Here is a 71,162-nt window from a genome sequence, read left to right as displayed (position 1 = left end):
GGAAAATGGTTTGATTCCCTTGAGGTTTGAATCGGGAAGCGAACATGATGTAGGCTTCATGGATTATGGGAGGCAGTATGTCTGGAATAGGACCCCAGATAGACCACCAGTGGGCGAACCAAAAGGGGAACATGGCTATATCTTTAGAATGGAAAAAGATCAGCCAAGTGTGTCTAAACTCATGGTTTTGGTACAAAAATGCATTGTACCATGCTTGCTGGTAATCCCAGTAGGAATACATAGCATTATGGGGGAGATCAGACGAGAACCGGGCTTGGAATTTATGGATTTGATATGGTTTTCCCTCATTCCATTCTCTCGGGTGGATCACTCTGAGTATTTTGGCTGTAGAGTGGGATATGGTGTTTGAGGAGCCAGGGACGAGGTGGTGTTTGAACTCAACTAAACCTGTATCACTCAAAATTTTCTCATAATATTCCCGGGTTTTTGAAATGTCAAACGGCCGGAAATACCAATTTTTGGGAAACAATTTTGATGCAGCGAAGAAGGGGTTTTCATGGTAAAAACCTTCTTCCATAATCAAAACAATTTGAAATAATGATTTTGGAAACCATGGTGCTGTTTTTGAAGAGCTGGTTTCCTTATCGGAAAATGTTGTGAGACTTTTTTCTGCTCCTTTGGCGATTTGCCTAGAGCTCTCTCCCTTGCTAGTCTCCAGCAGAGGAGGAGATATTCCAGCTAGCACTTGTGCTAATTCTGGTTTATCTTTTAACACTGTAATCCATTGCTGGACTACGGTATCATTATCGAGAGGAGAGGAACTCTGTTTTGCAAGAGTTTGTTTCTCCTTTTTGAGTTTAGGAATTTTACCTGGCAGAGTCTGCATGCAGCTCTGCTTATCGATTTCCTGTTGGAGAGTCTGTCGATAGGTTTTTATCTGGCTATCAACAGTGATCTGTCCAATGGATGGTTGGCCAGAGGCCTTATGGTGCGAGGATTGCTCCTCATTTTTCATCGACTGGTTGGGAGCCAGCTGTTTTGAGGCCGCAGCCTCTTTTTTCGAGGAACGAGTCCTCATGCTCATGTTGGTACCTGCAGAAACTCTCTTGTCAGGAAGTCAGGGAGACTGTTAGTCCACCTTTTATGAATTCAATGTCAAAATCAAATACACTCAAGATAGCTTGCCAACGGGCAAAAATCTGTTTTGATGCAATGTTTTGAACATCTTTTTGAAGAACCTCTTTTGCATATTTGCAATCAATCCGAAGTAAAAACCTTTGGTTTAGATAATTTATTATTATTATTATTATTATTATTATTATTATTATTATTATTGTTTAATTTCTGTATAAATTATATTTACTTTCTATGCATATAAGGATGTTTATATTCTTAAGGATATACCAGAAATCTTTCGAATCCTATAATTATTATATGAATTATATTATAAGAAGAAAAAAAATCAACTCTAAAAGTGATACATTTTTCTGATGTATTTATTTTCTAATTATAATTAGATCAAATGTGTGGAATTATATAAAACAAAAAAAACTGAATTATATTTCGTTAATATAAAAAAATTAAATAAACTAATAAACATAGAATTTTTATATATCTAACAAATATACAATCACTTGTCTACCGATAATTATTAAAAATAATGACCAAAATAGACTTTCATATATATATATATATATGTATGTATAATTCCAAAACATATATATTTCCTAAATATATATATTTTATTTATTTATTTATTTATTTATTTGATAAATAATTTATTATATGAATTAATTGTATATATATCTACGTTTATGCCACTATTTAATGCACTTATTTTCAAGTTTATATATATTGATATATATTATACACTGTGTTTAAAATTATCCTAGAAATTTTCACCAAAAAATAAAATAAACCTAGAAAAAATTTCAATCTAGACATACAGCGCCCTCAATATCTTCACAAGAATAAAATAAAATACTCTTATATCCTAAAATTATGGGAATCTCACATTGCTTTGAAAGTTGGTCTATAGAGTAAAACAAAAACCTTAATCAGAGTATGTGAAAAAAAAATTTAATTAAATGAATTGCCACAATTGAAAAAAGGTTGGAAATTAACTCTCATTGACAAAGATTGTTTATGACTAAATTTTGTACTACTTATATACCCGTTCAATTATACCATCCGATTCTTTTAAGATATATATATGTGTGTGTGAGTGTATGATAACTCTATCCCATGCATATGCACAGATCTGTCGTCTAATTTATTTAATTATGAGAGTAGGAGTTTTTCGGAGTCTCTCTAGAAGAGTTTCACTATTCAAAGATGAGCTAGTCTTCTAGCCTGAGCAGTACACATGTATTTTGCATTTATAAGTTGTAATAAATATTTAAAAAATATTACATAATGATGATTGTATTATTTTTAATTGATAATTTATAAATTACATTCAAGAATTTATTTCGACTAATTTTTCATTTTTAATATTTTAATTAGTAATATTTTATAAACTGGATTTACAAATTTTATAGTAATTATAGATGTCATCAAAATAGTAATAGAAGATAGTTTTAAATATTTATGATATCAAACAGTGACTTATCAAAGATATATATCAAATAGTGGGTTGACGATGAAAACTAATAGATAGTGGGTTGACGATGAAAACGTTTATTGATTGAATATAGAATAAAATATTTTACAATTTAACGGGAAGGTTGATCCGCTGCGAATATATAAAGATAAGCGCGAATTGTTCTAGCAAGTGCACTGGATCAGATCAAGTAATAAAATGATGAATAAGAGTGTCGATCCCATGAGGATTAATTAAATACTAAATCTATATTAGATTCTATTATTATCTAGGCAATCAAATTAAGAGAATTAACTAATTAACTACTAATCAACCTAAATCGTCACAAAGAGCAGAAAGAAGAATCGTATGAAAATATATCAATTGAAAGTGGGAAAAATAGAATCCACTCTAGTTTCACTAATCAGATTGTTATCATGTTATATAGATTAATAGTTATGTGGTCATTCAAGTGAGTTTATCAAGTCTTTAAAATTAAAGTCTTAAACCCCTAATTAATTAATCAACTCCCGAATCTCTAATGAATAGTGGACTCTAAATTACAATCATACATCTTCCAGTGCTATGATTGCCTAATGGCCTAAATTAATTATCCCTAATGTCTTAGCAAATAACTAACTAGAAATATTGCATTAATCCGTGAATAATCTCTAATTAACGCATATTCCGCATTTAACTAATTAGTTTAGTCAAGAATTCCTAACAAATCCTATATCAACTCTCGTATCAATAGTGTTTCTAACAATTATAACCAATTAAAAATTATAATTGAAATTATAGGAATTGCAATCACGAATTATCCACACATCTATTGATCCTATAATATGGCTACAATCATCATATTAGCTACCTAGAATTTCATCATATTCCCACAAGAGAAGCTTAGAACATCATGGAATTAAAAACACAATTATAATTCAAAGGAGTCATCGCAATAAAATTCATATTCAACAGTAAATTCAAGATATTGACTTGCATAAAACAATTAATAATTCAAAGATCAACAATTCAATAAATCAATATTGAATCCTAGAATAAAAACCCAACAATTCCTTCAAGGAATAGTCTCTTCCACAATACTTTTCTTCAAATCAATTAATCAAGGTGACAGCGCAAGAATAAGATTTTCTCCGGGACTCTTTAGGTTAAAAGAATGGTAAAAAATAGCTCAAAAAAGGGTCCTCATAATCTTGTCATAAGGAGTATTTATATTCAAAACAAAGAAAGATTTCCAAAAGATATGGGTTGGCTCCAAATTGCGCAAAATTCCTCAATCTTGCTCGTAATTCCATCTAAGTCCTCAAAGACCTACAATATCAAACTACACATAATTAAGCACCAACTTCTTAAATTTTCTATAAAATTAATAATAATTTAACATGAATTGTACAATAAAATATGAGTAGAATATGCCCTTATCAAAGGTATGTAAAGATCGGAGAATTTTTGGAAATGAAACTTGAAAAATATTATGGAAAATGAATGTTGAAACATAACATTATTAATGCATTCTATATACACTACTCATTCAACAGGACAGGTTGATTTCGAGTTTTTTTATTTTTTCAGGGGCCCAGAACGCTAAAAGGTGGGGGAGACGCAAATTGAACCCCTGATCGACCTAGACACATAAAAAATTCTCGGCGTATAGAGAAGAGAGATGTTATTCATAATATCTTCAGATATTAATATAATTATAGATTTGGACCAATAATGAGTAAATGAAAATATGGGATGAAAATTTTGCATTAATTAAGTGATATTCTATTAAAATGCAAAAAGAAAAATACTTAATCCTACGAAAGAACTGTTTCTAGTAATATAATGAACAATAATATGAGAGAAAATTTGGCCAAAAAATAAATGATATATAAAATATTGTCTCATTAATTTTCTTTTAGTTATCAAATATATATATATAATATATATATATATATAAAAGCATAAAAATGAATCGGGAGAGCTCTATATGAGAATCTTCAACTCCTTGTAAAATATCATTGAACCCTCGTGATCGAATGTCCACTCGCATCCCTATATTAATGCTTGGTTGACTAATTTCTCACCATTTCTCAAGCCTAATCACATATTTTTCCTCTATATTTTTCCATTCAATTATGTATGTACAAAACACATTCTTTATGTTTTATCATATTATTAATAATGGTATTATTCTTATTATATCCTAATTAAAATCTAAATTAGTCGAAAGCATTGTGCATATACTATTCATTATTTCATCATATATATTTTTATGATCATTTAAGTGATAAATTGCAAGATAAATTAAATTTTCAAAAGTATATCTAATCTAAAAAGATTTTAAAAAGAACGCCGTGCAATATGAAAATGTAATATTTTACAAACTTAATATATTGCATTAAATAATAATAGTTAGCATCCTAAAGATTCACATTATATCGCACTAAGGACATGATTTTCAAACAAAAATTACTTTTGAGGGGGGTTTGTCGGGGGGGGGGGGGGGGGGGGGGGGGGGGGTTTTCTTCTAAGCGGTGGTTTAGGAGTAAAATATTCCCAAAAAAAATTACTTCAAGGGCAAAAAGCTCCAATCTCATTGTTCAAGGAGGTCAACGTAATTTTTCTCGAAGAAAATGAATATATATTTATATATATATATGTATAAAAGATTGCAAAAAAAAAGAGTATTTTTGCGTAAAAAAAATCTAAACCTTGGCCTCCTTTATTTAAAACAAAACAAAACAAAAAAGAAAAAAGAAATTGCTTGAGAAAGAAGTCAGGTTCCTTCTAGAACTTGCTATCTTATTGGCCAGAAGAGAATATTCGAGAAGAGAATAATAAGTCTTATGGGCCTTCTGCTTTGTTCGTTCATCTGACTTTGCTGTCTTCCTTCCCGCTCTCTTGGAAGTCGCTTTCCCTCTCGATTCCATATCCGTCTTCATCCGCCGACGCACACCAAAATGCCTCGCCGGAGCTCCACAGGTGAGTCGCTGACCACCTTCTCCTTCCATCCGCTGCTCCTACGTTTATCCAATCGCTCGTTGCATTTGCCATTCTCGTGTTTGTTGTTTCTCCTGTGTTGAGCCATATGCTTCTGCTCAGCTTGATTATCTCTCCTTTTTCCTGATTGTACTTATTTGTTGAGTGTAAATCTATGGCGCTATGAGTTTCTCGCGTGAAATCATATATGGATACCATGACATGTTCGCACGAGTTGTCAGCCCGTCCTGTTTAAACCTCGTACGGCCATGTTATTTCATTGATCTAGTAGGCTTGGAAACAATTTGCATTAGGATTGGTTCGGTCGCCTTGATGCTTGACCGCTAGACATCTCATTGCGTGCAACCGAAATAGGATTCTGCCTGCACGCTGTGTTTTCCGTGATTCCGCTGTCTGCTTTTCTCGTGATGCATTTTTTTGAATGATTCACTCTGTAGGCCATCGTTATTCGTAAATGTGTGTTATAATTGAACTCTCATTGCTTCTGCAGGCAAGTCAGCTCCTGCTGCCCGTTCTTCTTCTCGCGTTCCTTCTAAGCCAGGTACTTTATTTTGCTCTTTTTGAGACTCGGTGTCAAAGCTGGAGTTTCACTTATTGCATTAATTGTTAGATATTGACAATAAGCTGATTCGATGGCTGGCATTTTTTTGCAGCTTCTTCTCCTCCGCCAGCCCCTGTTCAAGGTGGGAATGGTTCCGTACTGGGAGGACTAGGCGCTACAATTGTAGACGGTCAGCTTTCGAATATGTTATGCTTTAGTATGGCTCTAGGATGTTATTTTATGAATTTTAACTTACATTGGGTTTGTTTTGTTGGTTCACAGGCATGGCATTTGGAACCGGAAGTGCCCTAGCACGCAGGGTTGTGGATGCTGTATTTGGCCCTCCAGTCATCCAACATGAGACTGTTGCTTCATCGGCTCCTGCTGCTGCTGCTGCTCCAGCCCAAAGAAACAGCTCGGGAGCTTCCGATGCTTGTGGTAATCAATCTAAGGCCCTGCAAGAGGTAATGAAATTCTATACTATGATGTCGATAATGCATCTTTCTTTTTATTGATGGGAGTCGCTGTCATGTGTTGTAAACCTGCAACTTGGACTCGCTCTTTAGTAACCCATCATTGTTTTTGGGCATCTGTTGAGGCTGTACTTGCTAGGTTCTACTACATTTATGCAGCCTATGAGTGTGGATCGCGCTAATTTCCTACCACAAATAGATAGATGTCAACGCTATGCTGGGCTAATATATTACTTGACTTGTCCGACCCTAGAAGAGTGTTTTGTTTCCAAGTAATCCGATGATGTGCTCATGACCAAGCTTGAATGATTGCAAACACTAGCTTTATCTTAATTCTTTTGGTGAACAAAAACTTTTGCAGTGCCTGAACAACTATGGGAGTGATATCAGCAAGTGCCAGTTTTACATGGACATGCTGCAAGAGTGCCGCAGAAGCTCGGGGCCCGCACTGGGAGCTTGAAGAAAGATATGGCTGCAACCCACCTTTCCGTAATCCGAGTTAACCGAGTTCTGTTGGCCACCTTCTTTTCCTTTTGCTTATCTAAATAATGGTACTGGGGGTAGTGAACAGTTATCGGACTTACCTGATTATGTTGGAAAGGTATGGTGATTCTTATCAATTAAAGTTTGCAGTTTTATTTTATGTGAAAGTTATATTAAGTTGCAGTTTGGACTTGAGGATGCCCCGTCCCTGTAAGTTTTAAGCTCTTGTACTGTACTAACACCCAACTCGGGGTCCATTTAGGGCCTCTAATACCTCTTAATTTGAGGTGTCAGAATATCTCCCCTCCCGGCTTCTCATACGTTCCAGACAATAATAGTTAAGACACGAGATTTATTTACCATTTCAAATTTGATTGAATATGTGCAAATTTGTACTCAATATTATAGGAAGAAAGGGAACTTCATAATCTTTTACAGGCTTCTTTACTTTGGATTTTTTTCTAATTATGTTATATTATTGGAACAAGCTACCAAGTGAAAAGTGTGAATATATTTTTCATATTTCTGAAATCATAAAGTTCTCTTTCCAATGAAAGGATAATGAAACTTAAACGTGTTTTAATTTCTAACATGTTTCGGTTTTGACTATAATTTTATTTCCTTAAAAGGTTAACCCCTAGTAAAAATAAAAAATAGTAATTTTGTAATTTATATCTTTTAGTAGATTGTTAAATGTAATACTCTTGACTCCGCTCATTGCATGAATTTATTAGTTGCCTATTCTATATGTACTTGTGAAGTATCAAATCAATTTCAATTGGCCTTTTAAAAGGATTGTTTATACGCTTACGTGGAAGTATTTATCAAATAACTTTCTTAGGGAAAATAGTATTGCACAACACGGTTTTTTGACATTTTTTCATATTGTTGCATAAATTAAAATAGTTTTATCATATAACACAGTCTTTTTCATAGCATAGCACGACGTCCATATTCTATTAAAAAATAAAAGAAATGCCCACCTAGTGACTTCTTTTAGGTAAGCACAAATGACAATGTTGGGATCGAAGAAAGGGTCGGGGCCTCTCCCGCCGGCCACCCACCTCCAATTGACTATTTTCCCAATATCTTAAACTCATTAGGTCTAAAATATTGTTTTATGAAAAATATCTGCAAACCGAATTGTTGATTTACTTGGTTTAAAATATTAATTGAAAGTGATACTATGGTTGACCTAGTTGAAGTTTGATTTTATCGGTCGATATTTTAAGTTTTTGTTTATGCAAAGTTTTATTTTTATGATTTTGAAGTTATTGGTGTGAGACTTACTATCCATGCAAAGTTTAAATAGTAATGAAATCATCTATGCTTGATCAAGTAGAGGTGAATCATGGTTACTCACTGAACGGTAAGTTATTTATTGGACAATTAGCTTGCTCTTTTATCTTCCATACTTTCAGAGTCAGAAAAGTCTCGAGGCTAAACTGCTTTGAATGGAAATACTTGGATTGCTGGAGATTTCTTTGAAGATTAATTCGCTATGGATTAGATATTATATTGGGTACTTGACGCAGCGTACACACAAAGAACCTGTCACAGATTTGTTGATTTCGCAGAATACCGGAACTACGACCTTCAATCCCTATTAATTTTTAGAATTTCTTGGAAATTGGCATCCAATTCGAATCGAATCCGAGAATGGGCAAAAAGCACGAAAGCGTCACATTTTATTAATTGATCAAAAGATAAAATGTTCAACCCTAGGGTTTTACAAATCTTAAATAGGAATTAAAACGCCTAAATTACACGAAAGATATAAATTTTTCCTAAAATTGCAAAAATTTTCAAATAACATAAAAATGCCCGTTTGATGTCCTAAACGATGGAATTCGGTCCAAATTTCGTCTTTTCACGGCCAAGGGCGTGAGTTGTGCTCCGGAGACCGTTTCCCTCGAAACAGGGTCGTCAGAACCTGTTTTTCTCAAAGTATTGATTTGCCACGTCTTCTGCCACATCAGTACTACGGAAAATTACTGGATTGAGACGTATAGGAGACATGAAGGTAATTTATAATAAAATCCAACATGGATGCAATGGCATATGATAGGCTTCACTTTCTATTGGACACGGTCTGATAGTTTGCGACCCCGAAAAATTTGGTTAAAATTGTGTCTCACACCATTTGACTACAACCCTTTCCTCATCATGATTTTCCTCATCATGATTTTACCTAGCAAATGTAGTCAAATGATTTTTGCTAAACAGAAACCAAGAGGAAAAATGATTCATCATGTCTATTTTATTGTACGAGACTCATAGGCATTTCTTGTAACGGAAAGATTAATCAGCGAGAGAGTGGGACGACCATGGCTATTTGTCGTTGAAATCAACCCTTGGGATACTTAACCACATTTTATTTTTTGTTAAAATTTGCGGTTCAAATTTTGCTTCTATGGCTGCATTTGGTGGACGGAAGGGAATGGAATAGTGCGATTTATGATGAAGATTTGACAGGACTTCAGATACCTTCGATTGTAGTTATACTAATTATACGTTCGGAGCATACTCGGACATATTATTGGAACTGTAAACTTAAACCAACTAATAAAACAGTGGAATTAAATATTTTATACATTCGAAGTTATTGAAAACAAAAATATTTTGAAAATATTCTTGAGTTTGTCCCGGACAGCTCGGCGACCTCAAGCGAGCCCGATAAAGCATGTGTAGTTCAAGTTGCTGCTTGAATCGCGGGGGCAGCGGCAGCAAGGGCGTGACGGGTGACTGGCTGCTGAGAGGTGGTGGTCGTCCCTGTTGAGAAAGGGGAGAACAATGGCAGGTTAATAAAATGGAGAAGAGCCAGGGTTATTTATGTCATTAAATGACAATAATAGATTGACTTAACAAGTTATCCTGTCCAATCCTCCCTTCTATCCTAACTTGATCTTCACCAAACACAGATAAGAGTAGGGAAGTCGTGCGGCCATGGATTTTGTAGAAAGACAAGGAAGTTCATTACGTACTCCCTCCACGCACACGAAATGATGACGGCACTGGGAGCACTGGTGATGGCTACACCGAAGCATTTCCTGAGTCTTGACACAGCCGACGGTTAACCATGAATTAAACTGCCAAGCTAGGTGGGCTCCGACTCCGAGTCCCAATCCTGCTATGAATCAACCCAAAAAGTTCTATACATTTTAGTTGAATAGTGTACAACGTCCAAATGCTACTTTATATATAGAGCGCAAGTAACAGAAACAAACCAATCTTGACCAATTTTAGAAACTCTTCTAGGAACATTCTTGCATATATGGCCAGGGCTGTTGCTGCTGGTGGACAAGGAGGAGAAGCTGCATGAGTTATGTAGATTGGATTAGCGTGTTAACAACATATGTACCTTTGATATGAGAAGTGAAGTTCCTTGACAAGCATACACTACAATAAAGGGATCCCTATGAATACCACTTCGAAGAGGAACGAGCAGCACAACGAGTCCTGTGGTAAAAACATCTCATCACTAACACATTTTCCGCCAGATACAAAATCTCACGAGAGAAATAGGAACAGATGTGGAACAGAACTGATGAAGCTGGCGAAGATCAAGCCAACTTGAAAATGGCAAATGCCATCACGCAGATCCTATCCGCGCTTTCCTCTTACTCTTAGGCTTATGCAACATTTGTTAGGATACCAATGTCGATTGTACAGTACAGCGAATGACATCTCATATGTAGAAATCCAGCATAAAGTCTGACCATAACAACCAAATTGATTTGAGTCGACAAACTAATTCGACCCCATGTCATACTGCAGGGCCTTTTACATACTCATTGAATTTTATTTTTCATAATTATCAAGTTGCATTTTGGGCCAAATCAATAATAATTTATAATATTTCCAATAATCTAAATAATCTGTATCAATAATAATTACTGGGCATGCTTTGGAAAAAAAACTAATTCATTATTAAATATTAATATAAATCGATGCAAAATATTAATGTTAGGGAATAGGAAGGGTCGATCGACCGCAAGCTGAAGAGGAGTAATTTAATTTAGGCAAATATCCAAAATGCCTATGTGGAAGTTTGTCATAGCACGGATGTGAGGCTTTTACACGAATAATTTAAATTTAAATTACATAAAATATAGAATAGATAGATTCTCCTGCAGTCTAAAGTGCAGATATATATTACAGTGGTTCTACGAGTTTGCAATATTTTCATGTTTCTTTAATTTTTTATTTAGATATTACTCTTACTATTGAAGTTTAAATTTGGTCAAGCTTTTAAAAGAAGCCTATAACAGTCAACGGTCATTTAACCTCAAGTGGCATATAGTTGACATATTTGATTATTTTTCGATTACAAATGAGGCACATGAGCCTAGTATAATAATAAAAATATTTAACTATTTAATTATATTTTTTACGATACCCGGACCCTATCTTGTAAAGAACATGTTCTAAGATTTTAAAACCAGACCCTATCATGTTGCATCCTAGAATTAGAACCTATCCGGAACCTATATTATACCACCGGTTCCAGATACTCTATTGGAACCCGTAAATTTTTTAAAATTGAATAATAACCCTCACAATTTTTTTCTTTTAGAAACAGGTCACATCCTTGTACTGTTCATCATCTTCCTCACTAAGGAAGACGATGAAAAAAGGGTGTTCGGTTCGGTAAAAAAAAGATACCCGGACCCTTTTTCCATGGTAAGGGGAAGCCATCTATGGGGCTCCAAGGAGTTTGTCAATCACCAATGGATCGATAGGTAGAGAAAAAAGGAAAAAAGTTTCATGCATGTGAGTGCTTTTAAAACCTTAAAAACTCACCTTCAACTTGTTGCCCCCAAAATTCGTGAATTGTAACCTAAAACTCAGAAGTTCGAGGGGGAATAACTGGTAGCTCGAGGGATGGAACTCAAGAAGAAGAGTGCTCGAACCGAGCTGCAAAAGAGAAAGAACAAGTAGCTAAAAGGAAACCGAATGTAAAAGCAAGATTAATAAAATTTCGACAAGGATCAAGCCAAGGCAATGGAAGGAAAACTTAGCTTTGCTCGAAGTGGGCCTAAGAGTAGCAGCAGCAGCAGGTAGGGGAACAGGAGCAGCTCGAGGGCACGAGCAGCAAGTCGCTCAGCAGGGAGTTTCGAGGAAGGCAACTTAACGGCTCAAGAAGGAGATGAATACGATATGCTCTGGTTTATTTCTCTTTTCTTTTCTTTTTTTTTTCTTTCGAGAATGACCGAGAGAGTGAGGAATTGAAGATGAAAGGTGCTGGTTGATGATGAGGAAGAGTGAGGGGGTTGGTTAACTTTATTCTTTTTTTTTTTTTAATTAGTAACCGGTTAAGGTATAGGTTTTGATCCGAGTATCCTGTAGGTAGGAGCTGTAATCGAAACCGATTTTTACATGTTCCTTATTTAAATATTCGGATCTTACTCTATTTTTAATATGAGCTATTCGAATCCTAGCATAATGGGTAGGTTCCAACCGAATCCGAGTATACCCTGTATCCGTGCACATCCTTAGTAAATACATTATTATGAATAGTATGTAAACAATAATATTTTTAAACTTAATATATAAATGTCAATTCTACATAAAATGATCCCACCCGCCACACGCAAATTACTTTTAACGGGATCGTTTGTTTCAATGGGAAGTTCAAATTTTTTAATGTTTCGGGTATAAACTGAATCCTTTGTTATTGCTATCGGTAGAATTTTTTTTTTCTTGGAAAAATGGTGGGCATAAGTGCTGCCTCCCATTACATAATATTCGAATTCTTATGTTTAACCGTAAACATATCAAATACACTGAGACCAGCACAAATACTGAACCCGTTAGAATAGCACAACCTAGTATAGTTCACAGAAGTTAAAGATGACCCCAAATTCAAGTCAAAGAGTCCGCCTTAACGTATCTCTTGAGGATTCGAATTCGAGATCTAAAAATTTTCAAATCACATGGGAGTGAACTTAGAACCACTACATCGTCACCCATGGTGGTATTGATAGAAGTTTTACAATCGTTATATTCCGTATGTTTAGATTACAATACCAGGCCCATTATTTCCGCAAAAATAAATTTTATCATAGCAATATCACATTAATAGTCCAATATAATATGACTATTAAATATAACGAATTCACATTGGATTGGACCAAAGGGAAAATATTTTATGGTCTAATTTTTCCTTTGACATCAAAGCGGAGGGTGCACTCTTCCGTTTTTCTTTCCTCCTCTTTCTTCTTCATCCTCTCTGTGGGCCTCTGTTACCAATAGCTGCCACCATTGCCATAGCTCTGAAGCTCCGCGCTGCACAGAACGACCGTCCCCTAATCTAATACGAAGTCCCTTTCATATCGGCTAACAAACCTTCCCACCCCACCTAACCCAATCCATTCTAATCTCACTTCGTTACTGTAGGCATAGATCCCATCAAGACTCTGCCCTTCCGATTCCCCAGAAGGCTAAAAAGCTTCTGATCTATTTCCATGTCTCCGGTTCCCCTCATTCTGCTCATCGGCATCCTTCTCCTGAACTTTGATCAATCCTCGGCCCTTTCCGTCGGATCGCGCTCCCTTTTCCGAGAAGTCTCGAGCAACCGTGCTGGGGACGTGGACTACGCCGTCGAACTGAATGCCACCAACTTCGATGCGGTTCTCCGGGACACCCCTGCCATGTTCTCTGTGGTCGAATTCTTCGCCCACTGGTCAGTGATCTTCTCTCTTCTCATCCCCATATCTGATGCTCGTAGCTGAAATTTTGAGGGGTTTTGCTCTTGCGTTCTCATTTTTGTGGGGTTTAGGGTACTGTTGGAATTGGAAACAGGGAAATGAACCAAGAGAGGAATTGTGCATTTGACTAGGAGCATAAAGGCCGCTTTCTTTTTGCAGATACCAGAGATTACCATTTGCCAGGGATCTCCCTAGATGGATTACCTTGTAAAGGTTCCACTTGTGGATATAAGATGTCATCTTTTATGTTGTAGTCATTGCAGTAGTGCCCGAAATTCGAGTGGCGTCCGTGCTAGATCATAATGGGGGCAATACTTTTCAGCTGAAACTGTATATCTTAATCTGCTTACTTGCATGTGCTGAAATTGCCGGAATCCTGCCTGCGGTGTTTAGTTTCAATTTATCCTTCCTGCTTTTCATGCGTGAGAATCCAATACCCAATTTGGTGCTCTATGGAAAATAACTCATCTTTAGGCCTGGCCATCTATATGAATCAATTTACAGTTGCTTGTCTTGACTCCTAGAAATTCAGGAACCATTATTGCATATCTCTTGATAATCGAATATTATTACCTTAAAGAAGGACCTCTCAGGGCCATAATTGTACGTCTATTAGTTTACATGCTTATGGCAACTTCTGATTGGTGCGGATGTTACACACAGTATGGAGTTCTTTATCACTCCCAGTTGTTGGCTATACATCTACTTTTCTGCCCCTCTTTATTTTTTGGTAAATAATATTCTGCCTTGAATAACATGTTCTTTTACCTTTGACTTCTTGTGCAGGTGTCCTGCTTGTAGGAATTATAAGGTAAATATCCAGCTCGTGCCCTGGGTACTCTGTTAACCATAGTTGATTTTTGCGGGTTCTTATTGTTATATTGTTGTGTTGTAATTTGTAGCCTCACTATGAGAAGGTTGCAAGGCTTTTTAATGGACCTGACGCGGTTCATCCAGGAATCATCGTGATGACAAGAGTTGACTGTGCACTGAAGGTACTTGGATGTTGATCTACCTTTGCAGACCTATACCCATGTTGTCATATGGATGTCGACCCTTGTGATGATTTTATATAGGTTTTATCATTACACAATATTTATATGCAAAGCTCTAGCCAAAGAAAGAAAAGGAAAAGGAAAAGGAAGCGAAGGACTTCCCTTAGTCTTATACGTGACAGTGTGTTCTGCAAAGGAGTTAACAGTTAGGAGTAGCTAGTTTCTTTTCCTTTTGGGCAAAAGACTTCTCAATGTTTACCTTACTAAATATTGCTAAGATATCAGGGCTTTGGTATAGGACAACTGGATTAAGCATCAGTGCATCATAATTTTGCGATTGAGCTATTTAGAACTGTATCCATTATTATATCACATGTCATGGTTGGTGATAAGGTTCTAAATATGAGAGACATCCATAACACATTGCTTTTGAAGAAATAGCTCCTTAATTTTTGCTTCTTGACCTTTGTCATAGTTATTGCTACCAGTAAAGTTTCACTAAACACCAACATCTTCATCTAATCATAAAGATATTTCAGAATGTCACATGGCTAGATGCTCTTTGGAATCATAAACTGATGTTTTTACTTTAAATTCATGTATTCTTTATTAATGGTCTGTATGATCATGTTGTTCTCCATTCTATAGCAACTGTACTTACAATCTCTGGAATATAAGATACCCTACTTATATATTTTTTTTTATCCAATAATGAATTTGCAAGTGGAAATAAATCATATTGTTGGGGGAGAGGACTAGCTTCAATACTAATTGTCATCTCAAAGTCCAGCCCAGACGGCACTAACATATATGGAGGGGCATTGTACGGTCAAGCCATTTTCCTTTAAGATAGGTCAATGCATAATTCCAATTTATCACTGTAGAGGGTATCATCTTCAATTTGTATGTATGTATATCATATTTCAAAGGTATCTCCTTATAACTCCCTATAACAAAATTTAGTTAACAGCTCCTCATCAAGCTACCAGAGTGTAATCATACCATACATTTTGGTGCGGAAGTCGACGTTTTATCTGCATCGTCAGTCAATCAATTTAAAGTCATTGTAATAGAGGAATATTGGGTTCTTTATAAATTATTGGGGTAGGAATCATCTTGAGTTTCTACCAATGTTAAGAGAGATGAAATAGCTTTTTTGATGAGCAAGAGATGAAATAGCTACTTTATAGAGAGTGGTGATGATAATAATTAACTGCATGATGGTAAAAAGTAGGTGATCTAAGCTACATTATCAGCATATTTTGGATGTATAGCCTTTTATTTTCACTTCATTACGGCCGTACCCATTCTGAATCCCGCAGATACTGATCTCGTTACTGATTTGGGCTTACTTCTCTTATACTTCCAGTCAAGTAGCTGCTTTAGTTAGAAATTTTTTCCTTATGAAATATCATTGTTAATTGTTTATTGATCTATTTTTCTGACTTGTTTGGCAGCACAGATAAATAATAAACTGTGTGACAGGTTTTCTGTTAGTCATTACCCTATGCTCTTCTGGGGCCACCCCTCCAAGTTTGTAGGAGCTGGTTGGGAACCCAAGCAGGAGAAAAGTGAAATACACGTGATTGATGATGGAAGGACAGCTGAACGCCTACTTAACTGGATCAACAAGCAGATAGGAAGGTTAGGGCTATTCTATCCTTGCTCCCGTTTAAGTCATTGCTTCTGCAGGTTTAGATTTGGAGTGACGATGATATGCACCAAGTACCAAGTAAAAGTCTTCCTCGAGACCTATGAAGGTCCGAATTTTAGAGATATAGCAAAAACTGCCTGCTTGTTATAGAATGGTGTTTCTTGACAGAATGTTGAAAAAGAGCATGACTTTGGTTAAATTTCATGAAGTAATGATCTAAGATAGCTGTTTGAAGGATGATTTTGTAACTAGTACTTTTCTATCTCAATTTTGCGGTTCCATGCTAAGTTCAGTTTTTCATGGCTTTGCAGTTCATATGGTTTGGATGATGAGAAATTTGAGAATGAGCATCTTGCTACTAACATATCAGAGCCTGAGCAGGTGTCTCTCAATGAAACTTTAAATAATTAAAGTATCATTAAATTAAGTTTGATATTCGCTAAAATTTTTATCATCTGCTGCAATGACTTATAAAAAGATTGCAAGGGCTGTATATGATGTTGAGGAGGCCACGACCACTGCCTTTGACATCATCATTGAACACAAGGTACAATTTATCAGACATGTAGATTTCATGAAGATTTCTTTATTTATAACTGAGTTTTTGCTGATTGTTTTGTTACATGCATGTTCTAGATGATCAAATCAGAAACACGGGCATCACTTATAAAATTTCTCCAACTTTTGGTGGCTCATCACCCTTCAAGGAGGTTCGAATCAGATCCATAGTGAACTCCTTTTGGTCTAATTTCCTCTTCGCCATCACCTGATGACAAATTTTGCTTTAGGTGCCGGAAGGGAAGCGCAGAAGTACTAGTGAACTTTGATGATATTTATCCTTCAGAAATATTATCTATTGATAAACCTGAAACGGCCGAAAATAATCAGAAGGGCTCTTTTGGCAATATTCAGATATGTGGAAAGGAAGTTCCTCGTGGATATTGGGTGGGTATACTGTGGATGCTCCTTTTTATTAACTTTTACCAAACTCTATTCTAATCTGGGATTTATGAAAAAGCACTTTCATTTAGTGTGTCAGAATTGTATTTAATAAGCTTTTGATGTACATACAAGTCAGCATGTCTTGACTTGTGATAAAAGGTTTTATACACGATGAGCATGGTTAGTTATGTGCACTGATAGGAAAAACAGTCGGTTAACTATTCTTACCTTTGGGAGCGCTTAGCATTGGACGGAACCATAAACATTTATTTCTGAGTAAGATTTATTTTTCATTATATGTTTAGTCTAATGGAAATGGCCAATAATTGACCTGTCTCCGGTTTTCTCTTGTAGATGTTTTGTCGTGGTAGCAAGAATGATACTCGTGGTTTCAGGTATGTTTTTGTCATCACCCTCTTTTTATTCTATTTAATTTTATAACTTTAACTTTTTAACATTGTTATTGTTATTACTTATTGTAACATGTACGCAAGTATGCACTCGGGACAAGTTATAGTCCTTTACATTCTTTGTAAGGTCTCATGCCATAAAATTTTATTTAATCTTCAAGATAACTATAATCTGTTATCAAGCCCCAGAATCTTTAAGCTTCTCATTTTCTCTACCCTATATAGGATGTCTCTCCAGTCCAGTAACTGAAAAAAGGAAGTAGAATCCTTTTAGGAAGATAGCATGCAAAACTCAATGCTTTCCTTGAATTCCAGGGTTTATGTTATTCCCGAATACAAATTGTTTGCTGACTTCTGTATATCAGTGATTCTAAGTCAGCTGCACGATATTTGAAGTATTTTTCTAAGTGAGAGAGGAACAATTAAGGAGATAAATAGGTAGATAGAAGACTCAGCAATTTCAGAATACTTGTTTTATTTCACTAGGATGAGTAACCGCTGGACGGCCATATAGTTTCCAGTAAAAAGATGTTGATACCTGAGAATTTGCGTTACTGCCTCTTTCATTGCCACTAAAAACTTTATTTCCTGGATGTTTTCCTCATCCTTTATAAAAAGTGTAATGGTATGGTATAATTTCAAAATGATATCATTTGTATTCCCATTTTGAATGCTAGGGTTCTGCTAAGTGTCTTCAGAAATGTTTTTGTAATATCTCTATTGATTGCATTTTTTCTCACATCTACATTTCTTCATCCTGTAATTGTATGGAACATCTTTATGTTCACCAACCAACTAATAATTCTTTCAGCATTTGTCTCAAAAATCTAATTTCGCTTCTCTTTCGTCCATCTGTAGCTGTGGGTTGTGGGTTCTCCTTCATTCACTCTCTGTCAGGGTGGATGATGGAGAGAGTCAGTTTGCATTCACTGCTATATGTGATTTCATCCACAACTTCTTCATCTGCGAAGAATGCCGTCAACATTTTTATGACATGTGCTCAAGGTGCACTACTCATCTATCCTTTCCTTCACAAAATGAGCTTATTACCCTTCCTTAATATTCCTGATCTGATTTTTTTTTCCCTCTCTAATAACAGTGTATCAAGCCCATTCAAGACAAGTCGGGACTTTGTTCTCTGGTTATGGACTGCACACAACAAAGTGAATTCTCGATTAATGAAGGAAGAAGCATCCCTAGGAACAGGGGACCCCAAATTCCCAAAGATCGTTTGGCCTCCAAAGCAACTTTGCGCCCCATGCTACGGGTCCAACGTAGGGAGGCAAGATGATCCCAGTCGGATCGACTGGGACCAGGACGAGGTCTTCAAGTTCCTGACACGATATTATGGGATGACACTCGTCTCTCTTTACAAGAGCAAGGATGCCCCTCTGGGTGAGACCACTGGCAGGAGCCTCGAGGATTCATCGTCCCCGACAAGTGCAGTCGTTGTCCCTGTGGGAGCAGCTCTGGCGATTGCACTTGCCAGCTGTGCATTCGGAGCACTCGCCTGCTACTGGCGATCACAGCAGAAGAATAGGAAGTATTACCACCAATTACACTCTTTAAAAAATATATGATTCCTTTCTTTTACTGGATGGGGCTGAGGGTTTTAGATAGAGAGAAGGGATAGAACAAAGAAATCCATTGTTAGCTATGATATTGAAGGGCTACAATGTTTCGTCGAAGAGGAAAGAGTGGGGGGATTTTGCTCTGTTTGGGGTAAGATATCTTATTTTATTTTCTACTTCGACTACATTTCAGGCCGAGGAGGAGCTGGAACTAACATAAGTTTTGAGAGGGAGAATCGTTTACAGACATTTGAGGTCCACAGACAGAGGTCAGAAAAAGAAAAAGAGGGGGCCACTTGAGAGTGGAAATCTTCAGCATTGGGCTGGGACTGATCTAATCTGTTGAGACCCAATACCTGACTCTGATCAAATTTGTTGCGAATTAGGATTTGTTTTTCTTTTCTTTTATACTTAATGATTTTTTTTATTTTATTTTTTTCCATTTGGAGTTTCTTGAGCTTCCCATAGTTGATGATTGGTCACATCAGGTGGTGTACAATTATGGTTTTGGGGCCGTTCTGTCTTGGGCACATATGCAATACCAATACGAGCTTTGAGGTTCACGAGAGGTTCTTTCCTGTATTTCTTTGATGTTGTTTCCAGTCAGCTGTCCTTTTGTTGCTTCAAACAGAGATTCCACGTTAGGAGCTTGTTTAGATTGTGGGTTACGGATGGTTGGTTATGAAGGGGGTGAATTATGAAGCGTTATGGTACAAATTTATATAATAATCTTCCATAACCCAGCTCTCCCCTTCATGACCATTCAAAGTCCACAATCCAAACAAGCAGTAAGGTTGTCTTTGCCGAGGATAGATTCTCCATATCCCTCCATCGCAAACATACCTTATCGTGCATTTGTGTGTACTGGTATCTCCTCTTTAACATATATTGGCAGAGGCTTTCCTTTCAAGCGCTTTGGTGAGGTGATCAATTTGGTTGTACATGTTCAGCGGATTCTCTGTTCAATTTCTTGGGGATACTCTTGAGCCTAGGACTTTAGCTTGAACTCGTACATCAGAGACCCATTTGCGGTTCTTGCCAGGCAGGTTGGATGTCAGAGAAGCGGGAAGGATCTTTGGTCCGAATTTCCTTAGAGCGAACCCGTCTAGGCTTTCGATGGATTTGCCTAGAGGATTAAAGTAGGATTCCGGTTTATGGAGGAAACTGCAGGGAGATGGAGAATGAGTGTGTCTGACGTTAGCGCGTCCCTCTTGTTGGTTACCAAGCCCATTGGAAAAGTCCCTTGTCCAATTTCTCGTCAGTTGAAGCTATTGTATTATAGTCCGTAGCACCAGCTGGGAGCTCGGAGCTCCTCCCTGCAGAACAGAGGGTTGTTTTCGTCGTAATGGGGACCCATAGATGATCGACTGCGGGTGGTAGTAGAAGATGAGTTTGAGGATAATCCTCTGGACCAGAGTGGGTTCAAAGTCCTACTATAATATTTCATGAGGGTCATTCTATGTTTATTTTCACTCTAGAACTTACTTTATATACTTATTTGAGACTACATTTTCATGCATTCATGAAAAAGACGAAGGCAAGTAGGTTGAATTTGAGTTCAAGAGCCTACCTATTTCATTTTTATCCCTTAATGAACCAATTTAAGCCTTATGATTTCCTATTTCTTTCTTCATGACCCATGGAATATTTGGATTATTCATTTCTAGGGTAAGTGATATTATTCATTAATGGGATGAAATTGAATAGAAATTTGAGTAAGAGTGCCAATTATAAGTTGATTATTTGCAAATTGTACTTCTCTTCTTCTGAAAAATAAAAAATGAAAAAAAAGCTTAAATGAAAAAATTGAAAAAAAAAATGTACAGAGAGGAACAGAAGTCAAGAGAAGATAAGTGAAAGAGTTGGGCACTCGATACTCATAGCTAGATATAGTAAAGAGTAATAGATTTGGGGGGTGACGGGTGTTTGAAATTCGTTGTTTAAAAAGAGAAAAGAGGAGAGTTATTATACCATGGGATTTAATATCGGGGACTAGTTTGTATGGGTTTAGCCACTTTCTTTCCCTTTTATTTCAATTTAAGATACCTAGTCACATTACAACCAAATTAAAGTCATTCTGATTCATGTCTGCGTATAACTTGAGTAGTGGAGGTGGGATGGAAAAGCAAGCCTATGGTAGTGCAAACTCATGGAATTGGATTTGAGTATATACACATGAGCCTAAACACTCAAGAGTTGAGTGCATACACATTTCCCGGTGAGGATATGCTATATTGATATGCTAGGCTTTTTCAATGAGGTACTATATTAAGACTCTTGAGTTGGTAAGGATGATTTGTTTATGAAAATTCATTTTCTTAGATAACTTGATTGATCCCTTACTCTTGTTGTCTGTTTTCATATGTTTTTGAAGAAATGGATTTTTTCAAGTGTAGTTTTAAAAGAGTTTCATTGAAATATTTTGAAAATTTTAACTACATTTCTTATATGGAGGATGGTTATGCATTATTCTCAATCTTGAGTTAGGTGATGACAGGAGTGAGATCATTAGGTAAGAGAAGTTTATGGGGATCTTTCACATTTGTTTGTCCAAGAGAAGTTGGTTGATTGTTTTCATTTTTGTTTATCTTTTTCTATTTGCTCGAGGTCTAGCAAATCTTAGTTTTAGGGGTGTGTTAATTCATTGAAAATAGAGTTATTCAGTACCTTTCATGGGTTTATTTAAGTTCGTTTCTCGAGTTTAGGTTAGTTTTAGTAGGCTTATAGTTTAATTTACAATCATTTACATTTTGGTAGGATTTTAGAGTATTAAGTGGTTTTCGGTTTGTTTTTAGATGATTTTGGAAGTTAGTTCGCGAATCGAGTTTTTGCAACCTCTAAGTTTTTGGTGCTTTGAACAGGTCAAACTCAAGAAAATTAGCACAAATTATATATGCTTTGAAAGCTCATCGAATTAGGAGCGCAACGGTTTAAACGGTTCATCAATCGGAGCTCAAACGAAGAAGATATAACGGAATGAAATTGCGACCAGAAAATACTGACTTGAACAGCCCCAGCCTCAAAAATAGAGAGCGGCAGACCAGAACTTCTCATTTTTTATTTTTTTTCGTGGGTCCTAAGCATTCTCGAAGGAGGAAGCATATGGAAAGAAATTTTGGAGATATGAGAATCTGTTGTAAATGATTGAGATAGATAATTTGAAGTTTAAAATTGGAATTCATATTTTGTGGATTGGGAGAAAGATTCTTGTAGGATGATGGCTACCATTTAGGGAATTTTTTCTTTTTCTGGAGACGTGAACTTGGAGGGCTGAACCCTCATTCACGGAAGACGAAAGGGAGAGAACGGAGCTTTGTAAGCAAGAGGAGGTGGAGATCGAGATCATGACGACTGTGGCTTGAGTTGGAGAAACGACTACATCATTCTTTCTCGTTTCTCTTCCAATCCTTGTTACATGTTTTCTAGAGATTTGATGTTTATCATTACAATCGTGAGCTGCACTCCTTTTTCTAGGGTTTCAATGGAACCTAGTATTTTTATATAGATTTGTGATTTCTCTTCTCTATGCCTATTGAATTAAATTTGATTGCTTATCTTATCTCGAAGTTAATGCTTTCAACTGATTGGCCACCAGTTGAATTGATCAAGAAATCTAGATGAGCTCGGAAGAGGATTATAGGTTAAGCCGTGGATAGGATAGCTTAAGATTAGTTTGAGTTGGAAAACCGACTAATTTGTGTGAGATTAACCTAATCGGCTACTTAATTAATTATCACCCCTAATTTCCTACCTAATTAAAGGGTTCCTGATGATTAATTGCCTAGGAATACAATAGTTAATTCGATATAGGTAATACTTTTCTACAGTATTTGGAAGAGGTGTAGAAAGATTATAGAATCCTAGGTTAGTAATTCGGGAATATGATAGAATAGAGAGAGAGATCGATTTTGTATAATATATTAGGGGAAATTGATAGTTCTAAATTCATCTCCATCGATTTTACTCGTGTTTACTTTATCGTTCTATTTTAGTTTTATTAGATTTAGTTTAATCCACACTATCGTGTGGATAAAAATTAGTTGCGATAGTTTTGATACTTAGTGGGATCTAAACCAGTCTCTGTGGGAGGATACTCTTACTCTCGTATAACACTCATGTTCCTGTACACGGAGGATCCTCATTGCAAGCATACAACGAGGAGACAGCTGCTATTGAGGAAAGTTCCTCCATAATGGTTGGGCTGTTCTAGCAGATAAACGCCACGAGAGATGTTTCCGATTACTTGTGGTACATGACAAAAAGTGATAGCACACACTATAATGCCCATGAACCATTTCCATCTCTTCATAACGTCATTGTCGGTAATGGGCACAGGGGTCTCTAGCGGCACAAAGGCAGCCCTTGACCTGGTGCAAGTTGAGCATCCGGTGCCATCACGATAGAATCCAAGTTTGGCTTATAGAAAAAATATACATGTGCCCTGATTTTTGTATTAGACAGTTTTCAATGACCCATCTGGCAACACGCCATTGGTTTAGGACATAGGGAGTATGGGCAAAGGCTATATTTGGATAAACGGGCGGAGCATCGGTCGGTACTGCCCCATATATAAAGCCTCCGGAAGCTGTGGTTGGTGCGATTATGCAGGAACATACAGTGAGAAGAAATGCTTGAGCAAAGGTGGGAAGCTTCTTAGAGATGGTAGGGAGCCATCCGGTTGAGTGCAAGAACGAGTTTCATAACATGCTGATAATTGTCTAAAATCTCAGGTGTCATGTTCCTCGTTCATGGCTCAATCCAACAGCAGCTTGCTGGTTGTTCATACCGAAAAAGGAAGAGAATGGAAAACTAGAAACCTTCCCAATCTCTGGAAGCAAGTGTGACTCTGCGATGTGGAGAAGTTGGGGAACTTGACAAAGATTATCTTGATAAAAGCTCCATGCTCCACTTTCTTCTTGTAGACTTGCGTCGGCCAAAACTCATGTACAGTGCCTGGGACTCCCGAGATGTTCGGTGTGCACTGGGGATCTGTACCCAATCGTAATGAAGAAGCTCTCAGTCGAGGTCATTTGCAGCTAAGAAAACAGCTGAGCAAAGGCTCGAGAAAATACCAAGTTCCCCTCCTTACCATCTGGAAATTTTCTAGCTCAAATCCATTGTCCTCGGAATCATACTGCAGGGTGCAGAATTTAGAGAGGTGAATTTGTACAAAATTACACAAACACAACACACACTTTTGTTTGCTGGAAGGCTCTCATAGATTCTGAAGATTGTGGATTATTGATTAGGATATATACAAACACACACACGCACATGTATATTCTAGTGATTCCTTAAAATATGATCATTTAAGGGGTATGATGTGAACAGAGCACATTGAGGCAACCAAATAGAGTCCATGTGCTTCGTAGGTTTTAGGAAGCCTATTGTTTCCTTAGGAAGCCCTATAGTCATGTGGAAGATAGGTTTCCCTAAGGGTACGATTGGTTAGATGTAATGGGTATTCATTTAGGATCAATTTTGTGTGTATTGCCCGTTACATCGTTTGTTTCCGTCCGTAATCGTAATAGTATTTGCGAATTCGGTGTAGGATATATAGTAGGCAATGAGTAGTCATTCTTCACCATCACCTATGTAATAGGAATTCCCATATGTAATAAGTACTAAATTACCAATCTGCCGCAAGTTATTCATCAAATTTTCAAATCGTGCCACTCCCTTGATACCCCCTCTGCTGTCGTTGGAGGTGGCAGTCGAAATCGACCTCCGGCGACGTCAACATCTTTCCCTGCCGGAATCGAGGTCGTGAAGCCAAATGTAGCCTTGATTTGGCCGGACTTGGCCTTGATTAACAAAGATCTGGGTCAGAGATGCTCAAAACCTACGAAGTACTGGGTTCTGAGCTGGTGGCTTCCAAGCCACTTGGGGTTTGTAGACCCCAGGGTCAGGTTGGCCTTTGGCTTGCAAAGCCATCCCTAGGGTCCACGAGCCCCGAGTAGGCCAGCCCAGTGCTCGCGAGCCTTGGGCTTGATCGAAGAGTGAGAAGACCCTTTGATCGTCGCCTAGTCGGGGCTTGTGGACCATAGGGCTCACGAACCAAGGGCGAACCTGACTCAAATGTCTATGAACCCTAGGTGGGTCGAAGCTCTGGCAAACTAAAGGGAGACGACTTGTCTTCTTCTTTTTTTTTTTAATATTTTTTATTTTCTTTGAATAAATATTTTTTAATAATGTATTCTTTTTTTCACAATAAGTCTTATACTGCAATTACGTCTCTCTTATCTGCAAAAATTACCGAAGAAAATATATTTTGAGGTTGAACTCGATTGCGTTCCATCTTTCCACGGCCGAGGTGTCTACCCATGACCTAATCTACAAATGGCCAGGCACAAGTGGAGGTGAAGGCAATGGAGAGGAAGAGAAGTTGCGGGAGAGAGCCGAGAGAGTCGTGAGAGAGGAAAGCGAGAGAACTGTTGGTCAATTTTCAAAAAATAACAATGTCTGAGGTCGCTGTTATATTTCTTAAAGATCAGAAATGAGACTGGCAAATCGAGTCGAGTTCTTCTCTTAAACGAAATGGAAGCCAATATTTTTTACTTGTATGTAGCTCTTTCATATGGAGGGGGAGTCGATGACTATGCTGGCTGGGCTAAATCAAATATGGGTAAACTATTAAGACTAAACTAACCATTTACCTCTCGAGATATTGATGTTATATCAAATCTAGTCTCAAAATACACCTTTCGCCTACCTACCATCAAAAAGTTGACGAAAACATCTTATGTGACATTATTTGATTTTTTTTTTTTCATCATATTTCCCCTTCCTATTTTTTCTGGCAGTATATATATTTTTCTATTCATTTTCTAATTTTTTTTCATCTTATTTAAATGCAAAAATCATTGGACAATCAAAATCCCATAAAAGCAACCAATTGGTTCCCCAATCCCCGCATGGCAACTTCAAATTCTTACATTATATGGGATTTACTTGAGCCTCTTCAACTCAACAGCAGCAAGATTTAAGCATAGCCAACAAAGGTGAGCTAAACTTCTAATCAGTAGAATTGAACAGTTAGTTATAAATCGAAGAAAACAAAAGCAATAGTGATGCTAAAAGGGAGAGATCTGAGAAAGCCTTGCATGCGAATTCCTCGAGGGATAGGGATCGTGCCTTCACCGCCAACATGCCCCCTCATTCTCTCTTTACGAATCCAAGAGAATCGGAGAGGAGGGGGAAGGATAGATCTGCGGTAGGGCGACCTGCAATCCACGGACCCCCCCGCAAAATCGCCGGGGGCATCGGATGCCTCTGGCGAGGTCACCTGGGAGGACACCCCAACGGATCGGTGCCTCAGGCAACCTCGCCTAATGCGTCAGGTAGCATGCAGGTACGCTGGCTGACGGGTTGACCATTGTCGATCTACCCGGCACAAGCCCTCATCTTCCTCTCTAGTTTCCAGAATCTGATAGTCATTTATTTTTTTAAATTTATTTCTTTAATGATATATTTTGAAATAAAGAATTAAAGGTAGGGAGGAAACAATATAAAGAAAGAGATGGTGTTACATCAAAACTATCATCAATAATTTTTCAGAATTTTTTTAATTTTTTAAAAACATATGGAACCTACTCAGTCAATCATCGTGTATCACGTGACACTGTTATGTACACGTCCGCCAATTCTGATTATAATTAACGGAGATATTGACGAAATGGGTCAATTGATGTACACTTAATATGTCATAATCCAATTTCGAGACCGAATTTGATGTAATATCAATCTTTCAGGATAAATTGTTACTTTACTCAACTATTAACTATGGCCCCCGTAAATGAAAAATATCACGAACGGGTACTAAATCCACGAAGGGGCAATTTCGTCATCTTATTAGCAGTGTCTAACAACTAACAAACTCCCATTCCCCGGGTGTGATCCCTGCCACGTGTCATCTCATTTCCCGCCAAAACCTTCCCCAATCAGAAACAAACTCCCCTATGCTCTGCTCCCGACGACAGAGTCACCGAAACCCCGTGAAAGCTCTGAGCTGAGCTCCATCAATGGCGGCAGCCCCACTCTTCTTCTCTCTCCTCCTCCTCTCTTCCACCTCTGCCGTCACCTCTCCCGCCGAGAACCTCCAGAAAGCCGCCGAGGTACTCTCCGACGCCCACTTCTCCTCCATGGGCCTCACCCTCGACCTCATCTCCGACACCCACATCATTCCCCCCTCGCCTTCCCTCACCGTCTTCTCCCCTCGCGACTCCGCCTTCTCCCGCTCCGGCCAGCCCTCCCTCTCCCTCCTCCAATTCCACTTCTCCGATCTCTCCCTCTCCTCCCAGTTCCTCCGCTCCCTCCCCTTCGGCACCGAGATCCCCACTGTCCTCGAGAACCGCTCCCTTGTCGTCACCACTCTGCCCCGCGACGCCCGCGTCTCCCTCAACGGCGTCAGGATCACCAATTCTCCACTCTATTCCGACGGTTCGCTGGTCGTCTTCGGGGCTGATGAGTTCTTCAACTCGAGCTTCCAGCTCCCCGTCCCGATCCAGGGCCACCGCACACCCAACCTTCTCTGTGCGTCCTCCATAAAGAATAGCCAGAAGTCTGGTTTTAACTTTAAAGCAGATAACTTGTTCGAGAAGGCCTCGAAGGTGATGAGATCTTCAGGATACTCAGTGATGGCTTCGATCCTCGGGATGCAACTGCTCGGTATCGAGAACCCAGCAACTCTGCTGACAATTTTTGCCCCGATAGATGAATCGATCACCAAAAGAGTCCGGAATTTCGGCGAGTACCCCTCAATCTTTCTCCAACACACCGTCCCTTGCAGGCTCTTGTGGGGAGATCTGGTCGATATCGAGAATGGGGCGGTTGCAATACCGACTTACCGTAAAGGGTTCAGGGTTCATGTCACGAAATCAAATGATAATAAGCTGATGGTCAATAAGGTTCCGATTGTCCGCCCTGAGCTGTACAAGAACGAGTGGATTGTTGTCCACGGAGTCGGTGACCTTCTCGAGGGGAGCAACCGGAAGGGAGGAGATGGGTCATATCCACCTACTGGTGGAAACGGTCAGGGAAATAATGCGGTTGCAATGAAGAATTTCAAGGCGATGATCGTGATCACGGCCATCTTCGTGCACATCTTCTGATGCTGCCGCCTTCTTCGAGTTTTCATTTTAATTTGTTGATCTGTGAATTGGTACTCCATAGTTTTATATCTGATAGAGAGTCGAATGCGTTCGAGATGTTCCATACTTTCAGGTTGGTTCTCTTCCTTGTATACTCACACAGTAATATCATGATATCACTTGATCTGCTTACGCCAGAAAATCGAGTCAGTTTCTTTTATCAAGTTGCCGATGAAATTGACCAAAATTTTCGATTGGGGCAAAAGTTATCAGTTGCTGATCCTGGGCGATATTACATTGCACCCGGTTGCATTCAGAACTAGTCATAAAGCATTTCAGAAATGAAAATACATCCACACTTGCAGTTCTACTGGAGAGTTTTTGGCATTACGATTAGCTGGGGCATCAGATGATGCCCGCCTAAGAAATGTTAACTCTCCAGTAGGAACTCCTACCATCTCAAAAACTTAGCTTTCCCCCTGACATCTTACCTTTCGCACCCTGTTTCAGCCGCCTGGTATGTAACACGATATAAGAAGGCAACATCCATTTGCTATAGCTTTCAGCTTGTCTATAGCAGGATTTGATCCTTCAACACGGAACAGTTAAACCTTCCATCAAACAATCGATTTGCTTTCTCACTATGCATGTTGCTGACAAGAAAGATCATACGAAAATGGCCGTATATTGCTTCTCCACCAAACTCAAAGTGACGCTTCGCCTCACTTGGTTTCTTCCCCTTTTGAGAGGATAGAGGGATCTCCCAAACCGGAACAAAGAAGAAAATCCTTGTGGTGTCCCTCAGTAAGACTTCTACCTCTAACATAAATCTGAAACTAAACTAAACTAAACTAAACAGCAGTATCAGCAGTAGATGGTCCATTCTGATCACCATTACCGCAGCTCTTATGCCTACTCTTGGAACCATCACAGCCCTTTGTAGGCAAAGACAATCTCATCTTTGCAAACACTTCCTCCCTTTGGGGGCGGTTCGCATAGAAAGTCCAAAGAAGCAAACAGAGCAAGACCCCAATCGAGATCAGGCCCAATCCCGCATTTACAATCCTAAGGTAGCGCTGGAGTGGGGGGCAGTAGTTTGAAGTGATATCCTGGAAAGTGTCCCTGACAAAGTTGCAGTTCTGAAGGCTGAGCAAGGGTGGTGTGTAGTGCTCGAGGGCATAGCTCTCGTTCACCGCACCGACCAACTGGGTGTATATTTCCGGGGTCACTCTTCCCTCTGTTATGCACAGACCAAAGGGCGAGACCTCGCACGTGTAATTTTGCCATACCTGAAAATGCATGCACAAAGAGGTGAACCGACGGAAATCACGTAGTTCAAAGTTTCCCAGAGTGTAGATGCCATCATTTTGACATTGAAACATATTGAAAAGCAAATAGCTATACCAGGTCCAGTAACAAATATGACATCTTGATATGCTTTATACATAGGTTTTTGTAAGTTTGGCGTCATTCATGCTAAGGGAACAGAACATCATAAGCATCGGGTTAACTATAGTCACGTAAATTCAGGTTACATGAATGTGAAACCCATCTTAGAAAGAGTTGTTTCGTTCAAAGATCAGTACTTATATGAATCTGAACTAACATGAAATCAAATCCGAGAATCATGGACCTTAGAAGACCATACCAGAGAAGCATTTGCTATGGAAACTTCTTGAGGCCCGCATTGGCGATCCCGCAACTCAGAGTCAAAGGGGTAGCAGAGAGCAGGCATCATAGGACCCGACTGGTTGTAATAGTAATGACTATCCTTTGAAGGGTATGTGTTCGCATAGGTATATATGAACTGGTTGACCACATTGACCATGTCGTTGATGACTTGTTTACTTTGTACGAGGGTCTGGTTTGTGGTTTTCTGATCGACACATGGCAAGATGTTGCTGAGGGCTGATTCGGCATGAGGGTTCTCCACCCATTCTTGCATTGCCAAACACGTATCGGCAATTGTACTGCAATAAAGAGATACGATCTTAAGTTCCTTTCAGAATGGCAGTTCCCATGACAGTATGCTTCATATGTGATTCTCCTTTGCCACATTCTTCCATCGTACCAGATGGCCATAGAATTTAAAAACGTTATGCTAACTTTTATGGATTTTGGTTAATGTGCAAATGCAGATATCGGAAAGGAAAACCTACGAAAGATATTCAAGATCCGATATCTTACTTGTTGAAGATCACAAACACTCCACAGAGGACAAAAGTGACAGCAACAAGTAACCATCCACTGACAACAAATCTGCAACAAGATAATTAATTAGATAAATCACATAGTTGCCATTTGCTAGTTGCCATTTGCAAAAAGGGATGTCTCCTATTAAAATTATAGCAACTTACATAAGTATTGCATTACGATGCCCAAGGATTGAAAGCACTGCAAGATAATAGTAACTAAGTCAGCATCAAGAAGAAAATAATTGAAATTATATTTGTAAAATCAAAATTCAGGAACGATTATATATATATATATATATATAATTATTGCTCACACTCATATGATACATACAGAGTCCAACCAAGGCCAGGAGAAGCATGACTGCAGCAACTGTAATTAATGCCGATCGCCTGCAAAAACGCATAGAAATGTAATCTAGTTTAGTTGTAATTTTCAATGCAATCCCAGTATTTTGATAAAGGGTTTTACATCGCTTTCCTCTCTTGCATATGCTAAGTTGCAGTTAGCATTTATTACTCAACCAAGCCTAATCAATCTATTGCTTTATATTATCCCAGTAGTTTAATTGTATTTTTTTTCATTAAAAAAAAAAAGAATTCATCAAAAAGACCAAGCCTAATCAATCTATTGCTTTGTACTGGCCAAAAGAGCAAAATCTATTGCCTTGCATGAAAAGCAAAAAACTCGAATTTCTGAACCCATAAATCAATGCACTCCAACATGCACCTGGAGACACATAAAAACTCTTTTTGTATACCAGGAAGAGGCAATATTAACATACACTGCATTGAAAACTTTTCTTATTTTGGCAGAGTTTTCACTGGTCTTCTCCATCAGAGTATCTGCTGCTGAGTTGAGGTCCACATTCAACTTGTCGATGTCGTTCATAACATTAGAAGGAAGAAAAATCTGAGCCACGCTGATGTTCTTTGCAAGAGATAAATAGTCGGTCACGTTGCGCAGGGTTTGGACAGTGTAATCCGACTGGTTCACAACATACTTCAGGGTGTGGAGGACCTCCCCATGAAAATCATCCTGTCCAACAGAAAGAAGAATGCACCCGACCCTGCAGAAACAAATAAAGTTATTCTAATAAGGCAAATTTATTAATCAAAGTAACAGCAAAGCAGAGAACCGCAAACAGAAAAAAGTAAATAAGTAGAAAGTAAAATGTCATTACGAGGCAGCACATGTGAAGACTATGAGCATTATAAGGCATATCCTCCGAGAATGGTGAAGATCTCTGTCTTTGATGTTCAATCTCCATCCACAGCAGTAATGGAACATAAGAGCCAACCCAAACAAAACGAACCATAGGACCGCAAGCACAAAAGCAAATGTACCCGTAAATCCAACAGACTGCAAGTAGGACAGCAAGGGAGAAAACCTGTTATTTTTTTTATATCAATATATTCATTATAGTCTAAGATATCTGAATATTGTGTAAGGTACATAAAAATGGCCAGTCCTGTTGAACAAAGTGTATAAAAGAAGGCATGATCACCCACTCAAGCAAATCAAGGATGAACTTTATGCTCATCCAACAAAAATAACATATAATTTGACAATGATATCCTCATCCAGTGTATGAACTTTATGAAACACTAAATCCCAGCAAAGACTTAAAAATTATTTGGATTACTTTTTGAATAATTGAGCATCACAATTATCCAAAAAAAAAAAAATTTGAGCACCACAATTAGGAAAAGAGCAACTTACAGCCCAATAGTGCTGATCGGTGATATTCCAACCATTACGATACCGCCTGAATCCATGAAGAATGTCGGGCCTGTTTGTTCTCTTGGCCGCCAACAGAATGGTGCTGTTTTGATCATCTGCCATGGGTCCTGGAGCTTGTGCAGAAGGCTCCGAGATCCCATTCTTCAGTGGCCCCAAATTCTCTCCCCCTGTAAAAGGAACAAGTAAATCACAAAAACAGAGAAAGTAACAACATCATCTCAGAATCCTCTAAAGGCTTTTCTCAGGAGACCAAAAACACTGTCCTAGGCAAGTGTCTTCATGAAGGCATCAAGATTGCATTAGAAACTCAGAGGATGTTTGCTAAGGAATCGACAAAAAAATGCCGGAATGATATTGCCTGATAGCCACGACCGATCCAAATTGCGATTTTGCATTTCTTTCCTTCATAACAAATGTGTCCATAGAATGAAAGATCCCATAAAACAGTTCAAACTTTGATTGTTTTTTCTTATTTCTTGCTGAACTCATCATCCAACATGAACGAGCCTAACACAGAACACGACAGAGTCTAACGGACAGTCAAATTATCAGTAAATAAATAGTTAAAAGCAGTAGAACTTCAAAGCCTATTCCCAATTCCCATCACTTTCCACAGAATCCTCATCCACCCGAACAAAGGCCATTGGACGAAGTATCAAACAACAATCACGCGGTATCAAAATGGGCCTTTCGTTACTCACCCAAGATCAACTTGAGAGGATCCTTTCCGGAATTCCCATCTTTCGGACTCGAAGGTGAAGCGGAGCTCAGAGGAGCCCATGAGAGACCCAAGAAGAGCAAGACCAAGAAAGCTCTCATCTCTGCTTCCTCCTCTCCCTCTCTCTCTCTCTCTCTCTCTCTCTCTCTCTCTGTAAAATGGATTTTCAAGAACACAGGCTGCCCATTTCCAAGATTTGGTCCAGCAGAGGGAGGAAAGTGTGCTAGAGCTGAGCTAGAGAGCGATTCTCTGTGTCTGACAGGGTGTCTGATCATCAAGCTGGGATACCCAACAAAGAAAATGAACAAATGAGAGATTCACCCATTTATATAGACATGGGGAGAGAGGGAGAGAAGAGAGAGAAGAGGGAGGATAGATGGATCGGGGCTAGAGGAGGAGGAAGGAGGTGAGTCACATGGAGGGAGAGAGAGCGACGAAGCTAAGGAAAAAAGGCGGGTGCAGTCTCCCCCAGTGACTAACATCACCGCGCTCTCTCTCTCTCCCCTGGCTCCGTGTGTGTGAATACTGAATACTTTAGTAAATAGTGAATGGCCCCAGTGAAATTATTGATTCAGCTGGTTCAATATTTATTTTTTCTAATAAGAAATCAGTTCCAGTCTTAAGTAAAAAATCACATGAAAGATAATTGTGCGTTTGGTTTCAGAGTTAAAGTAATTTTGATTTTAAATGTAGAAAATGATAAAATATTGTGTAGTGTGTTGAGTTAGAATTAAAATTTTTTACTTGGAAAATGTGTATTTTTATTGTGCAGTGGATTGAGTTAAAATTAAAGTTAAAATTTTTGTGATTTTAACGCTGAAAACAAACGGATCATTATAATAAACTTTTACCCTTAATAACTCAATTTGAAACAAACTTAATTAATTTGGATTTATTAAACTTTTAAATATTTGAGTACACGTTAAAAAAAAAAGTGAGCGAATGACCGCTAAAGTCAAGGAAGAGGCAGAAACCGGCATGGGCTTTATCTGATTACCAAACCCCAAATCGAACTCCAACAAGATTTCACATTAATTAATGAGGCGAAAACACTTGTAGTTGCCAAATCATTCACTTCCTTTTCCTTCCACTTTTGACTGCCAAATTGCAAAAGATTAGCAATTGGTTGAACCAAAATGAGCCAAAAGCAACCACCGAAAAAAAAAAAAAAAGAGCCGAAAGTTACGCGGTCGATAGAGTTTATGAAGAATCGGATCAAGTGGCCATCAGGGCCGACGAAATTCAACATATTCTTGTATTTGTTGTATTCTAATCTTATGACGCGGATGCGTAGCAGGACGGACCAAGCACACCATGACCTCACGAAGCTGCGGCGGCTCTAATTTCGTCCAAAGATCTTGCCTTTAGTTTCGAGGAGCCAATGGAGAAAGGATCATTTTTTTTTTTTTTTGCCTTTCTATAAAGTAGTATAGATATAGATAGGGGGTAGCAAAGCATGCAACTTTAATTAACAATTTGTCCCCATCACTATCAAAATCGCAATCACAATGAATAAATAAAAGCGTGGGGCTTTAACTTTTGCTTGCACCACTTATTTTGTCCTCGTCGACTTTTCTAAAATTTTCTCCTCTCTCTTCCACTTTCGGAGGGATGGATTTTCTATATTAATATTTCTACTGAGATTTTTATTCGTATCAATTACCGAATATAAACATTAATCCCGCTTTGATTGATAATTCACTTTATAAGCTGAATCAATTACGATGATTGATAGAAGAGTAAACTAATAATTTCTCCTCAAGAGATCGATATTACATCAAATCTGACATCAAGAAAATTTTTACATCAATTTTAATATTGATCTACAAAATGTACATTATATTGTCCATTTTATCTGTCTACATGCAGTTAAAAAGTCAACAGAATAAATAACATGATATATATTTAATATGTCAATGTCAAAATTAATATAAAAAAAAGTAAAAAATAATGTTATATCAGATGTTTTTGTTCACTATTGGATGGCAGACAGACGGAATATGCACACTTAATTTGTCAAAATTTAATAAAAAAAAATTAAATCTAATTTGATGTAATATTAATGTTTCGATGAATAAATTATTAGTTTACTCTTTATATAAAATTCAAGGCATAAAGCAAGTCGAAAAGGATGAGTTTGATTGAGTTGCGAGTGATGTAATGGAGGAAAGGAAAAATCAAATGTGGGGTTTTTCTAGGAAAAGAAACGGTTGGCTTTTTTCTGATAGGTTAAAAAAAAGGGGGGAAGGAGGCTGATTTGCCTTTGCTTAACCAGCTTGATTAAATCGCTAATGCTAGGATCCTCTACTTAGCAAGCTTTAGGAGGGGAGATCTGGTGCGGTCAGGTCCACCGGAGGCAATGGCGAAGGGATAAGGGTAATTTGTCGGTGGATCCCACTGTGCATTTGTTGGACCAGAGCCGCTTGATATATCCAACCTCCGGTCCGAAATTCTGGCATGTGGATGGGCCCTACTCTGAGACAATTTTCACCTGTTCGAGTGCGACGATTACTAGAAGTCCGATATCTTTTGACATCGTAGCCAAATCTTAACTAATCCATTTATTATTCAGCAAAAAATAAAATAAAATAAAATAATCGAGTAATTCATTATTAGAATATTATGAAATCCCTACTACCTGATTCTTTTAACGAGGATGTGTGCCGCTCATATGACATTTCTCATTTGAAAAATATTTTTAAGGATGATAGTTTTTTAAACTGAAGATTTTTCTAAAATTAGTAAAAGGCAAAGAGAGAGCTTTTCTTATGCATATACTTTTTAATATTCAATCTTCCAGACTTACATAAACAATATTTCTCATAATTTTAAAATGTTTCTGTTGAAGCCAATATAGTGCTACTTAACTTCTTTTGCTAATTAATAAAGTAAAAAATGGTGGAGAAAGAAAGGGTAATGTAAATATATATTTCTCGTTTGGAAGTAAGAAGGTCCAAGTATGGGAAATGGGGCTTTTTTATTTCCGGTTATTATTTTATTTAAACTTTTCTTCTAACAAAAAGAAATGGAGAAAAGTATAAAAGAAAGTTATATTTAGTACTCAATTTTTGAATCTTTTTTATTTGCATCCTAAATCTTTATTAATTTATTTAATTTTGCCAGACTCCTAATTCTTTATTTGAGCTCCAACATTTCCTCAACCATCCCCAATAGTGTCACTTTTAATCCTCCGATCAATTTTTGGTCAATTTTTTTAACTTTTTTGTCAAAATATTTTTTTTAATTTAAAATTTATTTTAAAAATATTCAAATAAAAGAAGGCTTCCAATTGGAAATGCGAGGGGGCAGTGGAGTCCACACCAGTGCCCATCACCGTCATAATGGGGTCGCTAACAACCATTGTGGTTATTAGTAACCTCAATTATGGCGATGATGGCTGCAGAGGCAACTCTTTCATTTGGCAAGAAGGCAATGGCCTTAGACCTCACAAAATTAGGCCCCCTAATTTTTATGTTTGTGATAATATTATTAATTATTATATATAATAATTATAATTATGAAAAGAATCCAAAAATTAATTAACAATCAAAGCCTTACAAATAAAAAAAGGGGCCTCAGTTATATTAAATTAGCCAACATTATCTAATTACTCATCAAGTACTCCTAAATTTTCTCTCTCACTTATTAATTGATAAATCATAACTTGCATATCTAATTATTTACTTAATTTCTTTTATTATCTCTACCTTTTCTCTCTCATTTAACGTCTCCAACTACCTTTGTAATTTAATCTCCTCCCTTAAAACGTTAATCTCCTTGATTATCTCAAACTACCTATTTCCAATAAATGTTTTAACACTCAAATCGACTCTTGTAAAGGGAGTTGTTTTACTTTTAAATACTAATTGTTATCACAACTATTCTATTTTCTCATCTTTCCTATTAAATTACACTCCCTTCAATTGAAGCAATCCTCTCATGTTGAAACAAGTGATCTCCTTCAAATTTCATAATTAATCAGGTTCTATTGTTCTAAACTTTGATTATTCTTTTTAATTTATTAAATATATATTGTTTATAGATATATGTTTTTTAAGTGTTTATACTTATATTTTATTGTTTGTAACACGTAAGAATTTTTTTATAGTGTTTATAAGTAAATATGTCAACTAGGCAATACGAATTTAGTTATCCAAAACAATAAAAAAGAGAAGAATTGAAAGTTTAATTCAATCTCAAAAAAGGAGCTCTTTATAAATTTTTAACAAGTAAAGAATTGGCTATGTCATCAATTGAAAAGGAAATATCATAAGAAATTGAAAATAAAAGCTTAATAAGTAATTTTGCATCTCATAAATTTCAAAAAAAAATTAATAAAAAAATTTGTAAATTTATCAGAAAGAAAAAAAAAAGGCCTCATTTTTATATTTCGCCTTAGGCCTCCAAAGCATTGAGCCACTGGGTGGCTAACGATGAGGCTCTCAATTGAGGTTGCGTGAGGTCCCATCACCGTCCTTCCCCTTCTCTGTTCAATTCTTCTTTTATTCTTTTATTTTATAATTTTCATTTATTTTGAAGATAATTTTTTTTTCCAAAAAAGGATAAAAAAAGTAAAATAGTAATGATTATGTTATTAAATTTGGGAAAAATGAATTAGAGTGGAATTGTGATGGAATTTAACTCCATTCTCAAACAGAACCAATTTCTTGTTTGGAAGTAAGAAGTTCCAAGTATAGCGAGCAGAGTTTTTTTATTTCCATTCCTTTATTATTTTATTTAGACTTTTCTTGTAATAAAAAGAAATAGAGATAAGTATAAGAAAATGTTATATTTAGTACTCAAGTTTTTAAAATTTTCATTTTCGTCCTAAACTTTTATTTATTTATTTAATTTTGCTAGAGTCCTAAGCCTTTATTTGAGCTCAGACTTATCCTCAACCATCCTTAATAGTGTCACTTTTAGCCCTCCAATCAATTTTTGGTCAATTTTTTAAACTTTTTTGTCAAGAAATAATTTTTTAATTTAAAATTTATTTAAAAAATGAAATATTGAAATAAGAGAATGCTCCAAGAGATCAAACTGGAATGGGGAAGGGCAGTAGAGGCAGCACCAGTGCCCATCACCGCCATAATGGAGTCGCTGACGACTATTGTGGTTATTGGTAACATCGATCGTACGGACGGTGGCTGTCGACGAGGCTCTCAATTGAGGTTGTTGGGGTTGGCCGCCGGTGAGGTCCTATTGCTGTCCTTCCCCTTCTCCCTTCAATTCTTCTTTTATTCTTTTGTTTTCTAATTTTCATTTATTTGAAATTTTTTTCCAAAACCTACTCTTATTATTATTATTATTATTATTGGGATGGAAAGGTCGTGGCATTGATTGGATTTGAGGACTGAAAAACCAACTCTTATGGGAAAAGTTAAGGACAAGTGTCGACCCAAAAAATATTTAGGACCAAAATATTCAAATCTCTAAAGAATAAGGAGTAAAACCAGCCTTTTCTCAAGAAAAATTTGATAGTTACCTTTTCTCAAATTTTTTTTTATTATTTACATCTAAAATCCAAAATTATGATTAAATCATTTTTAGCTTCTTATAATCTCAATTACCTACTACGACATCGTTTTTCATTTCATTCAACGACATCGTTCAATTACCATGAATTGAAAGGCACATGTAGGGGTGGCAATTCGTATCGTGTCTAAACGGACTCGTATCGTCAAAGTTATAACCCGTACACTACACGATTATTAAACGGGTCGGGATTTGAAAATACGAACACGACACGTTTATATTAGTGTTAACCCGTACATGACACGTTTAAATCTATTTATCGAAACGTATCATAATAGGTACATGTATCCATACACGACACGATTATATATGGTTATCCGAACACGTTAACACGACATGTTTATCCAATTAACCCAGTTGTCCGAACACGTTAACACGACCTGTTTATTCGTTCAACCCGGTTATCCGAATACGTTAACACGACATGTTTACCATTTATACAATCGAATCCATAATCACTTCCCAATTGCCAGAACAAATCCATAGAATATTGCACCAATCCAAAACAAATCACAAAAGATCAAGCACCACTGTCCACTTCTGTAAAATGCAGAGAAATGAAAGAACACGCTCAACAGAGCTCTCCCCGATACACTTCAAAATTCCGATTAGATCAAGGAGACGCAATTTCACATAATCAAATTCCTCAATCCGAAATCAAACACATCCAGCGAATCAGTGGAGTTTCATCACCTACCACCTAATTAAACCTTAGGCGCACACAGTCGAGTAAGAAGTATCCTTTACCGATAGAAACCTAGCTCCTGAATTCGAAATACGATCAGATCTGATCAGTATGTGGCGACATCAAGCACGATTCACTGCGGCGTCTACAATTCTCACCACCACGGGATGCCTGCTCGTCCAGTAGCTCGTCCAATAGAGAAACTACACAAGACAGACAGAGAGATGGAGAGAGATCGAGCACTGAGAGCGAGCTAGAGAGAAATAGTCATGGTCGTGAGGTGGAGTCGGGGTCGAGGTCGCGCGGTCAAGGTGAGGTCGTCTTCGTCTGAGCCTCGAGGTCAAGGTGAGGTCATCTTCATCTGAAGTCGAGGTGAGGTCGTTTTCGTCTATCGGAGAGAGGGCTCGAGGGTTGCGAGGTCCGAGGTCGATCGAGGTGACTCAGGTGAGGTCGTCTTTGTTTGAGACTCTTGAGTGTTGTCGCGTGGAAGGGAAGAATGTGGAGGCTGGAACTCGGAGGGATTAGAAGGAAATTAGGTTATGGAGGTTACATAAGGATATTTTGATAAATTCAGATACATAAACGGATTAATGGGTTACGCAATTATAGTAACATGATTAAACACATCTAAATAAACAAGTTTAATTGTGTATAATCGAATTACACGGATTCAATCCGATAAGACACACTTATTAACCATATCTAAACGGATTTGACCCGTTTAGATTGAATACAAAAAATGTCTAACCCGAACATGTTTAATTCCGTGTCATGTTATCGCGTCGTGTCAAATATTATCGGCCTAGGCTCATAGACAGGTACTTTCTATCAGAAATTTGGTACAAATTCAGCTGGGGAATTGAATTTTTCAAGAGCTTTAGCGAAGCAGATGGACGGATGATTAGTTGAGGTAGTGCTTGTACAATTTTTTTTTCTACAAGCATGCTTTTTTACAATTTTATTATTAAATAAGCAAATGGCGTAGTTATCGCAAAAAAAAATGCATGATTGCAAATGAAAAGTTACTTATGGGGGTTGAAAAACGAATCGAGAAAAATAGGAATTTTCTAATTTGACTTCGTGTCATAAGGAATTATATTAGAAAAATCCCAGAAAAAGCATAAACCCTGGTGCCTTTTTTCTCGTCTTTCACACAGAATTGGAGAATAAATCAACAGAAATGAATCAAAGGTGGCCCACGTGTCGGAACAGCACTCAAGTCCCTACGTGGATTGGCAGGCACAAGGGTGTGCATGAAAAGAAGCGTGCCGATTACCGCACCTGATCGCCACACTCGACCGCGCTGCAACCCATTTCCCTTCTGCTTCTTGGTGGAGAAAATCTTTTTTTTTTTTCGTTGAATAAAAAGTCGGGAAGAAGAGACCAACGTAGCAACTTCTTTAGAGATTAGAGGGGTTTCACAGCCATCATAAAATATTTTATTCGTCCGAATGGGTAAAAGGTTCGGTAAGATATAGCCCATCTAGGTCATTATGATCCCACCAAAGCCCACAGTGAACCAGAACAGCTTCTATAGGGTAGATGACATAGGTCTACTAATGCAAGCGTCTTCGTATTTAAGTCGAGTTTCGACCCCTTAACCTTTCATTTGGTAGACAAAGTCTGTTACTAATTGGGCTTATCACATTGTGGTAAAAAAATCTCTTAAACAAGCGTAGAAAGAGGAACGACTCTCTCAATTCGCTTTTTCTCGGTTATAAAAGATTAATAATGGCCATTCTTTTGCTTACTGATTGATTCAAGTGGGCACATCATTGCCTTTCTTTTTCTTTTTATTTCCTAAATTTTTTGTCACGTCATGATCATGTATTATCCGGTGAGCTTACGCTTATATTGGCTGATATACCTTATCAACAGAATTAAAGGTATTAATTTTTTTTTCCTAACTCGGGGGTGTGTCTAAATTTCGCCAAACAAATTTTCAGGACTCCGTGAATCTCCAGAGATGTACGAAGTGGATAATCACGTCAAAAGCGTTCCGGTGATTTCAAAAAATTTCAAATTCAAAATTAGGTGAATATATGAGTTTCTCTTTAACTACGAAGTCAAACCTTTTGAAATTTGATGGTGTTGTTTCATTTCGAAATGGAGTTAAAATTAATTTAACTTAACTTTAATACAATCGTTATTTTTATTTTTTCATCAATTTAATAATAAATTCACTCATACACTTTTTTTAAATTATTATAATTAATTTTTTAATAATAATTTTTCTCAATTATTCATTACTTTTCTCTTAATTCAATAATATAATCATTATTTTTTTTATTTTTTTCTTCAATTTTAATAATAATTTTTTTCAACTACTTTTATTTTCATCTCGTTAAATCAAACTAAATCAAACTAAATCAAACGCTGCTATTTTATCAAACGCAACGGTAATGTTCCTCGCATGCTAGGAGATTTACAAGGAGAACACGTCAGGGGCTCCCCAAGAAAATTTGCACCTTGATAGGTCATGAAGATTTTTCTTTCTTCCTTTTTCTTCTTTTTTCCTCCTTATTATGTATCTAACTAAATTATGTGCTTAGGGTCGCCCAGGGGTATGGTGGGTAAAGCCTTTACTTGCTTGAGGCGTCTGAAGTTTAAGACCATGATGATAAATATCTTATTTAAAATATATGTAGGTATTGTACTTACCCGTTATAGATTAACTAGGTTCGAAACCCGCGTTTTGCTGCGAGTCGGAAGACGTTGTTCGACCAATGATTAGGGATGCCATTTTCTTATGCTATTTTCTTATCCATTTTTTAAAATTCAATCGCATCTTAAAAGTATGTAGACTTTATCCCAATTTTAGGAAATTATGAATTAAACAAAATTTTGAATTTTATTAATCCAAATAAAGTTCATTTTATTAATCCAAAAAGGTTAGGCAGGTGATCATACAACGCTGCTAAAAATTTTAATACAGGTTGCCGTGAATCATGGTTTAAAAAAAAAAAAAAAAGGTTACTCCTATTGGACAGCTTGTACGCTTGAGCGCCTTGTTTTCAAGTCCCGTGAGCTGGAAGATAGTTGTGGGGAGCAGCACCCATATACTCTGCATTATCGTACAAAAAAAAGATCACTTTATCAATACATATTAGATAATCTTTTTTGACATGCACAATATTTGAGGTGGGGTTGTGAATAAAGACCAAAAAAAAAAAGAAGAATTCTCCCTCCTCTCTCCCACTCCTGCGCCTCTAGAGAAAAATCCTAACCAGAGCCCTCTCACCGGCGCATCTGGCTTCGGCCGGGTACATCGGATGTCACCTCCACCGGGATCAAAAAGCCTATATCCCCCTCTATATTCCGGTTATTTTCGTTCCCGGTGGTCTTCTTCTTTTTTTCTCCCTTTCCCCTTTTTTACCTCCCCTTGCCTTCTCTTGGACGGACACAGGGACTGCTTGGCGTCACTGCCCAGATAATGAGGGCGGTCTCCTCATGATAGATAACCTCCGTTCCAATCAAGGGTATATGAAAGATACAATTTCTCTTACTGTAATTTACCTCTAACCGTATAATAACTCGCTATTATCTTTTTAATTAAATTTGCTTATGCGAATGACAGAATTGGTCAAGATCAATATATAAATATATAAATTTATTAGTTTTTCATCAGGGTCATCTTCGCTGATACTTTTGTTTTCCTTCCTAAAGAAATTTATATTATTAAGACTATTAGAGTTCTGACAGACATGACAATTAACTTGACCCAATATAAAGAAACAAAATAAAAGTTAGTTTTGTTCCAAATATGTATTTCTATTAAATGGTCGTCATCATTGCTACATTCATCAACAATTGGGATATAAACAGAAATAAAATATGAAGGCCACCCTTAGTAAGTCATTCAATCAACCAAAATCAGTACTGCTTGAAGTCTTTAACAATTACTTGCTGTTATTCCTTTAGTTAGATTTGCTTAAATGGATTATCGAATTAGTCTATGCCAATATATAAATATACAAACCCATTAGTTTTTCATCATAGTTCTCTTCACTGATACTTTTGTTTTTTCTTCTAAAGAAATTTATATCCCTAAGACTATTTATAGCACAAATGACCTCTAACAGACATTACATTTAGCTTGTGCCAATATAAATAAACAAAATAAAAGTTAGCTATATTCCAAATATTTGTTTCTATTAAATGGTCATCATCATTGCTGCATTCATCAATAAACGAGACTATAAATAAGAATAGAATATGAAGGTCGGCCTTGGCAAGTCATTCTATCGACCAAAACCATTATTGCTCAAAGTCTTTAACAATTACTCGTTATCCCTTTAGTTAGATTTGCTTAAGTGAATTATAGAATTGGCTTAGGCCAATATATGAATATATAAACTTATTAGTTTTTTATCAGGGTTGTCTTCACTGATGCTTTTGTTTTTCATGCTAAAAAATTTATATTCCTAAGACTATTTATAGCACAAATGAGCTCTAATAGACAAGACAATTAGTTTGAACCAATAATACAAAACAATTTTAGAAAGAAAATTAACTCAATTAATGAACGAAATATCCTTGGAAAATATTACCTTCCCGAAATTTTTTTTACAAAATATCCTTTAATATCAGGTAATAATATAAAGAAATTATCGTTGCCAAAAAGAAAAACTGATCGGAGGTCGGGAAAAAAATGAGAAAGATCAACATGGCCGACCTCCGATGAACTCTCTGAGAATACTATAGGAAGCCTTAAGATATGGATAAGAATTGGTCATTCTAATCGAAACTAGTTTCCAGTCGCACCGCGGGACATCCAACAGGGGACTTTTTTTATATTGAAAGCGTCGCGAAATTGATGAGGGAGTTGTAGTTTCAACGCCGGTGAACAAAATTTTCAACTAGGTACAAAGAAATGTGAAAACCGGTAGTTTGTGAAAACAATTTGATGATCGAAAAAGCCAAAACCTGCGGATCAATTGCTAGATGATGATAGAACGTGGTGATTGAAATTGAAAACGATAAAATGAACCAATGAAAAACCGAAGAAATTGATTAAAAAACGATAAAATGAACCAATAAAAAACCGAACAAACCGGTTGAATAAATAAGACCAAATCTGATTTGTCAAAAACAAGACTGTCGATTTGGTATTAGTCCAATTAATTAGGGTCCATTCGCCCATTATCTGATTACATTTTGTCTTGCATGTGGACACGTGTGACAGTGTGATTGGGCCATAATAGAGAGGTATTAGTTCGATTAATGTCTGCTATGATTTATGAGAGATATCCAACTCTCCAGTCATAACAGAGATAGAGATCCTAAAATTATTCCTAAAATTATTATGTTCTCTTCTTCTTATAGTTGTTGATTTTTAATGATAAATATATATATTTAATTTTACAACAATAAACAATCATGATCATAACTAGATACACTAAGTTACCACCAATTTTTCAATACGCGTAGGATATCAATTAACTTACTAAGCATACGATATTATTATTACTTAATTTTGAATCCGAACATATCAAATATAACTTCCTTCTATTTTTTTTCTAGCTAAAACTTATTCAGAAAGTCATGTACAATAATCACATTCTTGATTTATTTATTTTAAAAAGAAAAAGAATATAAATTAATTTTTAATATTTGACTTATCAAACAAATTTCATTTTATCAACCCTTCCAAAGCACGTGCAAATAATTGGTGAACTAAATAATGACTTGATCCGTTCCGAGGTACGTAGGCAGCTTTAGCTAAAATGGCAAAGGTAAGTCCACCAAAAAAAAATATATCAGAACTACGTTATGACTTGATCTGTTCCGAGAATACATTGGCAATTTTAGCTATAATGCTATTGTTCAATCTAGATAAAGAAAGAAAAAGAGTATTCTCACCTGAACTACGCGATGACTTGATCCCTCAAAAGGTACTTATGCAGTCTTATTTAAAATCGCTAAGGTGCAATTATTTACAAAAAAAAAAAGAAGAAAAGTTGAGACATGCCCACTTTACATTCGACCAAAACGAGTTGTGCCGAAGTCGAGAGAGAGCGTTTGTAGCCACCTAAAAATTCCGGCCAGTTACAAAGTGCCCTCGACCCTTTTATAAACTTTTAACGGGTTTAATTATTATTACTAGAAAAATTATTTATTAGAGTAGTAATAAATAGAATATTTTCCTAAAATAATAGGATAATATTATGGGCATTAAAATTTGTCGAGATCAAAATATACATAGAAATCAAATAAGTAAAAAAAAATCATGTATAGTGCTCTCGAGAAATTGAGAGAATATTCCCTTACGAGAAATGGAAATGTCTTCTTAGAGGCAATATTAATGGTACAAATTAAGTAAGAAATTTTGTATCGACCATGGAATGCAAGCATAAGGATTGATGGTTCTCTCCTCCACACTCATAAATAGGAGCTCTCATTCTTCACAAAGGGATCTTTATGGGGAGTAGAAGCTGTAGAGAGAGTTCAAGAGAAGAACAAGTGCTTTACAAATCATTGGAGTGTTAGAAGATCACATGCCTCAGGATCTCAAGAACGCTTCTCATTCAAAGAAAGATCACAAAGAACGAGAATAACATGAAGAACGGCAGATAAAGTCACAAAAACCTTGTTGAGCTTCACAATTGATCGGATCAAGCACAAACACTCCGACAATTTTCAAATGTGTTCGTGTTTAAAGGGAACTCTCCGAACCAGTGCATAGCCCGGAGATCCATTAACGCGAAGACGTTAAATCGAAGTCTAATCGTTGAGTTTCGAGATCAAGTTTTAAGTACCCTCTTAACGGCATTTAGAAAAAGTGAAGAGAATCAGAGAATTTTTTCTTGTATTTATAAGAGTGCAATTAGAGATTAGAACTCATCGAACTTAATGAAATTGAAAATTTGTCACGTGAATTTTCTGTTTTGTTTCAAACTCGAAATTTGTTATGTACACTTGTAACTATATACAATATGATCAATTGCCGCACCTCATGTTATATCTGCAAGTGCCAATAAAAGTTCGAACCCAAAATATAATACAAACTAAAGAATAAAAGAAGGCAAAAAAAAAAAACTCGGAGGAAAATACAAAGGGCGGCAACCTAGTTAATAAGAGAGGAGGTGAATCCCAGCTGCAATATCCCCTTGACGACCTCGACCAAGTGGAGGAGAATCACGGCTGAGGAGGTCGGGACACTGAAGGCAACGAGAGCAGCAAGTCCTAGGGCGACACCGGGCCGTGTGTCCATCAGCCGCGACTGCAGCATCCGCATCACGTCGCATATCACGGAACTGTAGGTGGTGTAGTAGCGCTTCTCCCAGTCCATCCACTCTGCCGGTGGCTCGTACTTCTGCTCCACCGTCTCGATCTCCCTTATCCGCTTCCTCAGCACTATCATGTTCTCATCCACCATACCCCATCGCCTGCTGCCACCACTGCCACCATCGGACTCTCTCTTCCTCATGGCAGAGATCCTAGCGGGCAGTACTGATAAAGGTGATGGTGGTGGCCGTCTCTTCGCCGGGGAAAGGGGTAGAAACTTGTGACGATACATCGAGGATGGCGCTAAGGAGAAGTTCAATGATCCCATATCGGCCTTTTCTTCCGGGATGTAATGGTAATGTTTGATCTGATGATTGATTGAACTTGATTTTTCTTCAATGCATGAATCGACGGTGATGTTTTTATTTGAAATTGGAGGGGGAGTTTGGGCATATATATATATATATATACACACACACATGTAGATAGGTATAGAGAGAGCGAGGAAGAAGCAAAGATTCTTGGACGGGCAAAAAAAAGCACCAAAGCGTGTCGGAAACGACGGTTTTAGCGTGTGATTTATGTTTGTTTACTGGTTTTGGGCTTTATTAATTTTAACATATTTTATTATTCTTAATTCTTAGTCTTAACTAGGAAGAAATGCACACGTGTAACATCAGAGAACTGACACGTCTAGAAAAGATATGCAATGAAACGCGGTATCGCTGTCTGGCTAAACAAGAGGGGCTTTGATTTGGGCAGCTAAGGTGTACCTCAGGCTAAACTCAATCGGGTACATGCTGAACCATTCAAAATTTTCTGGAAGGATTATATCGACAATTAAAATATGAATTGAGGATTATATTTCTGCATTAGATAAAAAGATTCACATGCAGTCTCTAGGCTATTAACAGCCCGTTTGATTTCACAATCTGATTTTAAAATTTTAACTCTAACTTTAACTATACTCACTATACAATAAAAGTCAACAACATAATTATTACTTTTTTATTTTTTTCAATTTTTTAACCGTTCAATTCAATTTTTAATAATAAATTTTATTAACTATTCATTATTTTTCATATTTTTTTCTCATAATTCAACGTCACAATCACTACAAATCAATTAAAATCAAAACTCAACTCAACTCAACTTTAAAACCAAACACCCTATAAGTAACTCGGATCATTCGGAGATTTACGTGGGTCGAGACACAGAATGTACATTGCCATGGGAGATGATCGGCACAAATGTAACTCTGCAATCTGCGTCGATTATGATTTGGGATCCGGCTTAGCTAAATTGGATTTTGACTTTTGCAGATTGCAGTTTGATTAATATAAAAGATTGTCGGAGCAAGATGACATGACGGCGCATGCATGATCCATTCCATATTCAATGCATCTAAATTCTCAAATCTCAACCGTAAAGATAGAGCCAAAATTCTTGTAAGAGCATTTGTTCCATATGCTTAATGGAATCATCAATCCTACCAAAGATCCAACGGCGTGGGAGCAGGCAATCGGTAATATCGGCGCCGCCCCAGCAATGGGATCGGGTACGGGTAGAGAGCCCATTAATAAATAGTGTCGCCAGAAACGAGTTCCCAGTCCTTCGTAAAAAGTGCAGGCGACCTCTTGCCTTCTGGTGGCCCTATCGGTCTGTGGTGGGCAGCCAACGAGCCACCTCTCTCTTTCTCGCTCTCTCTCTCTCTCTCTCTCTCTCTCTCTGTCTCTCTCCATCTTAGCGTCCTTTTCTCAATCTCTACTTTTCTGATCCAAAATCAAAATGGGATCGACTTATAATTTAGGTAAAGTCAAGCGAATTAAATAAGTAATTATCAAGTTCTTCATTATTACTTATACTAAAAAGTTGCTTAATTGTATTTTTTTTATTACGAGTAAAGCCATATGGCTAATATAATGAAATAGCTAGAAATCCTATTATAAATAATAAAGGGAAACAATAATTTCACAATTAGTTTCGAAAAAAAAACTTTTAAGTTACCAAAAAAATCATACGTGCTATCATTGTTTTTTTTTTTTTTACTTAATCTATTAAGCTGCAGGACCTTGATGTTGGAGACATTCTGCGACCATAAAAAAATGCATCGATCCACCCACTGCTTTCTCGGTGCCCTAATTCCCAAATTAAACATTCTATTCTTTCTTTCTTTCTTTTTTTTTTTGATTTTGCGGGTAATCAATTATCGGAGTGACAATTTTTTCCTTTCTAATATGATAGGTGAGTGGCATGTGCCCTTTTTTAGTCGGAATTTTAGTCAAAATTTAGTTGATGGGACACTTTGCTTATTTTTCAGTAAGGTTTGGGAATACTCCGCAAAAATGGGTTCGGTTTTCGTCAAAACCTTGTAGAGTTTGGGAAATGTTTGATTTTTGGCATGAAACCTGCCCAAACCCGTTAAGCTTAAAATTACTAAAGTGTCCCTGTTAAGGATCTTGTAGAGGATTTATGGAGCTTTATGTGTTTGAATGAGGTTAGTTCCTTTAATGGAGTGAATTGTTCTAATTTATTTTGGATTGTATTGGAGAAATTTGATTTCTTGAAACTCATTTAATTTAGTCGATGTTTTATTCAATAAACTCGTATGTTTTGTTTGTTGTGGCTGTTGTAGATTCTGTTCAGGTTCTTCTACGGTGGACATGAGTGCCTTAATGGTAGGAGGGCTCCCGGTGGGAACCTATTAAGTTATTGGGAAGGGTTTGAGATGTTTCCACAAATCCTTAGCCGGTTTGGGACGAGTTTGGGGACATACCCTCTCTAAATATTTGAGAAGGATGAAGCCGTCCCAAACCCTACCCACTGTCAGCAACAAGCGTGGTTTTTAAGCCTCCGCCTGACTTGAAATTTAGTTAGTCCGTGTTATGTGGGAGCCAATTGGATTGGAGTTGCTACTATATCGTTTATTTGGCCGGTGAGCCACCTAGGTTACCTAAGGGGTTAAGACACTAATTACCTAAAGACTTGAATTTAAATGAGTCTTTATACCAAAGAAATGAGTTCGGGGGCTTTGTTACGAGATCAGAGGATCAGAAGCTAATAACTCGCCCTTTTGGTGTCCTCCTAGGCTCCTATCAGATCTAACACTTTATTTTAAAGTTCAATTGTTTATTCTAGGGTCTATGTCTCATTTACGAGTGTACAAAGAATGAAAATTTCTTGTAATGAAGTGTTGGCAACTGAAACATTGGAGGATGAAAGTGTTAGGACGCTCAATTTATATATCTAGCATCTTTGACACGAAATTTCTTTTGATCATTGGTCCGTAAAAGTAGGGCTATGCAGAACAATGGGAGAACTCGTGTTCGTGAGGTTGGCTCTTGTGGTTTCGGAAGTCGGTGAGCACGAATCCGAGGTCTCGATTGAGAGTAATCGCCGACGTGGAGGTGGATTGAAGCTCCAATGGCTTTCGGGTTTGTAAGGAGAAAGAAGGAAGGAGAAGATGAATCATGAGCGGAAGGAGAGAGAACAAGAGAAAGAGAGGGAAAAAGAAAGAATGAGTAATGGCGGCAGGTACATGGGGCACAAACCTGACATGCGGGGTATTGTTTATACCTATTTTCTGTAATTCGTAAAAATAGCCGAGCCGTAATGTGGAGTGACGTTTCGATAATTTTTCCCGGGTCTTGGAGAAATATCTAGCCGGATTCAGAGGAGGTAGGTCTTAGACATTGATTCGGATTGGACCAATCAAAACCCAAGAAGATAAAGTCAGTCCATGGAAGACCAAGCTCGATTCTTGAAGCTCGATTGATTTAAATTGAGCCCAGATCAGAAAGAGGAGAGGCCCATTTAGAAAAGCTCAGCAAGTAAGCCCATAGGTAAGATATATACATATGTCCATGAGTATATGCATGGACGGACGAATTTTGACAGAGGGCGGTGAAATATATTTCCTTTGGCAACCGAATATTACTTCCTGATCAAGTATGTAATATTCGTGTGATATCCTCGGATATCTTCAATCTTAGATGATGAATAAGTCGGATATCTCTCCGATATATTTTGTGATCTTTATCTTTAGGTAGGCTAGGAGTATATTTCTTATTTGAATTTTATCCCTATATCATATATTTATGGCGTATCTGATTTAGATATATTCTCTAGGGTTTCATTGTAAACGCCTATATATACGTGTCGTCTTGTTCATTTTTAGGTTCCGCACATCAATCAATCAACCCCATACTTTATTCTATATTTCATTTATCGCACTTTACCTTTCCTGCACTTTCGTTTATCGCATATTCTTTTATTGCACATTTCAATACCTGCACTTTCAATTCCCATACCATTTACCTTCAATCGATTCCTTGTGAATCAAAACCACCGTCGTCTTTGGAGCTTTCAGGCATCAAGACGAGGATCTATCACCCTTCAGCATCACTAGCCGAAGTTTGCTTCAAGTTCAGGTTTACTTGTTCGAGTGAGCTCAATACATTCTAGGCTTGGCTCCCAAGGCTGAGTTTGTTGGCCAAATCCCTATTGGGCAGGCTGCATAGCCGCTTGATCGTGCTCGGACTCGTGTTCGTGTTCGTGCATAGAAAATCTGGTGGAGAACCATATACGGTTAAATCCCCGGATTGTGAATCGTCTAAGGGGCACTCCAATTTTGAATATCTAAAATCTAGTCGCCAAACAATCCCACAGACTTCTAAGGCCATGATACACGCTTTGTTTTGGTGGTGTCGGATAATGACACGTGGATATACTTGGAACTACTTCCTGGCACGCTTGGATCTTTGCATCGTGTTGCCGATTAAGTGTCAAGTGTATTTAGCATGAGCAATACCGCTTCTGGTTTTAGTTGCGGATATTTTGTTGATTGGAAGGGGAACCGAAACCTATTTGCATCTATTCCTAATTACCTATGCAATCCAAGTTCAGACCTAAACGTGCTCATGACCTTTACCTATTAGACACGTTCCAATAATTAGTTCCAGGTCGATGCACACTCTTGTCTACTGTAAAACTATGGTGCAATGCAGATCTCCAATCACTGCAACGGCCTCACCAGGAAATGACATTTGGCGGGCAAATTTAGCGATAAAAAACAAATAAAGAAAACGTGGTTGGTCTTAGGTAAAAATAACAGATGATAAATAATTTTACTAAGGTTAATTACTCAAGAAATTAGTACGACCTCATATTGGAAATATCGAACCTCAATATCCAAATTAATTTAGATCAATTTATAAATGATATGCTTCAATACAACTAGTTAACTTATCGGCAAATATTAGTTTATTCTCCAAATGTATATCAAGTCTCTCTATCTATATCTCTAATGTCAAAGATTGAGGTCATTCCTACAGTAAGCCCACGATGACACTTTGTTTGTATATACCTCATCATAAGCCCAGTCCCATCGCTAACATGATTGATTGGATTCACATAGTAATTTTTTTCTCATAAAGAGACGGATGGATATAAAATTTCTTCACTTTTAGGCGATTTTGTGATCTCACCACGGTAGGGCCAGCATTATCTTCCATCGTTATCTGTGGCCTATCGTGTCTTCTTACGTGCATTTAATATTATCAGTGCATTTCCAATTACAAATTATAGTTCCGTCTACTCGGAATATATAATTAGGAAATGCAATATCGTTTTTATCTCCACTCGATGCAAAGAAACTTTGTTGGTTGAGTGGCGTTGGATTTCTAGGATCATGATACCAACTCAGATATATGTCTCCCAAATATTGTATTGTTAGTATTATTATTAAGGGTTTTTATAAGTTGACACGACGTCACTGTTACACATGATATATTCCTTTGTATTGTATAGTCTTATGAATTCGAATGCGTAGTACTTACGTTATACTGTCAAAATTTGTCAAAGTTCCATAAAATATTACGAATTTGAATAGAAATTACCAAATCATATAAACAAAAGTACCACGTGTATCATGGTGGCGTTATGATATAAAATTTCTATGTTTAAATATAAATGTCATATTGAAATTTTCTTCATTATAAATTAAAACAAGATTGACCTTCTGTTCTAGAACAAATGCGTGATGTATTACATATACAGTAAGACAAGCATAATGTTCGAGAAGCATGCTGTTAGAGCAATTTAGACCGAGGAAAAAGTAGGAATAAGACCAAGATATCGTGATAAAATTATCAAACAAAGGGTATCATATTATATTGATAAAATATGAAAGGTCCCGTTGATAGAATAAATCGGACTTTACAATCTAGTGATCAAATTTGTGTTTCCAGCCTTAGTTATAAAATTCACCTAAAAGAGCCTCTCAACCCCTAGAGAATCCAAGAGAGTATTTGAAGAATTCCTAAAAAGATTACAAGTGAATTTTACTCTATATGCTCTCACAAGGCTTACCCTTGTTAAAGTACCACATGTATCACGGTGACATGTAGCACGTGATACCCTTGTTAAAGGAATGGATATCTCCTATCATTCCATTTGAACTCTTAGTCTCTATAATGAATTGAAAAGTTTTCCACTTTGACTGTCTCTTTTCTCCAACTTGATGAAAATATATTTCTTCATAAAATTTAAGTAATGTTCATTCGGTCATTCCAATTAATTTTCATAAATGTACCTTACAGATTTTTTTCAACTCCTATATCTAAATATATACATATATTTAGGAATTATATATGTAATGACATCTCTTTTTTTGGGTGAATTATACTTCTCTATGTATTCAAGTTGGGCGTAAAAAAGTGTGTATTCTCTCATTATAATTATATTTCTCTTTGTAAAACTAATTCTTTTTTTTTTTATATATAAACCCTGATATCCAGAAGTTCAATTAGGCCACGATTAATCTAATCGAGCCGGGTCGGTCCACTAAGGGTAAGCTCTCAGCGTGGATTTTCTGAATTAACAAGAACTCTAATCCGAGACCTTGCTTAAACGGAATAAGCGCTGAACCACTTGAACCAATCCATACGTTAGTTTTGTGAAACTAATTCTATTCCATTCTTTTCCGGTATATCAAAAGTTACCTTAATTCTAAGTTGAAAAATAGTACAATTATATCAAGCCCCCTTTCTTCCAATTCCTAGATTTATTTGCGTCTATGAAGCCACGTGAATCATGACTTGTGGGGCCATGAATGTAAATTGAAATAAATATTTGTAAAACCCATACTCGAACGGTGGCACATATATATCTAGTGTCAGCACCCAATTTTGGTCCACCGGCTCCAGAGGGGCAAAATCGCCATTTTTACCACTCGTGAGGGAAATATTTCCGATTAATTACTCGAGTATTCACGACTTTTTAGGACATTTTTGGAAATAGCAATTTGCCTAATTTAACACTAATTTTATTTAAGACATTTTCGAATTTCGCGTACATCGACGTCAATTTTCAAAATTCGGGACAAAATTCGAGATTGAAAATAAATTCATCGCACAATATCGATCAGCGAATTTTTCTGAACACGATGGCAATCTCGAATTATTTTTTCGACGTCCGATCAAGAAGATGGAATTTTCAATTTATACGCGTGTCAAAAAAAAAAAAGGGTCAAACGGTCAAAGTCTGACAACTTTGACCGTTGACCAGGCCCCCCTCCCCCCATTTTCCTGTTCTTCTTCTTCATCGTTTCTTCTTCTTCCTGTCTTCTTCTTCTTTTCTTCTTCTTTTCTTTTCTTCTTCTTCTTCCTCCTGGCAGGGACGGGCCGGTCTCGGGACCTCTGCTGCCGCTGCGCCCGAGCCTGCCTGCCGCACGCCAACCCCTATGCGCACGCGACTCCTCGAACACGCAAACGCACTCTCTCTCTCTCTCTCTCTCGATTTTTCTTTTCGGACAAAAACCCGCAGCTCGTCCGGGGGGGAGAGCGGACAGACAAAAAAGATCCCGGAGCTCACAGACAAACAAGACCCGGAAAACTCCAGCTCGCCTACGACCGAGAAATCCACAGCTCGACGATTTTTCGAAAAATCTCTCAGCCCCTCAGCCCAGAAACCAGGCCAAACAAGGCCAAACCAATCCCGTTTTCCGGCGACCGCCACCCAACCGTAGCCAACTTCAACCAAACTTCATATCCCACATGTATTCGACCTCCCGAGTCCATTTCCGGTGTTAGTTTCGTGATTTGAAGCTTCTAGCTTGCCAAACCAACCCTGTCCAGAGGCGGTCCCTTAAGCGTTTTCCCAGTTTCTATGCGAGTTCTTCCCTCTCGACTTAAGCAAACTTCACCAAACTTCATATTCTACATGTTTTCGACCCCCTCTATCCATTTCTGAGCTTAGATTTTAAGTTTGAAGCCTCTAAGCCATAGAACCAGCCTTGAACAAATCTGGACAGATTTGGTCCTTCCAGGGTCAAAACTTCCAGCCCTGTTTTCTCACCTTTTCGAGTCGGTCTGAACTTTCAAAACCCATCAAACACCTCCGGGGGTTCGTTAGGAGTCGGGAGCCACCGATCTTGCTCAAAAATTCCGTCGGAATCCGCCGTTATGAATTCCGACCCGGAAACTGCTCAGTTGGGCCGGCGTTTCTGACTGTCTGTTCGGTTTTCTTGCAGATCGGGTCGATCCGTGACCCTTTTCGACGAACGACCACTTCGACCACCTCCAGGGGTCAGTTAGGAGTCGGGAGCCACCGACCTCGCTCAAATATTCCATCGGAATCCACCGTTATGAATTCCGACCCGAAAACTGCCCAGTCGGGCTAGTTTCCAGACGTGCTCTGTTTTCGGTGATTTTTGCAGGACTGTACGGGTCGACCCGACAACTCTGGGAACAAACGACCACCACCGTCACCTAGAGGAGTCCCTTGGCTATCCAATGCCGCCGACCTTGCCTCAAAATTCCATCGGGAGACTCCGTGGCGACGTCCGACCCGACTTGTGCCAGTCGGGCCTGTTCCTCTGGTCGTCTTTTCTGATCCGAACTTTGAAGGGACGCACAGGTCAGCTCGGGTTGAATCTCGCTACGAGCCACCTATCACTGTGCTCCTCAGTCAGTTAGGAGTCCAATGCCGCCGACTTTGCCTCAAAATTCCATCGGGAGCCTCCGTGGCGACGTCCGACCCGACTTGTGCCAGTCGGGCCTGTCCACCCTTCCAGTCGGGTCTGTTGCTACCATTCGGGTCTGTGCAAGCCAAAACAGCCCAAACCCGACTCGGCAACGGTCCAGCCCGACTCTTGAAGGCCCTATCCCGCATCTCGGGACTAGCCCATTATTTCTCTGTTGCAGGTCCGGCCCAGTCCGCCAACTTCGGCCCATCCATCCTTCCGAAGCCCAATCTTCCATTCGGCCCAGTCCATTCCATCGGAGTTCGGCCCAATCCAGCTCAGACCGGCCCGATACTGTTCAGACCCCCCGGTCAAACTCGCCCAGCATATCTTTGACTTTTTTTTATTTACAGAATCACCCCTCAACTTTCCGAACTAGGTAAATTCTCAACTTAGTGGCATGATTAGGGCTCATTCCCTGAATATTATTGCTTTCTTGATGGATATAATGTGCAGTGTATGTTCTTGAGTCGCGTGGGTGATCGTTTTGTCTCCGAACTCGATTTTACAAACTTTCTGTTTTGTCACATTTCAGTCCAGAAGAAGTATTTTTATTTTCTTAAGATTTGCCCCGAATTTCAAAATCATTTTCAATCAAGCCCCGGTCACTTTATCATTTTTCAATCAGTCCTTGAATTTTCCAGAATTGTTCTAGCATTCCAAGAAACTTTCCGAGTTGTTTCAGTTTAGTCCTCGGGCCTCTTTTTTCTATCTTTCAGATCAGTCCTGATTTTCAATTCCATTTCAAATAAGTCCTAGGGCATTTTCAGTAAATTTTTACACAGTCCCAATTTTTAGAATTTTCAAATCAGTCCTCATCTTTTAGAATTTTCAGATCAGTCCCTGAACCTTTCTGAATTTGCAAATCAGTCCCTGAACCTTTCTGAATTTGCAAATCAGTCCCTGAACCTTTCTGAATTTGCAAATCAGTCCCTGAACTCTTCTGAATTTATAAACCAGTCCCTGTACTTTTCTGAATCTTCAAACCAATCCCTGAACTTTTCGAATTTTCAAATCCGTCCCTGTTCTTTAAAATTATCCAAATCCGTCTGCGAACATTTTTTCAAAGATATCCAATCGCTTTTCCTACTTGGATTCCCCACCGATAACGCATACGCCTCATTTAAATAATTTTGTTTATGTAATTATATGTATGCAACATGATAATACGTGCTCTTTGCAACATGTACTTTTCTGTTATTTGCTGTATTCATCGCGGTTCAAGCCTGAACTCATAGGAAACGATATCACGGGGTCCAACGCCCATGCACATTGAGAGCGCGCAACCCGAGTGCGGCATCGGGTCTTGCCTCGACTCAACGTCCCAATCTTAGTGATGTCTAAATGGAAAGACAACTCGGATAGGATGAATGAGTCGTGGTCAGGACATGACCCGGGAGCTCGACCTGTCCCACGGCTGTCTCAAGAGTCAAACGATTCTTCAGTTATCCGTCGGTCCGGTCGGACCCGACCACCGGCTCCATGAGCCCGCGTTGCATTATTTTTTATTTCGGTCCTTCAAGACTCACGGCATGCACGAGAGGAATATTTGGCTTGATGCAAATCAACCGGATCCAAAACACAGTACAAGCGTCTGTATCTTCATTTATGCAAGCATACCTGTATTTTCATTCGGTCAATGTAAGGATCCCGGTTGATAAGCAGAAAAGGCCTGAGAGTGCTTACGAATTTACGGTGTCAAAACGGGCGAGTCAAGTGCAACCTTAAATCATACGGTAAATAAACAAAACGGCAAGCCTAGCAAGCTAGAGTACCGAAAGGGCGTGCGGGATGTAGGCCCGCACGTAATAGAACCCCCGAATTCGGAATTTTCGATTCCGCATGATCATTGCCTTAGCATTTAGGTGTACCCCGTACCCCTAGACCCGGGTAACTTGCCGGCCCTCGACTTTCGGGTCGTAAAATGGCAAGTGGCGACTCCTTCTCACGTGCGTCCGTCGCGCGTCCCCGGGAAGGTGGACACTCCCAAGCCGCGTTGCAATGAGGCTTCGCGCATTGCGTGCCCCGACGAGACGAAATTCGGGTGCGCACATCTAGGAATTTTGCTGTTAATATGAGTCTCAATATCAGGTAATCAGTATCCATAAAATATATAAATACATATTAGGAAAAGAAACGTACCAGTTCATTAGACGAAGAGTTACAATGGCATCACCAGAGGCACTCCGCGGGAAGTTGCAGAAGGATATCGACCTGAAATCGAGTGCAGCTGATTACTATAAGTTGTGGAGGAAGGAGTCCCACAAGATCCCCACTGCTTCGTCAAAAAACATTCAGGCAGTAGCTCTTCATGAAGGTGACTGGCACACCAATGGAGCTATCAAGCGCTGGAACTACACCCTCGGTAAGCTAGCCATACTTAAACATGCACCTTGACTTAGAGCTCCATGTCAATTAATGAGATATCGAGTCTCTCCGACCCGATGCCGATGCATCAGACATGTTATGATATTTGTAAATAATGTCCAGCCGTGCAGTGCGATTTTCCTTCCTAACGGTCATTGTAAGTTTCTCAAAATGAAGCTTCTTCATTAGTATGTGGTTGAGATAAATCAGAACCATACATTAGGTTTTAATTGCACGGATCAGATGTATCTTAACCATAACACCGCATCGATTCCATTTACCGGCTGTCCTTCCAATATATATCATGAGAATATTGGCACTTTGACGATCAATAACCATATATATTTTGTGGAAAATCCTATGATTTCGTATGCAGATGGAAAATCAGCTGTGTTCAAGGAGAAGATGGAGTTTGATGATGCCAACATGACTGTTACCATCCACGGCATGGAGGGAGATGTTTTTGACGAGTATAAGGTCTACCGGGGAACATGCAAGGTTGTCCCAAAGAACAAGGGTTCCGTGGCGAAGTTGGGCGTAGAGTATGAGAGGGTGAACGAGGATGCACCGATTCCCAACAAATACATGGACTTCTTCGTCAGCGTGAGTCAAGATATCGATGCCCATGCCTACACGGCATCGACATGAGAGGCTGGCGGTGGATCAGCTTGAAACCTTGTTTCTAGCCAAACGAATGTATCTATACTGCGTGAAATGATGTCGCACTATTGGATGTATTGTGTCTATGATGTTTCTCAGTGTAGTTTCTTTCGGTCATAAGGGAGGTTTCTCTATGTACTTTGATTTGCTATATTTTGATCGGGTGTCTAGGCAGTGGCCGCAGTACTTGTAAATAACTGAAAGCTCTCTAGAGCAGCTTTTCAACTCTCATGCATGAATAAAAATCTCAACAATGTTTATTAGTAACATTGCTTCAGTTGCAGTCCTGACCTTGTATGTTTGCTTTTCTACACGCCCCTTTACGTATATATTGTATATGGTAAAGATGAGGCTTACGTACCAAATGTTTTTCATGTAGATTCCTGAAGGCCTACTGGATTGAAGCATTATGCATGCATATCTAACTAAACTCTTTTTTTTCTTGGGTGTGACAATCAGGTCTTGCCAGAGATAGTCTGCGACCACGCCTTAACTAATTATCAATCAACATCTCTGAATGAGTCAAAGGCAAACACTCGTGCTTGGCCTCATGAAAAATAATGTTGTCAGATGTCGATCCAACGCTGGTGGCATAGTGCACGCGTACTGATATATGAGGGGCCACTTCGAAGTACTGTATTGGCTCTATAGCTTCCATATAAAATCTATGTATTACATGGAAGCTCATAATAATTTGGTGCGCTATTGTTCATAACTTCATATAATAGATTCTTACTCGTAACCAGACGTGTGAATAAAATTTCGGCAAGTTGAAGTGATTTCAAGTTCTCATGATGGTAGGGCAGGCGTAATCTTTCGTTATCGTTATATCTTGCAATCAATTTTTCTTACGTGCATTTACCAACATAGGTTGATTCAAACGGTTCGACGCTTGTTCCCCTTAAACGAGGTCTCAAATTTAAGCCTTGTGACTTGAGAAAATCAATACTGAGAAAACTTTATCCCTTAGTGAATCAACCCCGGTCAAACTAAATTAGTCGGAACCTATTAAGTTTTCGTATACTAGAGTACTTACAAACTGAAAAAAAAAAAATCTTCTTACGTGCATTTAATTAACAATGCAATTCTAATCACACAATTTCTTTCACTCTGGCTGAGCATATAGTTTCGGCCATTTGGAATATATAATTAGAAAATGTAATCGTTTTTTTTTTCCACTCGATAGAAAGAAACTTTATAGGTTGGGTTGTGTTGAATATTAGGAACATGATACTAACTAAGATATATATGTCTCCCCATTATTATCTGTAATATTACTATTCATAGAATATATATATATATATATATATATATGTTTTTTTATGGGTAATATATATATATATATATGTATGTATGTCATTTGAGAATATTCCTTATGGGAGATTAAAGCAAGCTTGAATGTTTGTCCTAAAACAACGACACATAGGCCGTGGAATTAGTTGACTAAAACTTAGACACCCTCATGATAAAATAAAAGAAGTCACAAGGGTCATGGGAGAGTTTTATTTCTTAGCGGGTTCACTTGGTTCGACTGAATTAGTCGGGGTTCAATTGGGCTTCCGGATACCAGAGTTTACACCGAAAAAAGAAGTCACAAAGGTCATGGGGAATAGTCGAATGAAATAGGGAAACCTCTCGTACATATTAATAATAAACTAGTCATATAGTCCACATTGCGTGGGTAATCTTTGCAATAGAACTTATAAATATTTTGTGGAAAGAAAAAAAAATCCTAAAGTAAAGAAACTAATATTTAATGGGACAAAAATTGGAAAAGTCTACGTATATTTAATGGGAGACTCGAAGGGATGCCTACATGGGAGCTCCCCATCACTCGAATACGCTTACGTAAAATTTCTCGTCGCCCAAATAGAAGCTCCTCATCAACTCTGATGAGAGTACATTGAATTACATATATATATATATATATATATAGATAGATAGATAGATAGATAGATAAGTGCATTTTACATACCACCGGAATATTTGAGGAGCTTTGGTTGAAATGCATAAGATTAGCACCATTTTTCTATTAAAGTAAATCACTTTCAGATGATAGCAGTAACAAATATATAAGCACCATGGATGCTTCTCGAATAAAATATGACTAGTTTCCGCGTTGTGCCGTATAAAAAGCTAATAAAATTTCAATTATTCGAAGTTTATTGCGATATTTTTCATTCTATATAGAGACTATTTTCAATACTGCCTTTAATATTTATTCGGGATAAAAAATGTATATATTTTTCAAAAAAATTAATATTTATCCAGAAATCGAGAAGACTGTCTTATTTTTTAATATAATAACTAACTATGATCATTATGATTAAGTGGTCACTCAACCATGAGTAGAAAAAGATGGATGTGATTTTTCTCATTGTGCTCCTTAATTTTTAGGATAAATTACACTGGTGGTCCAAAATTTTTTTTTTGCTACTTAATGGTACAAAATGTTTCAAAATTATAACATGATAGTACAAACCGTCATCTCGTCATTGACGTCATCAAGCGACGCTGACGTGGCTCACTACGTGGCCGAAACAATAACCTCTCTCTCTCTCTCTCTCTCTCTCTTCTTTCTTCTTCTTCTTCTTCGGGAACAGGGCGAGGGGAGGAGGAGACAGAGAAGAAGAAGAGAGAAGATGAGAGAGAGAGAGAGAGAGAGAGAGAGAGAGAGAGAGAGAGAGAGAGAGAGAGAGAGAGAGAGAGAGAGAGAGAGAGAGAGAGAGAGAGGTTACTGTTTCGGCCACGTCAGCGTCGCTTGACGGCGTCAATAGCGAGATGACGGTTTGTACAATCATATTACAATTTTGAAACATTTTGTACCATCAAATAGCAAAAAAAACTTTTTGAACCAATCTGATACATTATTAAATTTTTTTTGACCACCAGTGTAATTTACCTTAATTTTTATATATTATAATTGACCATAATCTCGTTTATTAAATCGGTAAGCACGCGGATGCTTCTCGACTTGCACTAGTATTATCTGACAGCAACTCAATCCAAGTGTAATTAAAGAATAAATGGTACAAGCAAAAGTAGTATTAATTAGCATGTATTGACCAGGATAGATATAATACCCAATTCTCTGATCTTCTCTATACTCATCGATTCATCATCTATACAATATATATATATATATATATATATATATTTGAAAGTAAGAACGAGGTTGGTCTGGCCATATGGTCTCAAAACGCTCGGTTTCTGAATAAAATTCTCTTATTTTTTGAGTTTTTAAAATTTTAAATTATTTTCGATTATAAATTAGCAATAAAATTTTCCAAAATTACTTTCAGTTATAATATTCCATTTGAAAAAAAAACTAAAAATACCGTAAAATCTTTTAAATACTACGGTGATATCCAATTTAAGGCAATATGAATTTTTTGAGTGGATTTTTCTAGATTTTTTGAATTTTTTATTTGCGAAATTATTTTGAATAACTTTTTTAAAGATATCATCATGCAATTCGATTTCTGATTTCTTTAATTTTTATTATCAAAATTACATAACATAATGTATTTGAAATAAATGAGAAGATTTGATGTTATATGTACATATATTATTTATTAATCTTAATTTTTTTCAAAAAAAATTAATATTTCATCGAGTAAATGTTAACATGAAAATAAGTATATATTGTTATATATTCAATCTTCCGAAATTAATTTTTTATTATAATATTCCATTTAAAATATAAAAAATATTATAAAATCTTTTGGATACTACAGTGATCTCTAATTAAAGGCAATATGAATTTCATGAAGGTAATTTTTGAGTTTTTTTGTAATTTTTATTTTTTGAATTATTTTTAATAAAAATATTTTTTAAAAGACATCTCATCATAAAATTTGATTTCTTTAATGTTTATAATCAAAATAACATAAGGTATTTGAAATAAATGAAAATATTTTATATTATATGTATCGATATTATTTAATAATCTTGAATTTTTCAAAATAAAAATTAATATTTCATCACTTAAATATTAATATCAAAATCAGTATATACTAGTATATATATTGATCCATATTGTAAATATATTAATATATGGTTACGTGAACAACCTTTAATATATAAAAAGAAAAAGTATGTATGAATTATATATTTTTATAGATATCTACCTTTAAAAAAAAAGATTAGATAATATTTTATAGATATATATAAATTATATTCTCTTTTAAAAAAAATAAAATTTGATCACCGGAAAAGGTAAACAAATCATATTATATTTTATTTAGATTTTATATGATAGTTATAAATATGAATCATCATACACATAAACAGGCATGCTCAACTTTCAGAGAAACGTATGTCCGTCCTAGAATTCAAGTGAGTTGATTAAATTTATGTTTTTATTTTTTATCTCATTTTTATTGAAAATTTTATTTTTTATTTTTTCTCTTTTTTTGTCTTTTTTTTTCCTTATATTCTTTGTCGAGATTGGTGGTGTGAGTTTAATTTTTCTAAAGGTATTGTTACTCTTATACGCAAACTCTGAGAAAGTAAGTTCATCTACAACTAAACGTGAAGCTTATTTGTATTTTATTATTTTTGTTTCATTTTTTATTTCTTGAAGGAATTTTTCTTTTTAATTTTTAATTGTAATTTCTTTTTAGATTAGGGGAACTATCTCGTGTAATGCACGGACTTCACGACTATTGTTAAACTGATTACATGAAAAAAAAATTCTCAATGCAAAAAATCCTTAAATAAAAGTGAATTCCGTGAATAAAACATTAAATTTCGGTCGAATAATAAGATATGTTAAATCAACTTTAGAGTAAAGATGTGATGCGGGCTGAGCTGGGACCACATGATAGGCCCATATCCTAGGACCAGAGAGAAAATATTCTTTGATTAATGTTAATTTAGGAGCATTTATTAATTTTAATTTTTTCGGTTATAAAAGAGTTTTATGTACTTAATAAGCATAGATTTACTTTTCTAAATATGAGATCAGATGGGCTTCTAGTTTAGGTTCCTTTCAAAATATGAGATTGGCTGAATTGCTTTCAATATTGATCTGAATACCAAAATTAGTTTTCGTCTTTCCAGTTACAGATTTTAAATTTCTATACGCTATTTATCACCAAGCCAGCTGAACTCTTTAGATTAATAAGCAGTCCGGATTGGCTTCTAATCTAAAGCCAGACCAGTATGCGGTAACATATCCATTTCATATCTAAGTCAATCTTACGGGAACCAAAACTGTACGCGTATGGCATATACATGTTATACATGCAACAACACACCATCAACTCTTATGTTCATTTTTATTTTTTATTTAATTTTTTGATTATAAATTAGGTGGCTCATATATAGGCCCGGTACAAGGAAAGGGCCCGTGCCATTGCACTATGTCCCTTTCTCAAATTCCTTATTTAGCATAGCATACACTCATTAGGAATCATGCATGCAGAGAAACGTACATGCAGCACTAGAAACCTTGTAGAGGTCCCTAGGCCCCAGCCCCAGATGTCAGGTGAGAGTCAATGTCTTTGGTGACATCGACACAGAACATGAGCATTTAGGGTTTCGGGACTTTCTCGCTCAGCTTCTCATACTCCAGTGTCCAGCGCGCGACGCCCCCAGTACTCCCCTCCTTCGGAGTGGCCTAAATGATTAAAATGAACTTCTTGTACAGTTTCATCAGATCACCTTCGATAACTCTGAAGGTGGTGGAACTCTTCTCATCATCTATGGCCTCGATTTTCTTCTTTGCAACTTTACTCTCTCCATCTTCGACATTTCAATTGCACGAACAAATAGTTGCGAGGGGTTAGGATTTCTTTGATGATTTGCTTGCGATATTACTTCAATGGAGGAATGGAAATAATATAAAATAAAATAACAACTAAACCCACAAAGCCAAAGAAACTGCAATATAATTAATGAACACTATCTTCTATACAGATAACAAATAGGATCCAGCAACCGCTTTATGAATGGATCGAATGAAGGTATGACTTTTCATTTACTGATTCCACTAATCCTTCAAGACTAAAAGGTTAATGATAAGAAGAATCTTCGGGATATTAATATTATTAGGATATCCCTTTTGAGCTATTAATAATACGTTGCGCAGGGAAGAGGACATGTACATATATATTGCCTTTAGGATATCAATCTTTCGTCGATAAGGAGCTCTGTAGAACCTCAACTTTTACGTATAAAACAGTATCGAAATGATGGAGCCGAAAATATAACTAAGTCTATTAAATAATTATATGAATTCCACCCGATATTAAGCCACATATACGAGTGTTTTGAAAACAACTCTAGTTGTTCCAATGGACATCAAGGGGAGAAGTTGCTATATAAATGTTATATATATATATATATAGTGTGTGTGTGTGTCCTTGCCTTCGACATAATGCCAACAGATTACAGAGCCGACCTTTCCCTAGTCTCCTTCGTGCAGCTTGCAATCTTTTAATTTCGGAGAGGACATTTTCGGATGTATTGAGGCCTGCACGTGAACAGGTTGTGGAACTTGTCTGTGGGAGATCTGATCCCGACGTCAATCTCCATCCTTCCATGTACTACATGAGCCATTTTCTTACTTTGCTTCTGATGGAATAACTTTCTTCTCCTTTCTAGATATTTAGAATGCGAGTATCTATATTATATATAAAAGTATAAAGTGTTTTTATAACTTTTATTATTTTGAAAATGCCCTTATACCTTCGTGATTTTTTCTCGCACCCCTACCCTAACTCAAAAAATTCAAATACCAATTAGTCATCACACCCTTCGGAATCCTGGCACTCTCTGTCCCTTTCTTTTGTAAATAAACCAATTAAATTTATATTCTCAATAACCCTTTTCACTACAAAAATAATTACCTATCGGTTTTTTCAAAAAACTTTATGTTTTATGACAGCCGTTTCGTTCTTATTGCTACAAAAACAATTGCCTATTGGTTTTTTTTCTTATGACTATCTATTTTATGACAGCTCTTTCGCACATTTTCACACTAAAATTACTTATAAATGCACCCTCTGGTACTTTTTCCTGTAGAAAGCCCAATTAAATTAAAATCCTATTTTTCATAACCTTTCAATTTCGTGGCATTTTTTGACACTTTTTTTTCCTGAAAGACTACCTACCCTTGACCCTTTCACTAGAAATAAACTAATTATTAGTTCTTTCTTATAACCTTTTAGTTTTAGGGGTTATTACGCCATATTTCTCATGATTTTACCGTTTTCTCAAATCTATCATATTATTTAAAAATTACTAAAAAAGTACATGATTTACATCTTGTTCCAAATCTATCACGCCGTCAATTTATCCGTTAATGAAACGTAAATGGGCTCCAAACCTATCTCATGATTTTAATTTTTTTCTCAAATTTATCACATGATTTTATTTTTTTCCTCAAATTTATCCTGGATAAAGAGCCACAATGACAAGAATGTGCTCACTTACGCTTCACGTCAGCAACAACGTTAATTGTTGACGAAGAAATTAACGTTATGATAGATTTGGAACTAAATATAAATCATGAGCCTTTCTGGGTAATTTTTAAACCATGGGATAGATTTAAGAAACGGGTGATACCATGTGATATCTAGCGTAACAAACCCTTAGTTTTATGACACCCTTTCGCACCTTTTTCACTATATAAACTACCTATAAATGCAACCTCTGGCCCTTTATCCTCTAAAAAAACCAATTTAATTTCTATTTTTATAACATTTCAGCTTCATGGCACCTTTTAACACATATTTTACTAAAAAGTTTACCTACCCTTAATCATTTTCATTAAAAAAATATACTTTGATTTTTTCTTATAACTCTTCAGTTTTATGGCACTTTTTCACACATTTTCACTATATAAGCTATCAACCATGTTCAAATGATAGAATAATTCATTCAATTGAAGCTCACCAAATACGAAGTTTCTCCTCCATTCGCGCTCATCGTCACAATTCCTCTCTCCTTCTCTATTGCGATTCACATCACCTCTCATTTCCCTTTGCACTAATTATTTCGTCTTCCTTCTATATTTACGATGAATGATTAATTTCATACAAGATCTTCGTCCGTACTCTACGCTTACATTCCACTATGTTATTTTTCTTCCTCTGATTTGAAATTTGTGCTTGAGTGAAAGTTAACCATTCATCGTTTTTATCATGAATACATACGCAACCAGGTAAGTAATCCCTATATTCTCTTTCCTATTAGTCACTAATATGAGTTCTTTTCTTTCTTTTTTCTGATTTATATCTCGTAGTTTTGCTGATAACACTATAACAATATAATAATGATCGATCAAAAGTTTTCAACCAAATATGACTGGCCATCCGGCTGCTTTAATTTCTTTAAGAAGATATTGATGTAATTTTTTGACGAATTTAAATCATTATATATGTTCTTATTAAGAAGAGCATTTTTCCCACATATTTTCCAAATTTTATACAAAAAAAATTAAAAGAAGTTGTTCTGTGAAAGAAGTTTTTCAACATGTTGATGGACGTTTCATAATTATCTTTAACATTTCCAATTGAATTTAGGGAAAAAGTACAAAAATCTCCATTGTGATTTAGGCTCGGGACAAATTGCACAATGTACTTTTAGTAAGGAAAATTAGCTCCCATGTGGTATACTCCATTCGTCATAGGAGGTTACGACGTTAGTTTTTTTTATTTATTTTTAGTCCTCAATCTTTAACCTTTTAATCATTTTTGTTCTAAATCTTTCTTCTTTTATCATTTTTATCCTCAATTTTTCATTTTTGTCCTATAAAGAAAATCGAAAAGAAAGGAGGGGCTGAGGCCGCCAATCGGTGACCTCGACCCCTCCACCGAGCTCGACAATACCCATGGAGGACGTCGACGACCTTGGTGGAGGGATCGAGTCACCGATTGACGGCCCCAGCCCGCTAATCGATTGGGAACTCCTACTCTGAGTCCCCAATCGATTGGGGGGTAGGGCCGCCAATCGAAGACCCCGACCCTTCCACCAAGGTCACCGGCGTCCTGTTGGTGACTTCGATGGAGGGGTCCGGGTCGTGGATTGGCGACCCTAGCCCGCGAATCGATCAGGAACTCTGACTCGGAGTCCCCGATCGATCATAATCACCTTAAGGAAAGTGATCTCCACGCCTCTAACCACATTTTTCGATATACTCTTCAACCCTCTTATTCAACAATCTTAAGGTGATTATGGCGATGGAGACAGGATCGGAAACTGCTTTCAAGATGATGAACCAGGACTTCATCAAGTTGGATTAGTTCGATGGGACGAACTATTCTTGTTGGAAGGACAAGATGATGTTCTTTCCCACTGCACTGAAGATTTCCTACGTGCTGGATCCATCTCTACCGGAAGTTTCTGCACCGCAAGACAACGACACCGAACAAGTGAAGGTTGAACGAAAGAAGCATGAAGAAGATGAAGTTCTCTGCAGGGGTCACACTCTCAACACTCACTCAGATCGTCTTTACGATCTCTCCGTGTGAAATCCCCGAAGGAGATTTGGTAAGGGCTCGAAAATAAGTACAAAATTGAGAAGCAAGGTGTGAATGAATTTTTGATAATTAAGTTCTATGAGTTTAATATGGTAGATCATTTTTCTATGTGGACCAAATGCACGATTTACTCGTGCTTGTGTCCAAATTGAAAGATGTGAAAATGAATGTTTTTGAATCAATGCAAGTGGGAATAATAATTGCGAAGTTGCCTCCCGATTGGCATGATTACTGAAAGAAACTGTTGTACACCATCGAAGAAATCATTGTAGAGTAGATTCTCAAACATCTGCAAGTTGAAGAGGAAACTCGCAATCTGCAGAGGAAAAGTAATGAAACTTCTAGCTCGAAAGTAAACTTGGCCTCTTCGGGAAATAACTCCCAAAAGTCAAAAGAAAAGAGAGTTTTCTGAGGTCTACAACAGTGAACCCAACAAAAGCAATGACAATAATGCCAAGAAGAAGAAAGGATTGGCATGCTATCATTGTGGCAAGAAAGGCCATCTTAAAAGGGATTGCAAATTCCTAAAGGCAAAGAGAGGGCAGAATGGCAAGAATAATAATGTCAACAACGTCGAACAAGACGTGGAGGAAATTGTTGCTATGATTTCTCAAGTGCATATTAGCATGATAAGTGAAGTCCATATGGTTGGAGCGAAATCCTCTTACTGATAGTATGATTCGGGTGCGTCCATTCATGTCTGCAACGATAAATCTCAATTCAAGGAGTTGGTAGACGCTGTCGAAAATGATGTTGTGATGATGGGAAATCAAGATATTGCAAAGGTCTTGGCAAAGGGACCGTGGAACTCCAATTCACTTCCGGGAAGAAATTGATGTATATGTCCTAGAGATTCGAAAGAATCTAGTTTCCGCTTCTCTCTTGTCCAAAAAAAGGTGTCAAGGCTATGTTAGAGTCCGACAAGTTATTGGTCTAAGAATGGGATTTTTGTCAAGAAAGAGTACTGTTGTGATGGGATGGTCAAGTTATGTATGTGTAACAATAATAATAATAGTAATCTCGTTTATGCTTATGTTGTTGATTCATCTTTCACATTTTGGCATAATAGACTAGCGCATGTTAATTTCGAATCATTAAAGTTTATGTCAAAGCATTGATTAATTTCTTGTGATAAGTGTCAGCACCCTATTTGGTCCATCGGCTCTAAGATAGGACATCAACAAGGCTCTCGACTAGGACTCCTGAGCTTTAACAAAAAATGATGAGGGCAACCTATGAAATTTTGCGGCACACACCATTGATCCCGAAGAGTAAGGCACGAATTATCAATATTCGAACCGAAGGCAGTGAACAAAGGGGAAATCACGTCTTTGTATCATTTTCTTCGGTGAGAACGACTAGCTTCGTGGATCCTAGAACAAAGTTCGATATTTTTAGATCAAGGTTTGGTGAGTCGGGGACATTTCAATGCAAAAATCACGTCGAGAGCCCATTCGAGCAAAAAGATAAAATTCGTGAGAGCTAGGGCGCCCAAACAGTGAATACAGCAGCTCGAGCATGGGATTCGACGCATCAATCACGGTCAATCCTGAACCTAAAAGGGTGAATTCCATATGCTTGACCTCGGAAATCGAGTTAGGTTCAATTTGACGGGTCATTCATTCCAAGATTCAATACGGAGAGACAGAGTTATGAATTTTTTAGCGCACCATGCCCGAAACTATTATACCGGGACAAACTCTGCCAGTCGAGGGAGAAAATCCATAAAAAAAAAATCAATTCTTCGTATTTTCAAGCATGGCCAACGTTATTGGATTCCTAATTCACTGAAGATTCAGAAAAAAAATATATAGGAGATGTTTTCGGTTAGATTAGTACAGAATCGAATATATTCTCACAAATCAGAACCAAATCTCTCGGTTCGGGCCAACTGTCGATGAAAAATTGTTTCGGGAACTTCCCGAGGTCAAACGATCTTCAAATTTTACGAGGATGTGCCCAACTCATGTAGGGATCAAGAAAAAATATCACATAGACTGAAAGGTCATGAGCAATTCAGGAAAATTCCGGATGTTCAAGTCATTCCATGGACCACTGGTCACAGCTCTGCCAGCTCCTGCCCCTTTTTTCCCCCCCGCTGCCCCCCCATTTCCTTTTCTTCGGCTTCTTCTCTTTTCTTTTCTTGGTTTTTGGTTGGTCCAAAAGAGGAAACCTTTAGCTCACTCTCCTCTTCTTCCTGAACCTCAAAAACCCGAAGAAAAATAAAAAACCTAAAGACTCCCTCGAAAAAAATCCTAGCCGCCACGACACTCCCTCAGCTCATTGTCTGTAGTTTAAATTGTTGTGTATTGATTATATTGAGCCCAAAGGATGTAACGTTTTGTATATTTGTATATATTTTTAGGTCTACCATGAAGTGGATTAGTCATAAGTTAATCGCTTGAAAGGTTCATTATTGATCTCTTCACCGCATGGTATTCAGTTACAAGTAAGTTATTCTTTTTCACTTCATCAGCATCAGCATTCAGACTTATTGGGGGGAAAAAAAGGTGAAGAAGCAAATCTCTCATTCCATTTTGCATTGCAGGCGAAATGAAACTGGTAACTAGATCTGCAGCTATTAGTAATCTAAGTTTTGTACTTTCTGGCTATTCTGCTTATGATATAATAGGTGAACTAGACAAGCACATGGGTAAACTCAATGAAAGCATATCAGTCTACAAATGCTGAAGGTTGCTGCTTGTCCTCCAAAAGATGTAACATTTTGTATATTTGTATTTCAGCAGTTACTTAAACATTGAAGCTTATATTTATATTTTTGTCATCTCCTCTCAGGAAGTCTCATTCACCTGTCAATGTCTGACCTGGACATTACATTGTAAACCTGTTGCATTAATTGAGTTGCATAACGGAATAGGACACTAAATCTAGAATATGACCACATTTGTAGGGTTCCATTCACGAGTTTCTAAATCCATCTTTGCAGCATGTTTTTCTCGGGACTCACAATTGAAGTAGATATTTTGTTCGATTTGGAGTTGCATTCCTCTGGTGTTATATCCTGTCATATGGCTGCTACATACGACTAGTGGTTGATTTTGTCTTTGTTGCTAACTAATTTTGAGTGCTTTTGGTATCTCGAACTTCTAA

At 37.3% G+C, this 71,162-nt stretch overlaps 6 protein-coding genes and 1 long non-coding RNA gene across 14 annotated transcripts; 4 read left to right on the top strand and 3 right to left on the bottom strand.

Moving 5' to 3' along the window:
- Positions 1 to 5,374: 5,374 nt before the first annotated feature.
- LOC116198855 (hemiasterlin resistant protein 1-like) lies at positions 5,375 to 7,404 on the top strand. Its single transcript, XM_031529108.1, has 5 exons — positions 5,375 to 5,527; positions 6,036 to 6,086; positions 6,199 to 6,276; positions 6,369 to 6,550; positions 6,921 to 7,404. The coding sequence occupies exons 1-5, from the start codon at positions 5,506 to 5,508 to the stop codon at positions 7,017 to 7,019; spliced, it is 432 nt and encodes a 143-aa protein (XP_031384968.1). The 5' UTR covers positions 5,375 to 5,505; the 3' UTR covers positions 7,020 to 7,404.
- A 2,174-nt stretch (positions 7,405 to 9,578) lies between these two features.
- Positions 9,579 to 12,346, bottom strand: LOC116198848. 6 transcript variants are annotated; one of them, XR_004155403.1, is made up of 5 exons: positions 11,846 to 12,346; positions 10,441 to 10,501; positions 10,270 to 10,356; positions 9,909 to 10,169; positions 9,579 to 9,814 (listed from the first exon to the last, which is right to left on the bottom strand). It is a non-coding gene; the product is annotated as an uncharacterized LOC116198848 (long non-coding RNA). The 6 variants fall into 6 exon arrangements; XR_004155404.1 differs by having other exon boundaries at positions 10,469 to 10,501; positions 11,846 to 12,345; XR_004155405.1 differs by lacking the exon at positions 11,846 to 12,346 and adding an exon at positions 10,588 to 11,832.
- Positions 12,347 to 13,195: 849 nt separating this feature from the next.
- LOC116200751 (sulfhydryl oxidase 2) lies at positions 13,196 to 19,892 on the top strand. 3 transcript variants are annotated; one of them, XM_031531635.1, is made up of 12 exons: positions 13,197 to 13,727; positions 14,539 to 14,563; positions 14,655 to 14,747; positions 16,210 to 16,391; positions 16,713 to 16,782; positions 16,880 to 16,948; positions 17,038 to 17,111; positions 17,190 to 17,346; positions 17,698 to 17,738; positions 18,612 to 18,758; positions 18,853 to 19,296; positions 19,518 to 19,892. In XM_031531635.1, the coding sequence occupies exons 1-12, from the start codon at positions 13,510 to 13,512 to the stop codon at positions 19,537 to 19,539; spliced, it is 1,542 nt and encodes a 513-aa protein (XP_031387495.1). In that variant the 5' UTR covers positions 13,197 to 13,509; the 3' UTR covers positions 19,540 to 19,892. The 3 variants fall into 3 exon arrangements, with proteins under 3 accessions (XP_031387494.1, XP_031387495.1, XP_031387496.1); XM_031531634.1 differs by having other exon boundaries at positions 13,196 to 13,727; positions 18,853 to 19,892; XM_031531636.1 differs by lacking the exons at positions 13,197 to 13,727; positions 14,539 to 14,563; positions 14,655 to 14,747 and adding an exon at positions 14,779 to 15,570 and having other exon boundaries at positions 16,205 to 16,391; positions 18,853 to 19,892.
- A 7,379-nt stretch (positions 19,893 to 27,271) lies between these two features.
- On the top strand, positions 27,272 to 28,603 carry LOC116200270 (putative fasciclin-like arabinogalactan protein 20). Its single transcript, XM_031531103.1, has one exon. It carries the CDS (start codon positions 27,346 to 27,348, stop codon positions 28,432 to 28,434), a length of 1,089 nt encoding a protein of 362 aa, XP_031386963.1. The 5' UTR covers positions 27,272 to 27,345; the 3' UTR covers positions 28,435 to 28,603.
- Positions 28,604 to 28,667: 64 nt separating this feature from the next.
- Positions 28,668 to 33,545, bottom strand: LOC116200269. The gene is made up of 9 exons (XM_031531102.1): positions 33,051 to 33,545; positions 32,329 to 32,516; positions 31,790 to 31,968; positions 31,391 to 31,675; positions 30,940 to 30,998; positions 30,771 to 30,807; positions 30,601 to 30,672; positions 30,062 to 30,383; positions 28,668 to 29,702 (listed from the first exon to the last, which is right to left on the bottom strand). Exons 1-9 carry the CDS (start codon positions 33,340 to 33,342, stop codon positions 29,265 to 29,267), a joined length of 1,872 nt encoding a protein of 623 aa, XP_031386962.1. The 5' UTR covers positions 33,343 to 33,545; the 3' UTR covers positions 28,668 to 29,264.
- Positions 33,546 to 46,152: 12,607 nt separating this feature from the next.
- Positions 46,153 to 46,967, bottom strand: LOC116198907. The gene has a single exon (XM_031529176.1). The coding sequence runs from the start codon at positions 46,840 to 46,842 to the stop codon at positions 46,354 to 46,356; it is 489 nt and encodes a 162-aa protein (XP_031385036.1). The 5' UTR covers positions 46,843 to 46,967; the 3' UTR covers positions 46,153 to 46,353.
- A 10,491-nt stretch (positions 46,968 to 57,458) lies between these two features.
- Positions 57,459 to 58,830, top strand: LOC116202047 (MLP-like protein 328). Its single transcript, XM_031533561.1, has 2 exons — positions 57,459 to 57,901; positions 58,280 to 58,830. The coding sequence occupies exons 1-2, from the start codon at positions 57,703 to 57,705 to the stop codon at positions 58,549 to 58,551; spliced, it is 471 nt and encodes a 156-aa protein (XP_031389421.1). The 5' UTR covers positions 57,459 to 57,702; the 3' UTR covers positions 58,552 to 58,830.
- The last annotated feature ends 12,332 nt before the right edge of the window (positions 58,831 to 71,162 follow it).

Source organism: Punica granatum, chromosome 3, assembly GCF_007655135.1.
Source record: "Punica granatum isolate Tunisia-2019 chromosome 3, ASM765513v2, whole genome shotgun sequence".
Classification (NCBI taxonomy): Eukaryota; Viridiplantae; Streptophyta; class Magnoliopsida; order Myrtales; family Lythraceae; genus Punica; species Punica granatum.
Note: the sequence above shows the minus strand (reverse complement) of the source record. Positions and strands in the feature narration are given on the sequence as shown.

Coding starts and splice junctions, on each gene's coding strand:
- LOC116198855 (XM_031529108.1), top strand. CDS start 5,506: ATGCCTCGCCGGAGCTCCACAG. Junction 6,087..6,198: donor TCGCGTTCCTTCTAAGCCAG/GTACTTTATTTT, acceptor ATTTTTTTGCAG/CTTCTTCTCCTCCGCCAGCC. Junction 6,551..6,920: donor AATCTAAGGCCCTGCAAGAG/GTAATGAAATTC, acceptor AAACTTTTGCAG/TGCCTGAACAACTATGGGAG.
- LOC116200751 (XM_031531634.1), top strand. CDS start 13,510: ATGTCTCCGGTTCCCCTCATTCTGCTCATCGGCATCCTTCTCCTGAAC. Junction 14,748..16,209: donor GAGTTGACTGTGCACTGAAG/GTACTTGGATGT, acceptor TTGGCAGCACAG/ATAAATAATAAACTGTGTGA. Junction 17,112..17,189: donor GCTCATCACCCTTCAAGGAG/GTTCGAATCAGA, acceptor ATTTTGCTTTAG/GTGCCGGAAGGGAAGCGCAG.
- LOC116200270 (XM_031531103.1), top strand. CDS start 27,346: ATGGCGGCAGCCCCACTCTTCTTCTCTCTCCTCCTCCTCTCTTCCACC.
- LOC116200269 (XM_031531102.1), bottom strand. CDS start 33,342: ATGATCAGACACCCTGTCAGACACAGAGAATCGCTCTCTAGCTCAGCT. Junction 30,999..31,390: donor AGAAAAGTTTTCAATGCAGT/GTATGTTAATAT, acceptor GCGTTTTTGCAG/GCGATCGGCATTAATTACAG. Junction 29,703..30,061: donor CCATAGCAAATGCTTCTCTG/GTATGGTCTTCT, acceptor ATGCATTTTCAG/GTATGGCAAAATTACACGTG.
- LOC116198907 (XM_031529176.1), bottom strand. CDS start 46,842: ATGGGATCATTGAACTTCTCCTTAGCGCCATCCTCGATGTATCGTCAC.
- LOC116202047 (XM_031533561.1), top strand. CDS start 57,703: ATGGCATCACCAGAGGCACTCCGCGGGAAGTTGCAGAAGGATATCGAC. Junction 57,902..58,279: donor GCGCTGGAACTACACCCTCG/GTAAGCTAGCCA, acceptor TTTCGTATGCAG/ATGGAAAATCAGCTGTGTTC.